At 44.0% G+C, this 72,089-nt stretch overlaps 1 protein-coding gene across 2 annotated transcripts; it reads right to left on the minus strand.

Annotated features, from left to right (window-relative positions):
• Nucleotides 1-208: 208 nt before the first annotated feature.
• On the minus strand, nucleotides 209-42,601 carry JCAD (junctional cadherin 5 associated). Of its 2 annotated transcripts, none has more exons than XM_087420669.1 (4): nucleotides 42,513-42,601; nucleotides 27,981-28,325; nucleotides 8,558-12,080; nucleotides 209-3,202 (listed from the first exon to the last, which is right to left on the minus strand). In XM_087420669.1, exons 2-4 carry the CDS (start codon nucleotides 28,259-28,261, stop codon nucleotides 2,981-2,983), a joined length of 4,026 nt encoding a protein of 1,341 aa, XP_087276795.1. In that variant the 5' UTR covers nucleotides 28,262-28,325; nucleotides 42,513-42,601; the 3' UTR covers nucleotides 209-2,980. The 2 variants fall into 2 exon arrangements, with proteins under 2 accessions (XP_087276795.1, XP_004425312.1); XM_004425255.3 differs by having other exon boundaries at nucleotides 3,016-3,202; nucleotides 8,314-12,080.
• Between the last annotated feature and the right edge of the window lie 29,488 nt (nucleotides 42,602-72,089).

The following is a 72,089-nucleotide window of genomic DNA, read 5'->3' on the forward strand; positions in this document are numbered from 1 at the left end:
TGGATAGTTGTATGTCGTAGCTGCACCTCCTTCTAGTTGCTGTATGCGGGACTCGGCCTCAGGATGAACGGAGAAGTGGTGCCTCGATGCGCACCCGGGATCCGAACCCGGGCCACCAGCATCGCAGCGCGCGCACTTAACCACCAAGCCACAGGGCCGGCCCTTAACCTACAATTCTAGTAAGAAAATCAAGATCTCAGACAGTAAATACATTTTTTTAAGGAACTTTTAAAAAAGAAATCCAAATAGTTATGAACAACATGGAAAAGAATCCTGAAGATGAAATCGGGGCTACTGCGTTTTTACAGAGGAATTTTCTGTGGTTTGTAGAAACATAAGATTGACAATGATAATACAGATATTTAGTTTTCAATCATTCAGAAATTTTCTTCAAAGAAAGGTAATTAGAGCTATATTACCATAATTTTTTCCCTTCTCTTGCAAATCAAGAAATACAAATACATTTCATATGTAATTCCTCATATAACTTTTAGTCCAAATAATCAAAATTAGAACTTTTAATTTTATAAGCCCCCAATAAACACCAACAGTAAGTCATATGTATGAGAAAAACAATGACAAACATAAAATATGAAAAGTTTTTTTCTAGCCACACATAATAATAGAGTTGTGTATGTATGAAAAATAGAATTAACAAAATAATTAGCATTAAGTTCAAAACCACTGGGAAAGCTATTTTTGATTAAAGACTGTATTATTTATCTTAGAATATGCAAGTTTAAAAGTCAAATTTTCAAAGTTACCTTCCTCCCTTCCCCGCCAGAAGATTTATATACAGGCTGGAATCCAGAAATTAAGGTTAAAAGTATAACTATTGATAATTTCAACTAAATTCAGAATGGTTTCCAAAAGATATGACACAATAATTTAGAATAAAACAAGAGTATTGTATTTTGTGATATACATAAGCCACAGAAACTTTTTCTCTTTAGGATCCTTCTCTTTCTCTTGAGAAATAAACTGCAATTTAATTCTTTTAATTAAAAGAAGTCTTTAGATGGAATCAACAAAATTTAAGGGGCAGTCAGAACAGAGTTCGTATATACATATACATGCGTGTGTATATATGCACGTGTCTCTAGGTGGTATGTGTGTAGATATATGTATATGTACATATATGTATACCTCCTTTCATTTGCATTTAAAGAGGGAAGCACACTACACAAAGACCTCCAGGTAGCAGCCCTCATTCAGTTCTACCAGATGACTTGAGTGATTCACCAACTATAACAGAGTAATTGACCTCTTCCCCACTAAAATTTCCTGGGAGAAACAGTTTCAGCCTTTCCTAGCAGAGACATGGCCCCTCTTGTTGTATTGTGAAAACGAGAGCCTACTCTAACCTTTCACAAGAGCCGAGATCTGGAGAGAAGCGACTCTGGGTAACAGGTAAGAACCAAGACGGCAGATAAGTGTATTTGAAAAGATGGTTCAGAATTCCTTAGATTCTGTTTTGTTTATTACAGTCCAAATACATGAAGTTCTTATGAAATAAAATCATATGGTACAGATAAAAACAGGCCGTGAATGCCCAGTCAGAGTCATTTTAGGGCCAAACTGCAGACCACCCAATAGTTCACATTTTAGGAATTTGAAACATCTAAAAATAGATAAGGTGGTTTCTCAAAAAAAAAAAAAAAAAAAGAGAGAGAAAGAAGTAAAGAAGAAAGGAAAGAAATAAAGGGGAGAGAGGTAAAAAAAAAGACAAGAAACCATTCAGGAAATGCTGACTAACAAGAATGCCTTACTAGAAAGAAGGGACAAATGCATATAAAATGAATACACTTTGTGCAGGTTAATGCAACAGTAAACACAGCAATATAGAGGCCTTGTAATACTTTTGTAATGGCATATATATAATATCTCTAGCACTTTTAAAAAATATGCAGAGACTAATTAAGGATCATTCTAGATAAAAATACATATTTCTTTAAAGGGGCATGGCAGGAGGATGGAAGTATGGTCTCAGGGCAGATCCCCACAGACATACAAAGATGAAACTACATTTTTTGGTAATTCAAGGGGATATGGCAGCGACAACTGTTGTAAGGATGTTGGCTGGTTTTAAGATGGTTATTTTCAATTACAACCTTACAGCTACATTTGTAAAAAATATTTGTGAAAAGTTTATTTTATTAACCCTGTAAAATGTCTATATTGACATCTCTTTCTAAGATAAAATAAAAGTAGCAGAGTTGTGACTGGGTAAGGGACATACGCTTTAAAGCAAATGTGAACCCTCCTTGGGTTCCTCTCACACAAAAGGATACAGACTCTTAAATAAAATAATACTTCCTTAAAAATCTGCCACCTAACAATTGTTTACATCATAGAAAAATAGCATTTTTGTAAAAAGAAATATACTTTGTTAAAATGATCTATTTTAAACCAGCAATTATTTATCATATAAACATTTTCTAAACATTCACACAGAAAATAAAAATAGATAATACTGAGTGCAAAGCAGACAATGGCATGTTTGCAAACGATCCAAGTATTTCATTGCCAGATAAATAATACTCTTAGTACATTATAGTACAAGTTTTAATTTTTTAGGAACTTAAAAGATATTGCTTTTATTCTCTGATGGCAAGTTACTTATAAGTAAAGTCACTTCCAGCAACAGAAGGCCAAATTAATTAGCGATGGATCATACACATTCATTCACATTTCCCCTAAACTCCAGGTGCGGGAACACGAGGTGATGGCCTATATCCCAAATCCCTTAACGTGAGCCTGGACCACAGGCCGTGAAGATGCCAAGGGGAACTTACAACATTCACAGTCCTTTCAAAATCATTCACGATATCAGCCACGTATAAATTTTCACTTAGAACCAGATTAACACCAAACTATCTACCAGCGTGGCTAAACCCATCATTAAGGAGAGTCTATATGACTCTTTGCTAAATGTGGGTATTAAGTCTTCATGCTACAAAAAACAGATGGTCTTAATGGACTACTGCTTTATTTCCACAGAGCGATTCTGCAGGGATGACAAGCTTCCTGGTGGCAGTGGTAAAGGAGGTAATGCTGCCCATGAGCCGGCAGTTTCCAGCTTATGCACGGGCAAGCTGGGCTGGTGGCTAAACCAGACATCACTCGAGCAGCAAACGACAGGCGTCCCGTGCTTCACCCACATCTCATCACACCCTCTCCACTCTGCTAGGGTCGTATGAATCTGTAAAAAAGAAAACAAGAAAGTTAGTGATGTATTCAACTGGTCTGTTTTCTGTTTAATCCTCAGAGCATAAATAAATGTGTTTAGGGAGCCAAATCCACAAGTATATAAAAGTTAATTTTTAGACATTTCAACAACCTTGTTTTCACTAAGGAGTGAAGAACTATCATCAAAAGTCTGTTTTAAAGGGACACGTATAATCATTACCTAATCACAGATGGAAAAATATGAGTTGCTTAATATTCTGATGGTCTCTTCCTGCTTTTCATAGCGGAACATAATTCACTTTAGATGCAACGCTTGTAACCCAGCAGTGGTGTGCCCGGCCGATGCTGAGGATTTCTTTTTTCATTTTTGGTAAATTATAACTCTAATGAAAGCTTGCTTTAGGATGCACATCTTTGTAATCAAGTGCTGTCCCTGGAAGGCTTGAGGACCCTGAGATCCTGACTGCCTGGCTGGCAATGCGAGGCCTCCTGTCTCTGACCACCACCAGCAGCAGGCAGGCCCAGGCTGGATGCACACCTGTTAGCACCAACCTTCCAGGTCTTCCTACACACGAGTGTGCATGAGTCTGGGCTGCCACACTGGTCCATTCTAGAGCCTACACTGGAAAAGCCCAAACTGGGCCCAGATGACCTGTGTTTCCAAAACGGGACACCATACAAAGGAACAATAGTCCTAAACTGCCACTAGGGCTGCAATTTAGTGATGCTAAATCTGACTACCTCAGGATTCACAGACCTCTGCGCTCCTGTGGTCAGAATTTCCTGCCACAGCAGCTCAGAGGTTTCCTAACTTTTTAAGAGAAAGCACATAAGAAACCTGGAAGGATGGTACAATTTGATAGTTATAAAAACTATTATAAAACAATCTCTTCTCCAGTCCATCTGAACAACTGAGCATTACAAAAGCCATGTAGATTTTGATTTCTCTAGCAGCAAAATGTGTTACCACGTCCTCCTCACACCTCCTCACCTGCGCCACGATAGGTTTACAATACGAGACTACAACTGTGACAACTGAGACAGTGTTCAGAGCACTGTGAGTCAGACATTATAAACCAGATAGGATGGTCTCCGCATTTAGGAGAGGGAGTCTGCTCCTACTCAAACAGGATTTACTGCACCAAGTGCCCATCTGACTAAAAGCAAGCGGAGTTCACGCGTGTCAGACGCCTTCTCATATTTTACCCCTAACACCACCCAATGTGACAACACAGGATATTAACAGCTAGCGCTACATTTTTGTGCTCAATCAGCCTCATCGCGTGCTGATTTTGAGAGAGAGCCTGTGAGCAAAGAGGTCTTTTTCTCCACTGAGAATGAGGTGGGTGGTCACTAATGGATGACACTGTGGAAAGCGCACACTTTCGGCTGGTCAGAGGCCTAGAAGAGGTGGAGCATCTATTAAGCCTTAAATTACGTAGACACTGGGCACCTACCAGCTCCTCTCAGGGCCAGGTACACGGAGACACCTCCAAAAACATGCCTGCCCCCCACAGCCCCACTGTTGAAGCTAAGGGCCCAGAGACAGGGAGCTGGGGAAAGAATTCTGTAGAGCAATGGGCTCCTTCTTCAGATCATGGAGAATCTGGGTCCAATAAAAATATAATGTGAGCCACATATGCTATTTTAAATTTTCTAGTAGCCATGTTAAAAAAAAAAAACAAATAAAAGGAAACAGGTGAAATTAATTTTAATTATGTATTTTATTTTACCAAATACATCCAAAATATTACCATTTCAGCAGGTAATTAATATAAAAATTGAGAAATTTTAGATTTTTTTGTACTGTCTTTGAACTCTGGTGTTTATTTTACACTTATAGCACATCTCAATTTGGACAAGCCACAATTCAAGTGCTCAGAAGCCACATGTGACAAGGGGCTACAACATGGCCAGCACAGGTCTAGAGGACAGACAGGTTCCCCTGAGTATTTGGAATCCTGGTTCCCATGGGCAACAGTTCAGGTGAAGACAACTTACTGAGGCTGCCCTGGTGGGTATTTCATGCATTAACACCCTTGAAAGTTACTGCCCTTGAAGATGTGCTAATGTCTAGCCTTCTAATGGCACTATTGTGCATCATCAACCTTCCCAGATGTAACCCACTGCGAGCCTGGTGCAGACAGTCTCTCCTCACTCTCCTCTCGTACTTGGATTAGGACAGCATACCACGGAGGTTGATGGGCCCAGCAGGTTTTGAACACTATCAGTGCCGGGAATTACACTTCTGAATTGGGACACAATCCATTCAGTGGAGATAGGATTCGGTCACCTGAATTAGTTTTGAGCTGTTGACTTCCTAGCCAGAGCCCAAAAAGACCACTGAAAAGATGTTAGCTGAAGTGACTATCTTTAATCTGAAATAAAGACACTTTATAATACGATAGGTATTACAACACAACACAGATAATCAAGTTCTGGAGGGGTGTGTGCATGTGTGTGTGTGTGTGTGTGTTGGGGGTGTGTTACAGGTAGACACAGTATAATCTCATTTTGAAATTCCAGAACAAAATCTGAATTTAAGTGGGCTGTGAATTTGGGAGTAATGACATGGTTCTGGCACATGGGGGTGACAGAGGCAGGGGTGGAGTGGGGATGGGGCTGATGATTCTTGTGCTCAAAATGATATATCAGAAGGAAAACAAATCCAAAAGCTTATCATCAACAAAGCAACAAAGATTTAATTTTATTCTAATTTGTGAAGCAACAATGAGTGGAAAAGTTAACATATGTCAAAAGTTTTACTACCTCAATATATGGCCTCTCAAAAGGACTGCCTTTGACTACTGAGGTCCTGTCACCGTCACATGGAAGGCTGACAGAGGTGACCTGAGCTGCAGCGTAAGAGACTGTCCCTAATGGTGTCCTCTATCCAAGCACTTAAGAAGGTCCAAGTTAGCTTCTGTCAATGTAACTCTCTGCCTTCAGATTTTTGGTCATTTTATTGTGTATTAACAAATGCATCAGACGGAGAGGAGAAAAATAAAATTTCTACTTGTTAGTAACTATAGTGAAAAAAATAATAAAGTCACGGGGAGGTATCTTTAATGGCTGGCTAAAATTAAAACTGACATTCTCTAGGTGTTTTCAGATGCCTATCCAACCCCACTCACATGCCAAATGATCAAGCTAAAAATTGAGGGAGTGCTTTATTGGACTAGAAATTTTATGTTATAAAACATTCCCAGAAATATGTGGCCATGGACTGAGACACAGAAATCTTTACAAACTGGTGTTTTATTCTAACAAGATTTGTCTTATTTTAAAATCCTTACAATTCTCAGGAAGAGGCAGGACTGATAAAATCATCCTGATTTTACAGATAAGAAAACTCACTTTTTAACTGGCACTTGAAAGCGAATGGGCATATTTCTAGAGGGAGCAGGGGAGGGAGGAGGAATCGTGCTGAAGCCTAATAAATCCCAACAGCTCAAAAATGGGCCATGGAATACTTTTCCCATCACAATGGCAAAGGCTCTTCATTCTCTTCCTCAGCAAAGACCAAATTTGTCAAACCAGACGATCCAAGTGGGCCCTGACTAATGGATTACTTCAACAACGTATTCTGCATAAGGCACAGAGCAACACTGGCGAACACTCCTAGGAATCACACTGCATTTGTGGGAACATTTAAAGAGTGCCAAGTAGATTTTTTTAACAAAAATTTCTGGATTCTTGTAGCTGAAACAAGTGATCTTTTCCATCTACTTTTAAATCCTTAGATTTCAAAATAGAAAACAGAGAAGTGGGGGCGGGGGGACCACCCTGTTGGGGCAGCACCATAAGGCAGGGCCTGGCTCAGGAGGCCTGGCTGGGGTCTGGGCAGAGCTGTAACACTCGGTCAGGGGCGCAGTTTCTCCTTACTGTGAAGTTCTGGACTAATGATTTAAGTCCCTTCCGGTTTGTGGTTTACTGCGTGGACCACTGATATCTTTGTCAACCACTCTTCTAATCATGTCCAGGATACAGAACGGATAATCCCCAGGCCCTGAACCAGAGACGCTGCGAGTCCCCTGGCCTGCTTGTGTCAGAACAGATATGGTGGAACTGTGTCTGGGGTCGTCACTGTTCCTGTCAGTGGGAACTGGAAAAGGCTCTGAAGACACGCTCAGGTGAGAGATGGAGAGACCCAAAGGCCTGTGGGATGCTGTGGCCAAACCATCTCGCCTGGAATTGAGCGATCAGAACTCGGGGGACTTTAAGAAACAGAGTTGGTGGGTGAACTTTTTAGGGGTGGGGTGTTGAGAAAGTGTTAATGTTGTCTCCAAGACCTTTTAAAGTTATTAAATGGTATGGTACTAAAAACATAAACATGGGGGCAATGGATTCTGGAAGGTGAAAATGTTAAGATAGCATCATGGGCTGGTGGTTCATTGAATCAACATGGTCTGTCTTTTCTTATCAGGTTAATAAAGAGCAATGGGGGTCATTTGGGTGAATGCCTATTATGTTAGGAAGACAGAACAGAGTACAAGTGTCACGGTCTCCTACAGGGTTTATCAAGGGGCCTGCACTACAGGTGGGACACTTCACTAATCTACCTCTATCCTGTCAGGGGCCAAAAGTCATTTATGTAGAAAATGTTATACAGTTGTTTACATAGATCATTTATATAAAGATATAATCATTTAAAATACAAGATCTTGATATTTTTTTTTTTTTTTTTTTTTTTTTTTTGTGAGGAGGACCAGCCCTGAGCTAACATCCAATGCCAATCCTCCTCTTTTTTGCTGAGGAAGACTGGCCCTGGGCTAACATCCATGCCCATCTTCCTCTACTTTATATGGGACGCTGCCACAGCATGGCCTAACAAGCGGTGCGTCGGTGCGCACCCGGGATCCGAACCGGTGAACCCCGGGCCGCCGCAGCGGAACGTGTGCACTTAACCGCCTGCGCCACCGGGCTGGCCCCGAGATCTTGATTTTTCAGAAAAGCTTTGGGATAATTCTTTGTAAAATGAAAAATCTTTTGGTACAATAATTCACAGGGTCAACTTTATTTTTTCCGAATATGCAGATTTTCATTTTTCACTAACCTGGTATTTTTTGTGCTCTAAGGACGCCAAATTAATCCCGAGCACCTGCCCGCCACCTGCCTCCTCACCTGGGCACCGGAAGTCCTCATCCACGTCCTGCTCCCTTTGTGCTGCTGGATGCCTGTTTTCTTCCAGCGAGAGGATGCCCTTGGAGACAGAGAGTGAGGGCCCTGCCTTCCGTGCCAGGTCCCCTGCGTTCAGGGACACCAGGCCTCCTGGCTGTGCCTCCAGGCCCCTCTCGGCCTTCAGTTCCTCGGCCTCCTCCTCACCGCTCCGGGAGCTCAAGAGCCTCATCCGAGACACGGAACTCACCTCCTTCATCCTCATCAAGCGGTCCGGGTCTGCTCTCCTAGGGGGGGAAGCCAGTTTCTCCTGTAAACTTTCAATCACTTTGGAAGTGCTTCTGAGCCTCTTTTCTAAGCCTGCCACGCTTGGGGTCCTTTCTACAAAATGGAACAAGGTGGACCTGAAGGGTGGCTTTGTCCCCACGTCCTTGTGATTGAAGAACTTGAACTCCTGGGGGCCGGGCTGAGGCTCCGGGCCGGGGGCCTTGCTGGGGACGACCCCATCCACAACTGAGTGCTCAGAAGCCCGGGAGGCCCGTCGGGCACTGTCCCTTTCCCCTACAAAAAGGGGACTTTCAGTCCAGCCGCACTTTCTCCTGCCATAAAAGGCGTCAGTGGACACTGGCGGGTCATCTGCTCGTGCTGGACTAGACACGGACTCCTCCCTGGGGGACTCCGGCCTGTGGGTACTCTCATCAGGTGCAAGATGCTGGCCCTGTCTTGTCCTCCTGGTGCTGGGCAGCAGGGACTCCACGGCCACTTCAATGCCTAGGATCCTCGCAGCCCTCGCTTGAAGGGACTCGTTTGGGGGGATTTCTATTGCACTTGCTTCCCGTAAAGACCCATCTAACTCATCAGCCCTCTGTGCCGGGGTCAGCCCCACGGACCTCAAGTCTGGTGCAGAGAGCCCTCGGGGTTTGCTAGCGAGAGACAGCGAGACCACTGGGCCCCTCTCCTCCTCACTATCGGCCTTTGGACGCACAGCTTTGCTCAGTTCCACAGAATTTACAACACTGGAGAGCTTCTGACTTTCCTGGGGCTCCCTCGGTTCAGCTGGATCAGATGGGGGCGCTGGTTTTGTGTCACTGAATCTAGAAGATGCTTTTCTTTTCGCAGGACCCGGGCTAACTGCGAGCTCGTTTAGTCTATTCTTGACCTCCTGGCTTCCCTTCTCTGTGATGGAGTTTCCGTCTGCTGACAGCAACGCTCCACCTCTGCGGTCTTCCACCTGCCAGGGGCCCAGGGACTGGGGATGCACACACAGTGGGCCAGGCTTCTGCTCCTCACTCCAGCTCTCAGACTTACTCCTAACTCCTCCCGACCTAAACGCAGGGTCCTCTGGCACCAGCCTCCTCGGCGGCTCCTTGACTCTCGTTTCCCAGCTGTCTTCACTGAAGCTGGAACTCTTGGGAATGGAATCGGCACAGCCTTCTTGCCACCGCTCTGCCTCACCGTCCTCGCTGCTGCTCTGACTGCTCTCTTCCTCTTCCTGAAGCTCCTTGTTAAAGCTTTCCAACTGACTGATCAAATCCCAGGGACGGCGGCTAACTGGTTTCAAGAGAAACTGACCAAACGGCTGCTTACTGTTGCAGGGGCCCGTGGTTTCCCCCTTCACCACCTCGCCCCTGGGCGTGGGGCTGGCTCTGCGTCCACGGCCATGCACGCAGGGCTGACTCTGGCCCGCTCCGGGCAGGGGTGCCTGGTTTGTGGACGAGGACGTCCTTGAGAAAGCGCTGTTGCTGGATGCGCTGAGGGACACGTGACCTTTTAGGTGACAAGCATCTGGCCTCTGGTTTTGGTCACTGGAGGTTAATGCCATGAGTACCTGCGCTTCAGAGGCAGGACCAGGGTCTAAACATTCTGGAGTCAGCACTGCGTTAGGTGAGTCTCCCAGCTTCTCACCAGGGAGGGGCTGTGGGCTTCTGGATTCTTCGGTGAAACTGGTTTGTGTCTGCTGATCTCTGTACTGGTGCCCTGGCCACAAGCCAGAACGCTTGAGTTCTCTGTGCTTTGTGGGGTGAAAGAATCTGAGGTCATTTGTTTGTTTGTCGTCTTCTTGTTCCCCCAGATCTTGTTTTTGGAGCTCTGTTCTCCCAGCCATGCTTCCTGTGAGAGCCTGCAGCTCCAGGTCGGTGGAAGACGTGCTCAGCAGACTTTGTTCCTGTAGAGCTGCGCTCTTATCGAGCCCATTCTTTTTATCAGCACTCTGTTTTAAGTCATTGTTGTTCGTATCTATATCTGGCAGATGGGATTCTGATTTAACTGGGATGGAAACCAAACAAAATATCGTTTCGTTCATTTTTTTCTTTGAACTTTTCTTGGTCTGAATCCCAGTTTCAAACGTTTTGAGCTTGGTCCGGGTGTCACAGGTACTCTTGCTCTGCGGCTGTGGGGAGGGAACTCGGCCTTCTGTGTGTCCGTGCTGGCTGCCTCTCACGTCAGGCTGCTGTCCTCTCGAGACACAGTGGTCTCTTGGGTCAGGAAAGCCGCCATTTTCTCCATCCCTGGGGAGCTGGCCCCACAGCCACCGGGTGCTGGGATCAGCAAAAGGGGGGCCTCTCCCATTCCCTGGTGGGGGTTTCATGCTGTGTGGATTCAAAACAGCACCACCACGTTGCACGTTTCCACGAGCTGGCTCTGGGGGAGTGACAGGACCGGCGGTGTATGACCTCTCATCAAGCTTTGTTTCTTCACAGAAGCCCTGGGGCTGAGCTAGTTTAATATGTCGGATCCGTGGGTCATCAAAGGGAATGTACAGAACAGAGCCGTCATAAGCAGTGGTGGGCCGGGGCTGTGGAGGGAGTCCTCGGGGAGAGCGTGGGCTCGCGCCATACTCACTTCCGGTCCCAAGGGAGCCAGAAAGAAGCTGACAACTGGCACTGGCCTTCTCGGTTGGATGCTGCTGTTGACGGCGACCACCACACACAGGCCTGGGTGCTGCATCCTCCACGTAGGGGTTTGAGATGTGCTGGGGCGGCGACCTGTAGGAGGGTGGAGGCACGTACACTGGAGGCTCCAAACCAGAGTCGGGTGTGCAGAGCTCCTGCCTCGGGTCGTTAGTTTTGGTCAAGTAGGAAACACACAGCTCTGTCTGCTGGTTGTCCGCATGGTCGCTGTTTTCCACTCCTCCCCTAGAGTATTGGTGAGAGTCATAAGATGGAGGCTTGAGGGGTCTCCCAAACTTAGGCCGGGGTAGAGGGACCGAGGAGCCACCCTTCTCAGGGTTCCTGGTAGATTCCAGATTTGGTGCAGAATTTGGAGGATAAAATGGCATTTTAGGAATACTGGGTAAATGTCCATCATTTATCGGAATGGGAATTTCCATGCAACTCAGGCTCTCGGGGCAAAGAACTCTAGGCAACGACTGGGATTTCCCTTTGCTTTGGGAATTCAATACATGTTCTCCTTGCACGAACGGGTACAGATCTTGAAACGATTTCTCCCCATCACCATCAGACATCTGCCTTCCTAATCTCCTTGGCTGGCTCCAGCTTTCGAGGCTTACATTCTGCCACTTGGCAGGAGACGCCATTCTCAGCTCTTCTTCCCAAACTGCCTTCTTCATCACATTCTCTGTCCTTCCTCCAACTTCCCATGGACCCTCCCTCACGTGGGGCAGACTGTGTGCTTGGGCCATTCCTCTGGCCTCCAGGTCTTCTCGGTCCCTTGGCCCTAGCAAGCCACTGACCTCCTGTCCTCTTCTTCTCCAATAGGCGTGATCGTGACCGGTCTGGGGCTGAGAGGACCACGCTGGCACGGGTGGATAAAACCTACAAAACAGAGAGGCACGGATGTCACACCACGGGAGGAAGCTCACAGAAGAAGCATGTGCTTCTCTGCTTCTGTGACTGCTGTTCCAAGTCAAACTTAGGTCAGTACTTTTGAAAAATAGATTTCTAACCACAGCACTTGTCCACTTTAAAGCAAACATGTCCCAGTAATTTTGGCTGGAAGACAGCCATGTGTTCTGCCCAGGAGTGGCAGCAACAGGCTGCCCACAAGAACACTGGGACATTGGCAGTACTTGAGAGATGTCAAGGCCCTTATAACTTTGAAATGTCCAAGGGAACTAGGATAAACCCAAGAGCAGTGTTTCTCAAGCGTGCTCTTGGGCCACCGGGCCTCCATTCCAAGTTCAGTCCAGACCACTGTACAATCTCTGGGAGTGAGTCTAGGAACCTGCTTTTCACAACCCTGCTCTAGAGCAGTGCTTCTTAAGCTTGAGCATGTGCAGAAATCACAAGAGAGTGGCTAAGGCAGACTGCTGGGTCCCACCCCCGTTTCTGATTCTGCAGCTCTAGGTGGGGCTCCATGATATGCATTTCTAACACATCCCCAGGTGATGCCGATGCTGCTGGTTCCAGCAGCCCACTCCGAGAATCGTCTGCTGGGGATTGTCAACCATGCCCACAGTAGAATCTGGAGGGACTTCACAACTCCTGATGCCCAGGCAGTATCCTACCTCCATCACGTGAGAACCATGGAGGTGGGAGGGAGACTAGGCGTCAGCCTTTGTCCAGGTCCCCCGGGTATTCCCAGTGTGCGGCTGGGACAGAATCTCGGCTCTAGCAGAGTTCCCACACTTCACCGATGGTAAGAGTCACATGACCAAGCCTATTTCTGGGAAAGTTCAGACTCAACAGGCTCGGGTTCAGGTCCAGGCATCAACATTTTTAACAAGCACCAGGGGAGACTTATCTTCAGGAGATGTGGGAAATGCCGCTGGGGCCGACTCAGACTGACCAGAGGAAGAGGGGGCCCTGTTCATGCAGGCCCAGTTCCTGCCCTCCGCCAGGCAGGAAATGGTGGTATCAAATGCCAGCCCAGCTCCAGGCTGTTGTTCACCACCTGGCTGCACAATAGAAGTCCCCTGGAGCCTTTAAAAAATACCAATGCCCAGGGCTCACTCCAAAATATTTGCATCTAAGCAGTCTAGCGAGGAGCCCAATACCAAAAGATTTCAAAATCTCTCAAATGACCCTAGCATGCACCCAGAGTTTGGAATCCCTGCTTTAACGCAGCTGGAGAAAGACTCTGAACACCGTTACACTGTGCAGAAATATTAAGCTAGTGCCTGCAAATGACCAGAGATCAGGACTGTAGCACAGAAAAACTATTAACTGGAAGGAAGCTTGGGGCACTCAGCTGTTTTGATTAACTGTGGGCTAAGCAGAAAATGTTTGAACTCTAAAATTGTTGTTTGTTTTTTAAATTATAAAAATAATATATATTCATTGTTGAAAATTTGGAAAAACTTAGAAACGTACAAAAACCAATCTACCCAGAGATGATTATTTTGATATACAGGCACACCTCAGAGACATTGCGAGTTCTGTTCCAGACCACCACACTACCGCAATAAAGCGAATATCGCAATAAAGCCAGTCGCACGAATTGTTTGGTTTCCCAGTGCATAGAAAAGTTATGTTTACACTATACCGTAGTCTATTAAGTGTGCAACAGCATTATATCTAAAGAAGCAATGTACATACCTTAATTAAAAAATGCTTTATTGCTAAAAAATGCTATCGTCTGAGCCTTCAGTGAGTCGTAATCTTTTTGCTGGTGGAGGGTCTTGTAAAAAACACACTATCTGTGAAGCGCAATAAAATGAGGCGTGCCCGTACATCTTCTAGTCTGTGTGTGTGAGGATGTGGATTTCCAAACAGCCCAGTGTTCTACCAGGGATCTGGTTTTATGTGAACGTTTCCAAGCACCTATAGTACAGACAACAGTAGACACTCACACAGTGGTTACTATGTGCTCAGTGAGTATGAAGTGCTTTCTCTACATTAATTCATCTAAGCCTCATCAGCACCCTTCTGAGGTAGGAACCACTGTCGTTCCCATTTTACAGAGGAGGAAACTGAGGCACAGAGGTTATGTAACTTGCTTAACACTAACATTTACTGGGCACTTATGCCGTGTCAGGCACTGTGCAAAGCAAGCCAAATGAATTATTTCATGTAAACTTTACAACCACCATTATTTCTCCCTTTTATGGATAAGGAAACTGAGGCACAGAAAGGTTAAACCGTTAAACTCGGTTTAACGGTTTAAAGGTTAAACTCTCCCAAGTCACACAGCTTGTAAGTAGTGGGGAAAGAATTCAAACCCAAGAAGTGTGACCATAAAGCCCATTCAGTTAGCCACTCCATTTTACTTCTTTAATGCAATGAAAAATTCCTCAAGTGCATAATTTTAATGGATGAATAGTATTCTATCATATGTACATGATTTATTTAACCATTGTACCACTGGTGGACATCTATGTAGATTATATTCTAAAATACTTTGAGAAACACTATTGTTCACAAACACTAAGCATCACTCAGGTTATTTAGAATAAATCCTTAGAAAAGGAATTAGTACATCAAGGGTTTTATGTTATCCATATTATCAAACTGACCTGGAATCAACCACTCCAATTTATCCTCCCATCTGTAGTGGGGAGGAGAGCTGGTCTTGCTGAACCTTTCTCATTGCCGGTTATTACAAGTAATTTTTTTTTCCTAACTAGATAAGTGAAAATAATGTCTCATTGGTTTTCATCTGCATTTCTTTGATTACTAGTAAGGTGTATTATTTTTTTATGTACTTAGGTGCCATTAAACCACTTTTTGTGGAACAGAACAACTGCCAGGGACTGGGCTTAAGGACAACCATTCCCAGCACACAGGTAGAGGCTGCTGTTCTGCCTCTACCTGTGTGTAAATAAAATTTATTATTATTATCGTTATTTTAATTATTATTTTGGAATCACTTCTTCGCCTTAAAAAGTGAGGGTAGCTCTTCAAATTCTGCCTCCACCTCCAACCTCTGATCACTTGTTAAGCACCACTTAAAGCAAAGCTGAGTTATGGGTTGAAAAAGTAGAAAATATTTAAAATCAATTTAAGGTAAAGCATTTGCCACTGAGCAGCCTAAATGTTTCTGCATTCACTAGTCATACACGTGCCAGCTGTCTTCACACTGGGCATGTGAGAAGGGCAATGTTGTTGCTGCTTTTATTGTCATCAAAATCATGGTTTGACTATTTAGCTTTGAATGCTTGTTAATAGAGCACTTCTTGGGTCAGGTTGTATACGGATCCATCTCTGCTGGCCTCATGGCACATCTCCCCCCATTTCTGCCCCCCGAGCTGAGCCAGTAAATTGCTGTCCAGAGCTCTGGAAGCCACAGTCCCTTCCCTTAGGAACTCCTCTGTGATCGCCCAGCTGAGAAACACTGTAGAAGATAAATCACTTGGTCCTCAGCACCTTCTGGCCATAGGGTAGACTTAGACTCTATGCAAAGCCCAAGGGCAAGACTTAAAAATTGCAACTTAAGGGGCTGGTACGGTGGTGCAGTGGTTAAGTTCGCGCACTCTGCTTTGGCAGCCTGGGGTTCACAGGTTTGGATCCCGGGTGCAGACCTACACACTGCCTATCAAGCCATTCTGTGGCAGACATCGCATATATAAAGCGGTGGAAGATGGGCACAGACGTTAGCCCAGAGCCAATCTTCCTCAGCAAAAAGAGGAGGATTGGTAACAGATATTAGATCAGGGCTAATCATCCTCACCAAAAAAAAAAAAAAAAAAAGAAGCAACTTAATAAGTTACAATTGTCACAGACCCAATCAAGAGAGAGTAAAATAAATCATTAGGAAGTGTGTGGTCAATGCCCTATATCAGAAAGCATCGGCCTTCTTGCCTGTGTTCTTCAGCTGCCGGTGAGTGGGTTCTCTAGACCATAGGCCTTTAATCAGCACCATTCGGGCTTCTTACAGTCTTAGAAACACGTTCCCGGGGTGCCCGGCTTTAGGGAAGAAACCACACTGTGGTTTTGGTTCATTTTCTCAATGGATGTTCTGGTTTCTTAGTAAACATGTGGTGTCCTTAAATGCCAAGAGGTGGCTGAGATCCCAAGGTGCTGTTTGTCTAGGTGTGTGCCATGAGCATCATCAGAAGACAAATAAAGAATGACACAAACAGAACAAGAATACAAACAGTCTGTAACTACCTACAGCAGTAATGTGGTCAGTTTCCTTCCCCACCAAAAATGTTACATTATCACCTTAACTCTGTCAAAACTGCCATAGATAACTAGTCAAAATGGTTAAGCATTCCAGATCAAACTTTTTTCTTTTCCACAATATACCAAAATCCCAATTTAAGGAAAACACGAGTCATCTGGGAAATTTTAAATAATCTATTTAAAAATATAGTCCACATGACATAGAACACTATAAAGCATTTATTTAACAAAAGTCCATCTCATATCTAGTATGAACCTGGCTCTGACAGGCACAACTGGACCCCGCGTGGTGACAGTTCTGGCAAACTGCTCCTTCAAACAGACTGTCAAATGTGGATAGTCTACTGGTTTCCATATAGGATGTCCATTATCAGCTACAAGGTGTGTGACCTCATATGGTTTCAAAGCCAAGAATATACCTCCTAATACCTTTGAGGAAATAAGATGAGGTTAAATTTTTCTTTTTAAAAAATGAGAGATAATTTACATTTTTAAAAAGTTAACAATGGGACATTTCACAAAAACATGCTGAACACATTAATAAAGGGTGGGAAAAAGATAAGGAGAGCAAAGTGGAATGTGATAGCTCAAATAAATTGTGCTGACCAGTTCAATGAGAGCAGCATCTTTATACAGAATTCCTAAGAGAACAGGACAGAGACAAGACAGAAGTTAATACTTGCTAAGAGCTCTATGCCTTATCCCAGAAAAGAGACACGATGCCAACAAATCAAGTGATAAAAACTTTTTGGAAAATATTTGAAATACGAACATGTGAAAAACAACACGTTTAAAGGAAAATTGACAAACCTATTTGCTGAATACATAAAAGCTAATGATGAAAAAAATTAGGAGACATTTCTGTGAGTTCACATGACTCATTTTCAACCACAATAGAAAATACTGCCTTTCTTTTAAAAAGTAAAAGCCTACTTAGAATAGCAATATTTGAAATGACTTGTAACCACGGTTTCCCACACTCCAAGATCATCTTCTCAGTGGACTCCAAGGTCCTTAGGAGCTGCACCAACTTGTTACCGTCTGGGCACCTACAGCCTCTCTCTGTGCCTGCTCCCTGGTGGGCACAGGACAGACATGTGGTTTAATAAAGATAACTGAGTCACTCACTGCCTGAGTGACTGAACTGGGGGTTCCGTGGGAACACAGACATTGTAGTGATCCCCGCCTCCTCCGTGAACGAAATCCTGAACCTGGTCCCAAGGGTGGCCAACAAGTGTAGTCAGTTGCGCTTCCCTGGGGAAGAAGGGGTGGAGGGTAGGAGGCCCCACTAAAGTGGTCCCCAGGTCTAGTGATTGCTTCCGGTTAGCAGCTCTGCCAGCCTAGCAGATGCTGGTGCTGCTGATCGCTTTCCAACTCTGGTGTCACATTCTGGACCAGTGGACAGCTGTAGGACTCTGCTGTGGCTGTTCCTTCAGAAGCCACTCCCTCATCCAGATGGGTGAGCTGTTCTTACCCAGATGCACAATCTGAGTATAAAGGCAGTACGTGTCATTTAGAGAAGCTCACACTGCTCGAAGGAGCATCTCTGTTCTAGACTGGCAGAGGAACTCAGGGCATCTCTTCAGAGCGACTCGTTTCCACCAGCCCCAGCGTGAGCTGTCTGATATGTTTCTGTGATGGGGTCAGCCATCTACCACTGCGGAATTCGCTCTTAATGCTCTTTGGGCCTGGAAGGAAGCCTGCAATTTTGTTTTTCAGCATATTCAATTTTCAGTATATTCAATATACTACACTGTGTAAATAACCCTCTGACACAGAGTAACAAATAGGCTAATTTTGGAAAGAGGAAATATGAAGTCAAGAGAAGATTAAGACTAAGGTATAGAGGTTAGCATAAATTCAACATCAGTCAGAAAAGAAAAAGCTGCTCTGGAAATATAATAGATGAATACCATTATTCAGCAAAGTTCAATCTGAACAAAGAATTCTAAGTGGCAGAATTATAACTAGAAAATACAAAAATGCCTGGTCAGACTGCGAAAGTACTATTATGCCTGCTTTTTACAAATGTCACAATAAATGAATATAAATGATAAATAATATAGATTCAGTTGAAATAAAGTACCAGGTAGACTATTTCAGGAGATTACTTTTTTTGTTACTTTTTAAAACTACACAAATTTAATAATGGGTCTGAAGAGGAAGCATAATAAATTATTAGACTTATAAATGATGCTAAATTTAGACATATGAGCAGGAGGACAGGAAAACAATTCAAAGCACTCAGGGTATCAGTGCACGGTGGCAGCTAAGTGGATTCCCCTTGGAAAAGCACCTGCTACCGTATCCGGATGGAAGCCCAAGTCGTGGGTCCTTCACACAAAGGCTCTGAACGCCCGAGCTTGGGTTCGGGTCCTACAAGCATCAGCTCAGAATGGAAAAGTCACTTTGGAAGCCATCCCCACTGCAGTGCCAACGTGCTCTGCCACAGGACCATAATATTTTAAAACCTGCAACACCAATTGCTCCGCCGTGGTTGCCAGCAGTTTCTGAATCATCTTTGGACTAAGACGTCATAGACTTTTGATTCTGCAAGGTTTAGCAAAGACCTTTTTTAGAAAGACCTAGTAAAGTTCCAAGGGACACTTAGGGAACATGCAAGGTAGGTCAGAGCCCCTACCCAGGAGGCCCTGCCTCAGGGAGTGGTGTAGGGGGTCATCGCTTGCTTATTACAAATTAGTAAATGCACAGCTGGTGCTGATGTAAAAGACTAAGCCTTCTCAGAAACTGGTGAAAACTCTAGCAGTGTATCTTCTGAATGTACGTAACAAAATCAGTGACTAGGAAAACCACTCATGGAAAGGGTCCTTCTGAGGTTAAGTCTCCATGCGGACCACTGATAAACACAGGCTTAGAAAAGAAAAAGATGAGAGAAGTAGAAGGGAGTGAAGGAATAAAACTGAAGGAAGAAAGGCATGAGGTCTGCATGGAAGGAGAAGAACGTGGAGAACAGGTAGGTGGGAATTGGTGGGGGGTCACCCAGGGCAGGCTGTGTGCACTGAGTTATCCTCAATGGAGAGAACTAGAACCTCGCACAGTGAACCATCATCCTTAACTACAGCCCTCCTACAACTGCACTTACGAGAGAGAAAGCCTGTCTCACAAACTCCCATCTCTGACTCCGGTCAGTTACATACATTAGACCACTCGCTATACTGAGTAAAAAGGCAGGGACACACCGATGACTGAATTTAAAGGCAAGACGACACTTCGGAGTCCTCTTTATTCCAGCAGCGGCCACCCCAGAAGCCTGCACACTACCATTCTTATCCATACAGGGATCCCAATGATAGATTACACTGTCCCTCCACATAAAAAATCATCTTGTATACCGTCGTCATGGTATATGTGACGTATACTATATAATCGTCATGATGCTGGGGCATCTGAGAGCCTCTGGAGAAGCCCACCCTCAGGGAGGGTCTCATCAGAGGGGGCAGGAAGCACTGGAGACCACCTGGAGTCGCAGTTTCCGGGAGGTAGAGCCCCAGTTAAAGCAGGGGCAATGCCGTCCCTCCCTCCCAGACGCGGACCTTTCCCTCTGACTGACCGGTAGCTGCACCTGCACTTACTACAGGTTATTACTCACCTTCTGACGAACTCCCCAGCTTTAGGAAGACAGAGTTTAGACGAAGAACAGTGGAATGACAAGATGGTGCCTGGGGAAGCCTGGTGAACCTGCAGCCAATCCCCAAAGATGGCTCCTGGCAACTTCATAGGACTAAAGGGACCATGGGTGGCTTCAGGCTTCTCACCACACCAACAGGGAGCAGTGTGGCAAGGCCACCAGGAGAGTGTGGGCATCTGCCCTGGGTGCTGGCCGGGCAGCATGGGTTCAAGTGCCAACACATGACTTTATAACTGTATGTCTTCAGCAACACACTTTGCCTCTCTTTGCCTCTGATTCTTCACTTATATTGAGGGGATGGTAATAATTCCTTTATTTTTTAGTTTGTTGGGAGGGATTAATGAGATAATACATTTAAACTGTTTAGCAAAGTGTCTAACATAATAAACTCTTGTTTTTAGCTATTATTACTATTATTAACCCAATTAAAATAAATTCTCAGTGGAGTAGATAATTTTAAAACTCTTTCTCCTTGCATCATCCAAGGAAGATGGTGCGGGACACAAAGGAAAGAGGAGAACTGAGTGTTTGTTTTACGTGATGATTATTTTAGTGATGATTATTTTAGATCTGTATTGTCTTTCTCTAAGTTGTAATCAATAGGCCTTCACCATAACAGGAAATAATGACAGAGCTGACGGTCATAACAAGGCTCTGTCCCTCCGGTGATGGCTAGTCTCTAAGGAAGAAGCTACGCCCATTTCCATGATGATGATGTAGAACAAACCAATATTTAGTTTATTACAACAAAGTAGGCAGAGCAAGCTCTGATGCATTGTCTCTCAAACAAATTGAATAGGTAAGGCAGATTATTTCAGTATTTTCTTATTAATAAGGATACATCAGATTTTAACCAAGTTAAAATATCCTCACCGGTGTAGTCCATACATTGCCACTATCAACATGAAAAAAACAACTACCGTAGTTTCTCACTTCCCTTTCACGTTTCTATCATCACCCCTCACTTTCATATATTCATTCATTCATTCAATGGACACTGAGGGAATGTCCTCAGTGCCTTTGACCCTCTGTTCTTTGGAAGCTAAGCTTAGAGCAGTAAAGAGTAGGGGAGGCCATCACCAGGGACGAGTAAGCCAGAGTGCCTGAGGGGCTATAAAGAACCTCTAGTCCACTCTGTAGACAGATGAGCATGCTACGCGCTGGGGAAGCTAACTAAAGCCCTAAGGTCCCACAGCTGGTACGTGTCAGTATGTCAACTAGACTCCAGTCTAGGCTCTTTGTGCTTCGTCTAGAACTCAGAGGTATAATCGTCTCTGAAGTGCAGTGACTGGACCTGACGACCTGCTCAGGTCTTTTTCAGACCCGTGTTTCATGGTCTTACCATCCAGTGTTTCTCACCTGGGTATTTCCCAGCTTGCTACTTAATCCAATTCTCTAGCTAAAGATGAAACTCAACACTAACATTCTCCTCTTGGTGATGACATGGCTGCCAAGCCCTATGAAGTGCCAGGCTGTGCTGCTGCTGAAGTCTTCCCATTAATTCTAGAAGCACTTCCTCATCACCGTTCTTCCAGAGGTCTCAAGTTTAAAGGGTCCAACCTGCTTCTTGTTGGGAGAAACTGGTGATGGTAGAGCAACGTGAGAGCATGTGCAGGAGAGAGGACCAGTATCCAGGCACTTCTGGAAGGTTACATGGCCTATGAGCAAGAACAAAGCACCTCAGAAGAAGGGTTTACAGAAAGACAATGGGGAAAACAGGAGGTCCGAATCTCCACGGGTGTTCATGAGCACTCCAGCTCTAACACTCCATGCTTCTCTGTGAAGAGGTCAGACTAACAAGGCCGAACGCTTAGGATATGAACGAGCAGTTAAAAGACAAATCATGTTTGTGGAAGTATAATTTTGTAAAGAGAAAGAGATACATAGAAACAGATGTTAAACTGGAAGTACTCCTTTTTTGGAAAGCCGTTATAAGAAGGATACGATTTGAGAGAAGTTTAAAAAGGCTCTGAAAATTAACTGTTTACCATATCCAGTAGCACTATCTAGAATGGATGTTTACTGATCAAATATAAACCTCCCAAGATGAGGGCCCCAGACAGCCACATCAGAGACTTTCTTAGCTTGGTAAGTCTCTAATCTGTTATGACCTCCACTGATGACAAGAGATAATTACAAGGTATTCTCATGGTTAACTAACAAAAATTTTTACCAGAATTCCTGGGGCTAAGCAGAGAAGAACCTATTATGGTACGACTTTCAGATTCAAACCTCTGCTCTGTTAAGTTATTTTACAGCTTCCTCTGATTATACTATTTCAAAGGAAACACATTAAGGGAACCATGAATGCCTGCTAACAGTCTCTTACATATTTTTATGGTAGCTAAGTATTATTTAGTTATGGCTACTTGCATTTTGAGCATGCAGTTCCCTCCATGTATAGAGAACAGCTAGCTTTTCCCCTACGTCCACTTCCCTTTTCCCCTTAATTACCGCGTGTGTGTGTGTGTGTGTGTGTGTGTGTGTGTGTGTGCTGGCAAGCAAGCCTTGGAACAAGACAGTATGTGCAAAAAAAACCTTAGTGCAAACTGATGAACTAAAAGAATACTTCTCATTACAATCTTTAAACACAGATGGAAATATAAGCTTTCAGAGGCTTCCTTTTCGTATTGCCAGAGGAGGACAGAGACACACTCAGTATCTGTTGTTAGCTACAAGGCAAAAGTTAGGACACAGTAAAACTCGAGCATTGTTTCATCTCATATAGAGAATGCTGACTGTCTGCAGTTTTACAGACATTCACGTTTTCCAGCTATGACTCTATGAATACTGCAGCAACATGTGACATGGCCTGTGAGGATTTTTTCTGTACCATGTGAGTGACTTTCAAGCAAAACCTGCAGCCGGTTTCATCATCACAATCTATTAACTGAGACCATTTAGGAGGGGTTTAGCATCTAGACAAACTCTCTGAGGAGTAAAGGACTTAAGGGGGAAATGCCAAGTCTTTAGACTTACTAAATGAATGGTCCGTGAAGAGAGAAGAGAACATGTTTTGGGGTGCACGGTCATCCCCACCCCCGGCCTGGGAAGTGCCCTCATCTATAGCCCCTTTACTCACAGCAGGTAAAGCTAAGACATCCACGTCTGGTCTTTCCCACCCCCACCGCATCCAATCTCCCTCTGCCATCCACCCCCCTCCCCACTGCCCCCACTGATCGGAATAGGGTTGACTCACTAACCAAGGCCAAAGCATCCACTGGCTGCCCAAAACTATGGATTCTCTCAAAAACGCCACTTGAAAAACAGGACGGTAGTCATCAGGGGGCTCTGGAGCTAAACCGCCACGCAGAGGCAATAGTAGAACAAAGATCACCAGGAGCCAAAGTCACCAGGAAGCAGCAACCGTCAGTGAAGGGAAGAGCCGGTCAGCAGAGGAGGGAGCGGAAGTGCAGGGAGATGCAGAGACAGGCCACGTGGGACAGAGACCTAAAGAGTCCTCCAGGGGAACAACCCACAACCCAGAGAGACAGCAGCTGGCAGACCCATCCTGGTTCCCAGCTCTCTCCCTCCCACACAGGATGAGGCCTGCTGGCCTTCATTTCCCACCTATGGACAGTCCATGAGACGGCCCATTATATCCTCACAACAACCACCCCCTTTTCATTCAGGTAGGCCCCCGTTTTTTTCTTGCACCCACAGAATCTAGAAAGCAGGGAAACTTTACCACCAGAGACTACTCGGCCTACTGGGAGTTTTGCTGAGTCTCTGATGGTCATTTCCTCCTCCCTCCCTGCTCACCCCCAGAGACAGCACGTATGGAAGCCATCAACATTTCTACCTTGACTGCCCAGCACAGAAAGCCAACACTCTTCCTCCTCACAACAGAACTTTCCCCATGAGCCTCACACAGCCCTCTCACTGCAAAAGCGGCTCCACTTCCCATCCCAGTATAGCCCAGCGACCTGAAATACCCAGCACTTACACAATGCCTTGGTATGTAAGTACTAGGTTTGATCCAATTTATTTTAAAAATCTTTCTGGGTGTTTAATAAATGCAAAATTCTTTAACAGGAATTAGCAACATCAGAGATGGATTAGAAATGGTGTCAGCCTTCAGGAAGCTGACAATCTTGGGGACCAGGAGAACGTGTTGGAAGAACACATGGGAGAGAGTAATTTCAACTGGAGGAATCTGAAGAAGTCAAACTATTAAGGCAGGGTTTCCAGAGACAGATGGGAGGCGAGTTTCTGGGTGCTTCCAGGCAGGGCTTAGCCAGTGGGAAGCACATGGTGGCCCCATGTGGCTGGCACCCTAGGAACAGGAGAAACCTCAAGAAAGGCAGGTGGGGCTCAGAGGAGAAGGCCTGCAGGGCCCACTAAAGAGCTGGGGGTTGACAACACAGGCCAGGGGGCCAAGGAAGTCCCCTGAGCAGGGAGTCACACAACCAGGCTTCAGAGTCCATCTTCTGTGCTTTAAATCTCCTAAAGTTACCAGCCCTGAGACGGACACTGCAACAAGTTGAATGTAGCTTTGGAAAACAATTAGCCTCTTATCATGAATTTGGATAAACTGCGTACAAACGAGAATTGTCTCCACCACTTGAGCAAGTTCAGTCGGTCCTTCACCTCTCCTCACAACAGAACTGTCCTTCTCTGGCCATCCTGGGTGCTCAATATCATTGACCTAACAATAGTGAAAAGCAAAGCACAGCCTCTTCGGCAAGTTAGGAAATGTCTCTTGCATGTTTGGAAATCTGCTCAAGGCTCCATATCTGTGCTGCCTTTTTTTTTTTTTTAAAGTTTTACCAGATATAACCAGCTCTTATATAAGAGACTCTGTTCTAAGCCGATGTTAATTATCAGAGGGAAAGAAATAAGTCCTGATCATTGTCACCACACCCCAGATAATGGACAATACTCCCTTCCATTTATGCAGCCCTTGAGAATGTACAAAAGCAGCAGCCTTATGTGCACACACCTAATTTAGGTTTGACAGGATGCACTCCTCATGCAGTTCCAGACAGGAAAGGGATGCAGCTGTGCCCAAGAGCTGTTACACATCCATGCCTGCCACAGGGAGGGGGGAGGACAAGGGAGTAGGAAGGGACAGTCCTGCACAGGGCAAACGTGAACGGTGCGCACAGAATAGAGCACCCCTTTCAAACTGGGACAGGCCTCACACGGGAGAGTTGGGCCAGGCCTGGTGCAGCTGCAGGAGGCAGCTACCAGCCAGCCTAGCAGCCTAGGACCTGTGGCCTGGGTCAGGCTTCCCCCCACTGCAGTGTCCAGCGGCCCTTGCCAAGTCACCGACATTCTCTAGGCTTCACGTTCTTCGGCTATACAATAACGACACTGCCAATATGCCTGCGTCTCCGCCATCTTGCCAAAACAAAACAAACTAACCTCCTTTAGGCCCCTGCGGCCTTCCAAACTACTTTGACTGCCATCTTCGCCAGGGAGCCTGGCCTGTGGCGTGGGGACACACTCTAGGGTGGAACTCAACCCACCCGAGACACTGCAGGAAGAGGGGCCCTTGTGACTCCTCCCAGTCATCCTGATGGCTTGGAGGCAGACAGTGCCATCCTGGGCCCCATCTGCCCTCAGACCCAGAGGCTAACCCAGCAGGGTCACTGTGTGGGACAGGCCAGGCTGCAGGGCCACAGCTGCACTGGTCGAGGGACTGGGATCTGGCAGACAATCATTTATTCATCCAGACTCAGAATTCACATAAGCCACAGTACTGTTGGTTTTTCTTTTTCTTTTTTTTTAATTTTTAAGCTGTTAACTATTAGTACTTATTTATTTCCTCCCAAAGCACTTTTTTTCTGATGGGGAAAATAATAATTCTCCTGCCTACCTTTCTCGTTGCCTCCTGTTTTCATTTCTCTATTGGCTACTAAAGAAAGAAATGTCTTTTCCTTTCAACCCAGGAAGCCTTGCAGCTGCTCTCCGAGGCTTTGGGCACTCGGCATGGATTTCTGCAAACACGTATGCATTTTCTCTTCTACCCTACCAGGCAGTCTTCCATTGGAAAGCTACTATACACCTCCCAAGTGAATCAGCCAATCAGAAACAGGGGGAAGTGGCCAGTTCTGTCCTGAACTCTGTCATCTGTACGAAGACATCCCAGCACCACACAAAGCCACTCATCTGAGCACTTCATTCACTACAGAAAGACTGCTTGAAGACCCGATTATGCCTACCCACCTAGAGGCCAGGCTGGTGGGCCTTTGTGGTCCTCAGGAACGTGTTATCACATAGGGGCTAGAAAGTCCTGAGCCAGTTGTGGACAAAGCTGGCAGTCACACTGCCCACATGGAATTCTAAACAGGATTCTATTGCTCCCACTCTGGGACTCAACTCTGATCTCTGATCTAGCCCTTCAAGTCTGAGGGGACCCCACACAGCCTACATAGCACATTCACAGGGATTCTAGGCCACTATCTTTACCTCGTTAGAAATTGAGCCTTCTGCTTCTAAACAGTTGTTACATGAATTGATTCCATGAGCATATATTAAACACACTGTGTGCCCAGCACTGTAAGAAGCTCTGTAGGAAATATAAAAGAAAGAGCAGACAAGGTACAGCCTTGGTACCCGAAATCCAGGTGGGCATGTACAGATATGGGAGGTACAGATATGCTCAGCACAAAACTAGAAGCAACAGAGGCAGGATACAGTCAAGCACAAGTCTGTGTGGTAGTAACTAAGGCTGTCCCAGCCTTGAGCCAGCTGGTCCATAAGCACCCTCTTCCAAAGTCCATGGTGGGCATGTTTTTCAGGGAACATAGCCGAAAAGAGACTATGTCCAAGACAGTAGAGGACGCAAGTGTGATTTTTGAAGGGCAAGGTTAAAGAAAAGCAGCTTCGAGTCCTCTTCCATCCTAGGGTCCCTCCTGAACCTGGCCCCATCGATGCTAACCCCTGCTCCTTGCCAGAGAAGTGGTCCTGACTTGGCAGCAGAAACCTACTTTTACTACACTGGGTGTGAAGAGGGGCTATCACCTCTGTTTTTACTCAATAACTAAAGTGTTGAATGCTCTGAATTATAAGAACAAAATCTCTCCAATTTTTGCCTGAAAGCTGTCAACCAACAAGGAAGTTCCTTTCTGTGAAAAGGTGACTTCTAACTGTGGAAGGCTAGGTCATTCACATTAGACTTAATTCACTCTGCTTTTTGTTTGCTTGTCTCTTTATTTCCCTTAAAGATAAGCTTCTGCTTCCATTTGTTTCCAGGGTCCATTTCTTCCTGGTTACACAGTTACATAACATGCTCTATATGGGCAAAGCCCTCCTTCCCCAATCTGAGCCTGGTCCCAACGCGCCATTCAAGACAACACGGTTTTATGAGGTGATGATAAAGGTTTCCTCTAGATTGAAACTGCGTGGATGAGAGGTGCAGGGCTCGTCTCCCATCCTGGCTCTGTGGAAAGCTGCTGAAATCCCCTCTTTTTTAGCCCCTCTGTTTCCGCAGCCAACCCACCCTCTTTTTCTGTTGTAGGAAAACACTCACAGATGCAGCTGTATTCAGATGGGATACCCACATCAGCACCAGTGTGCGTGCAAGGGAAAGACAACGGGTTGGAAGCCAATGGAATTATATGAATACACAAGAAGAAAGGTTTTCTTCTTCACAAATGGTGGAGAATACATACTCTTTTCAATTCTGTAACGTAGAAAATATTGAAACATATTATTAAGAAAGCCAAATATACTATGAACGTGTGCCTGACATAAACTAGCTTCTACAGTTTTAAAATGATTCCTAGCTGAGGCAGTATGAAGAGTTTATAAGAGAACAAAGAAGCAAGTATTAAAATGCTGTGTTCAGCATAATAGAATTCACGTACTCACCACTATTTATCAAAGGCCTACTACGCCTGGAACATCCCGAACACCTCAATGGGAAGAAGAGTTCTTGTTTCTGACCCTCTCCCTCCCTGACCCCAGCCAAACATAAGGAGTTGCAGGATTTAATTACATACCCACTGCCAAACCCCTAAGTCAAGAGAAAATGGTGGGTTCACATGGAAGCTTACCTCGCCTCAGAAGTTCTGGAAGCAGAAGCACGCTGGGACTCTCCGTGGACTCTCGGGATGCGGCGGCTGTTTTCAGAGTCACTCACGTGTCCTTTCCCCAGGGATGTCCTACTGTGTGGGAAGGCGGCAGGGCCATCCTCACACCCATTCAGCAGGCCGTGGCCAGCTCTCGCGCCTGTCCTCGCCTGCTGGCGCCCCTCACAGTTATCTTCGTGTGGTGCTGGGAGACTTCTTGATGGTTTGTATCCATGAGAAATCAGGAGGTCTTCTACACTGTACATAATGCACACACACTGGCCTCCTCAAAGCTCAGCCGCCGGGACGGTCGTGGTGACAGGACCCACGCTGAGGGGACAATAGAGAGTGCTGATGAGGAGCCACCGGTCCTCCTGGAACTTCATCTGACACCTCCTCCCTCCACCCTGACCAAACCAGACCCAGGGTATGAACACAGCACGGCACCTGCACAGACAGTGAAGAAATGTGGAGTGCTCCACCTGAAGTTATTCTCCCTCTGCTTCAAGGAGAAAGGGTGGAGCGTGGGCTCTGCAGGATGTGGTGGTAATTCTGGGGACCCCACCCTCTGATGGCTGCCTTGTAGAACAGTCCAGAATAGTGTTTAAGCAATGAAATGAGTAACAGTGTCCACCATCCCCTCACCCTAGTCATCTGAAAACAGGCATAAGGAGTGAGGACAAAATAAATACAGACTCAGAAGCTGCAATTACGACCTCGTGTTTCTAAAAGGAGAAATGACCAGTGTTCAGCTTCATCTTATTATACTCCCTGCTTTCATCTTGCAGACATACCTTTTGCTCTAAAAGGGCAGAGTGAGACCTTTAACCAACTCATAGCCATAGTACACTGCAGCGGAAGCAATCTAGACGGGCAACCTCCCCAGGCAGGTTAACCAGCCACTGAAAACAGATCTCCAGCCTTTCAGCTCATGAGCAAGCACACGACACCCCGGTCCAGCACACACCCCAACCCACTACCCAGTTCCAAACTCTGCCCTTCCACGCGGGACTTCAAAGAATCAAGTTTCTCCCCCAGGAACCCGGGGGAATGTTTTGCATCTCTGAGCCAACGGTGTCCACGTCCAGACCCTGCCACAGTGCATTAATTCAACAGCAGCACCTTCCCCGAGTAAACTGCCCAGAGGTGACAGAACCAACCAAGAATCAAAAGGGACAGGAACCCACTTGAGAGCGCATGTGTGAAACTGGGTGGGGCTGCCATGTTTGTTTTTACACAAAGAATCTTTCTTGCTGTGTCTTCACATTGCTAACAGGATGGAAGACAGTTTGGGCTGACGGATCTGCTGCTGCCTCCCCGGAGGTTGTGACGCTGGCCTGGGAGAGAAGCACACGACAACCGGGCCTGGAGGAGCTGGGCCAGCTCCAGTCCACTTCGCTGGCGGACAGTGGACGGAAACAGTGCCGCGGCCACCCCACGAACAATGGCCAGGAAATGCCTGCTGGCCGTGTGCAGGTGAAAGGGAGACGCATGTCCTTCCTGTCAGTGGGAATTCTTACGGGGGCCATCACACGATTCTGCTGACTGTGCATGGCCTCGCTCTTCATCACATGCTAGACTACAGCAGCAGAAAAGTCGCGGCTGTCAGCACAGCGAGTATCCAAGTCTATAATTTTCCATTAGGTCCCTAAGTTTTCTGGAAGGTTGACTAGCTCTGGCAGTTACTGTACGAGTAGAAAATTCTCCATAGCAACTCTGCCATTCCTGACACTCCTGCTATCTGTCTTTTAAGGAGTTGTACAACTTGGGTCATTCACTTAGACGGAAATGGAAGGACCAGAGAGGCAAGCACTTGCTCTTTGCTTCAACTGAGTAAGTCACTGGGCTAGAGACCACAGAGGAAAGAGATGCCATTACAAACTCAGGGCTATGGGAACACAGAGGCAAGGCTATGAGGCCAGAGTCTTTGTTTTATTCAATGCTACACCCCCAGCATCTAGCACACAGTATGCTCTCAATAATAACTGTTGAATGAATGCAGAAATGAGAAAGAGAGACATTTGAGCTAGGTTTTGAAGAGTGATTAGGAGTTCACTAGATAAACTGCACATGCACGTGTATGAGAGGGGGAACTGGCATTTAAAATAGATTTTGGATACAATTATCCCAGGAGTAAAGAAATTGACATAGCAACAGGATCCTGGTAGCCTAGACAAGGGTCCCCAGACTCACCAGCTCAATGTCACACACCCAGGCAGCACCACAGTTGAAATTAGAGTTTAGGTCTATAACAGCCAAGTTTCTCTCTCTTACTATATCAGGCTCTTTAAAAGCAAAGCAAAGTACACTGGGCTCCAACTGGCCATCCACTATGCAGAGGGACCAGCCAGTGCCCACCACAGGGCTGTCTGTGCTGCAGCCCACTGTTAGAGTGGTAAGAAGAAGGACCCTCACAAAACAGGTCTGTGGGTCACTTTCCTAGTGAGGTTAGGTAGGTTGGACCACTATGGCTACATCTGCATGGAAATATATTTAGCAAACCCTTAAGTGGCAATGACAACCCAGGCCAAGCAATAAACATCTTTCATAAAAGACTCACACTCTTAAGAGCCATAACATGACCTTATAAGTCTGAGGTCAAAGTGTATTATCATTGGAAACTCCTAACTAGTTTCGTCTCACAGAGGCCAATAGCTTGCGGGGAGCAGTGGTATGAAATACACCAGCTTCAGCATGCAGGACTTGAAGCCGAGCGGGAGAGGTGAGGAGGCGAGGGGACGACCTGCAGGCCCATAATGCAGTGAGTGTTCCCAGCTACCCTCTAACCCACGGAGGACTCCTCTCCCTTAGCCTTGCACTCTTCACCTTCTCCAACCCAACTCAGAGCCTGGGCTGCCACCTCATCTCCACACCCATGCTAGGCATCACCTCTCGCTTACACAGATTTCTGAATAGTCACACGGTTTTTCCAACCCCTATCATACTCAGCCTACTTTCTTTAGCATCCCTATCTACTTCAGATGGAATGAGCTGCCTCAGAGGTAGCAAGCGCCCCATCACTAACACATCAGTCACAGAGGCCACCAGGAGGGGACACTGAGGCGCTGGGGAGGACACAGCAGCCAAGGAGTTGCTGGACTAAAAGCTGGCCCTTTTAAAGTTTCTTTCCAATCCTGAGATACCAGTGTTCCTTTTTTTTTTTTTTTTGTGAGGAAGATGAGCCCTGAGCTAACATCCATGCCAATCCTCCTCTTTTTGCTGAGGAAGACCAGCTCTGAGCTAACATCCGTGCCCATCTTCCTCCACCTTATGTGGGATGCCGCCACAGCATGGCCTGACAAGTGGTGCGTTGGTGCGCGCCCGGGGTCCAAACCCAGGCCCCCATCAGCGCAGTGCGCGCACTTAACCACTACGCCACAGGGCTGGCCCCAAACCAGTGTTCTAATCAACAGAATTTTATTCGTCACCCACACACCAACTCAAAGCGTGGCTGTAAACAACCACACACCAAAATCTGACATCAATGTAAGTTATTATGACATTAGATTTCACAACTTGGAGAGATATGTGTATAGTTTAAAATAGCACAGGATCAGGTGCGATCCTTTTAATCCCAGTACTAGTGCTAATATCCAGTCCCAGCCGGGACCCCTGGAGCAGGTCATCAACCACAGCAAATCTCAGTTTTCTGACCAGCAAAATGGCAATGTCACTATCTTCCCATTTCACCAGACTCTTTGAGGGCCAGATGAGAATACGTAACAGTATAAATCACCACGCAAATATGAGGGTGGATTTACTATGCTATGATGGCTCTAGCTTGCCTCTGAAGGGTTACTTGCCTCATGGAAAGATTTCACATTAGCTATTAATTTTTACCAAGTAGTTTAGACCAGTTCCTAATTCCTTTTGTATCATTTGGGATGTAACTCTTGATTTCCAAAGTCATACCCACTTTACATCACCCACATACTTGTCTTTTGTGAATGGATACTTCAATCTCCATCCAAGTCACTTAGAACAATAAGTGTCATTTCATATAGTCCAAAACATTAAAACACAATTCTGAATGTCCATATTGTACCAGGCACTGAAACTATAATAATGAATAAGACACGTTCTTTGCCCTTGAGAATCTTACTGTAGAGACAGCTGGAAAACAGGCACATAAAACATAGCATATGCATGGATTAGTGACGGGAGCTTGCCACCTCTCCACAGTGTCACAGCACTGTGACAGGGATAATGACAGGATGAGACAGAGGGACCCTAACCCAGTCTCAAGGGGTCAGGAAGGCTTCTGGAAGATTGCTTCTAAGCCACACAAATCCTCTACCTCAAAGTGGATCTGCACTGTAAGGTCACCCTGTGAGTATGATTTTCCAGCCAGTTCATTTAAGAATTTTGTTCTTTCACTACTTTTGTTTGTTTGTTGCCTTGTATCAAATACTCACAGTGGAACACCTAGGAAGAGTGGTCAAGAGTGTGCAGGGGCCTAGATACCATCTCAGGTAAGGAAGGGACTTCTAGCATTGGCTGAGCCAGGACACAATGACAGAAGATGAATGAGCCCACTTTAAAGATCTTTTTCATTTTATGAATATCTAAATAACATTAATGCGGAGGAAACATCTAACATAACAACAAACACGTTAACAGAATGGTCCACCAAGGCACAGCTGCCTCTGAGACCGGGGAGTTCCAAGCTGAGAGGTTCTCGAGCAGAGGCTGAGGTGAGTGTTTTGTAAACTGTTTTGTTTTTACAGCAACCCACTGATGGTGTGTGCATACACATCAATCAAAACTTCAGAGGAAAAATATTTAAACCTCATATCCTGACATGTAATATTTTCTATTCCAGTTCACGTTTAATGCTCGTCACTAAATTTCATGATGCACTGATAGGTTGAGGCCTACAGTTGGAAAAGCACTGATGTAGAAATCATTCCTGCTCTGGCCAGGATGCTGGGCTAGACGACCTCTGAAATTCTGTCAAGTCAAAGACCCTATCAACCTACGAGAAATTCCTTGCTTTAATAAGTTCATTGCTCTGTTCTCAACAACAAATACAGCTGTTCTATCCTATTAAAAATTTTCTTTCCAAGAAATAAAGTCATACCTACTAAGTGAAGCTACTTTCCTATTCTTAAGAGCATAAAATGAAAAGAAATAAATCTCCTTAAGGGAAAGTCCTGTCTTCTGTTTCCTTCCTCACTCTACCTATGACCACTGGGGGCTTGGTCCCTGAGGCCTCGGACACTGCATCCCTGGTTGACAGACAAACCCAGCACCGCAGACGCAGACAGGGAAGCCGAAGGTCCCTCCAAGTGAAGTGGGTCTGCAGTGCCACCACTTTTATTCTCTCTCTATGGTTTGAAAACGCCCAGAAGCAGCTTTCTGTTTCTTTTGATTTCACTATTGTTCTTTTCATGTTTTCCTCCAATTCTCTGACCCATATATTCCTAGAGTAAGCCCATCATTTCAAAGATAAAATTTATAAAGCAGTTTAAAAACTCTACCACCACAATAAAAACTGACAGCCTAGTAAAAGGGACACACATCCTAATGGATCTCTGTCTCTGGGTAGCATGTGTTCAGCTGTTCCTTCTCATCTCAGGTGGAAGGTGCTTGCAGACTTTCTCCTACACAAGCACAGAGAGAGGCAGCGCACAGTCAGAAGAACACAGTCAGAAGACGTCAGAAAGACCCAGGCTTCCACTGGGTAGGGGGCCTCTACCCAGTGACCAAACTTCCAGCCTCAATATTCTCACCTGTAAAATAGATGGATCTGCCACTATTCCAAAGAAAAGGACGTGGCTCCTAGGAGCTATCATGGTGTTAGGACAGTGATTTCTATTGAACTTTGTGGCACTGCTCAATTTAACCAGAGAGAAATCAGGGCTAGACCCAGCCACCTGCTCAGAGAACCTCTCACCTGGTTGTACAACTCGGGTTGAGTGAAACAAGCCACTTGATTAAAGCAAACTTTGTAGTATACCGAAAGAAGAAAAACTGGATTTATAACAATTTTCTTTGTATAGAAGAAAGATTTTGTGCTGAGTGTAAAACAACACAGAAAAAAATAGTTACGATAAATGCAAACTGTTTTTTTCCTATTTTCTGTTATTAAAATGCATACTTACAAGCATCAAAACTCATAAAGTAATTGAAGAAACAGTGAAGGAAACAAAAAACAAGTAATACTGAGCTGAGTGAGAAGTCAGAGTTCATTCCACAATTCTCTTGTTCACCTCTACAGGACTGGTTTAAATTAAAGTCATGAGATGAGGCTCAAAAAGAGATGCTTACTGCATGCAATCTCTAATTTATTTAAATTAGGTGGTTTAAAGGTGATGGGGGTGGAGGAATAACAATGCTGAGCAGCCAAGTTTTCCCAGGCTAGGTTTTTCAATTGATTCCTGACATCACTAAGTTTATATTCTATTATGTTTTCCCCCTTAAGGATGCTTGTGACAGGTGGTAAAATGCTCAAATACTCTCCAGTATATGCTTAACAAATTCACCAAGAATACCTTCCAATTCGTGGTTAATTTATTCTCCCTCTGCCCCAATGAACTCTCTCTATACAAGCAGAAGGAAGAGCCTGCTCTATAAACTCAGAATAGCAGCACACATGAAAGATGATAATATCAACCATCCACTGAGCATCTCAAAGGGGCCAGACACTCTACTAGTTGCTTGGCACACTTTATTTCATTTTACACTCCCAGCAAACTTTCTGATGTAAACATGAATGTCTCCATTTTACAGACCAGAAAAATGAGGCTTATAGTCTGAGGTTACACAGCTTGTAAGTGCAGTTCCAAGATTCAAACCAAGGTCTACATAGCTTTGAAGCCTGTGCTACTATCCTAGGCTCACCCATCTATATTTCCTTCCTTAATAACAACAAAAGTTTCCTAATTTACCAAACAACGCATAAATATAAACAAGAAAAGATAGAAGGCATGGTGGCATTAAAATGAAAAACTGTAGGGCCGGCCCCGTAGCGTAGTGGTTAAGTGCGCGCTCTCCCCTGCTGGCGACCCAGGTTCGGATCCCGGGCGGGTGTGCACCGATGTACCACTTGTCAAGCCATGCTGTGGCGGTATCCCATATAAAGTGGAGGAAGGTGGGCACGGATGTTAGCCCAGGGCCAGTCTTCCTCAGCAAAAAGGGGAGGATTGGCATGGATGTTAGCTCAGGGCTGATCTTCCTCACCAAAAAAGAAAAAAAAAAAAACTGTATATTTAAAAGAAAAATATTCTCCTTTATTCTCTGAGATTCGGATGGCTCTTCTAACTGATTCTTTCCATATACACACTCAGCACATACGCACCCTGTACACATTTTGCACATCCATGTGTGCGCACACACAAGGGCTGATGCCTCACTCGACTGTAACGTCTTGACGGTAATGCTAGAATTAATTTTTAAATACTCAGTAAGATGATTCATTCACAAATATGCCACGCAATTGCTTCGTGACCTTCAGCAGACCTTTTCACTCATTTTGGGTTGCAGGCTCTTCATCAGTAACCTGGAGCTGTCAGAAAACCTGCGGCGTGTAACTGAAAAGCAAACAAACTACATCTACGATAAATGCGAGAAGAGCGAGTAACTTTCAAAAAAACCTGAATTCTAAAAGAAAAAAAAAATATCTATATAGAAATAGTCACTCTTAGCTGAATTCGGACCTTATTTAAGCAGACAATGGGAAACCACAAAAGGGTTTGGGCAAAGAAGGGGAAGGTTGCTCTACAGAGAATCTGGCAAGAAAGCGGAGGACTAATGTGGTCAGAGCAAGGATGGACGTGGGGACAAGTAGTTACAGGTCCCTTCTATTGTCACGTGTGCAGGGTGGTAGCAGAGGTTATATAAAAAAAGGAATAATAAGTAATTTTCAAGGGAAGAAATACAATGGATTTTAGTCTTGGTGACTAAGATAATGGTCATCTCATTAAGAGAAGTACAAAAATCAGAAATCACTATTGGTTGGAGAAGGTGACAGGTAATTTGATTTTGATTTAACCAACCTATTCCCACAAAATTTTCTTTTCCCCAAATCATTTTCAAATGGATTTTCATCAGAACTTTTGTCTCTTCCAAAGAACCTGGATGAAAGTAATCTTATTGTGTGGTGGATTTCCAAGTTCTTTAAATATTAGTCTATCATTTATATTCAGACGGAGGGATGATCAAGTGAGGAAAGAGCTGTTAACAATCCATTGGAATTTGAGCCTGGAGTTGAGCTGTCCACCCACCCCCTGTCGAGACGAATTTCTATTTCTCCAAGTTGCTCAATACATATCTGTTGTGTTGACTGAGCCTGAGACACTGCACAAAAGGAGAGAACTTCTTTGGGCTTCAGTCTGCTCTGGAAAAAGTAAAATATGAAGGTTGAACTAGAGGTTCTTCAGGGTCCTTCTAGCTCTAGAAATCGGCCCCCTCTCTAGCCTGGTCTCCCTCATGACGAACAGCAGGCAATTCCAAGTCAGCTCGCCACAGTAAAAAGCATACAGCTTGTGGCCATGACCCAGAACAAAGCTAAATAGGTCATATGAAGATAGAACCTCTGACCTTGGCCTCATTAGCACCCATACAAAAGCTGACCAAGAGAGCAGAGCTAAAGGGCCACAGACTGAGAAGAGGAGGAGGCTGGCACGGGGTGGGGGGTGGGGGGGTAGGGAGGACAGGCAGTACACCATCCAGCAATTCTCCATCCCAGAAGTCCAAAGTGCAGGTGTGGCACATACAGTCCAACTCAAGTTGGCCAAGACCCTTGCTCTGCATGACTGTCCCAGGCACTGGGCTCTGTGCTGGAGAACATGAAGACACCTAAGAGCCATCGACACCCTCTCTCGTGGATGTCATAGTCTAGCCGGTGTTATTTCAATATGCGCATTCTCATCACCAGAGGTTGAGACTCGCAAATGAATGTTACTGAACAAGTACAATTTCCTCCTCCCTTTCCATTTATAAAAATAAAAATATTTTTATTCTCATATTTACAGTTATAAGGCTCCCCAAGACAGTGAAATGGAACAAAATATTAATAAGCTCACTAAATCAACCAGAACTTTTCTTTTTTAAAATTTGCCTAGAACATGAACTGAAAATTAATGAAAGAGATAAATACCCAATTAAAAATATGAAACAAATGTTCACCCTCACTTATAATCAAAGATATGCAAATTACACCAAAATGCAATTATTCACTTACTAAATTACTGAAGCTTTTAGAAAGCAATATTTGTTGTTGGTGAGGGCACAGTGAGCTTTAAGGGCTCTCTGATGTTGGGGGTATGAATGTGTATGGGCTTTGTGTGTAACTGGGTATTTCCTTTCTTAAAAGCAATTAACATGTTATAAAATCTTTAAAAATCTGAAACACCATGGACTAATAATCTCACTTCTTGGGATCCACCCTAATAAAATAATCAGAGAGGTACACAGTTTTCTATAATGATACTTATCCAAGTTTTAATTACAATAAAAAATCAGACTAAATGTCCATTTAAGGGATGATTAAAATTTCTGGTGCATCCACATGGTAGACTATAATATGTATATATATGTTTAAAATTATGTTTTCAGATATTTAATGGCACGGGAAATGCTCATGGTATTGTGTTAAATAATAAAGACAGGATACAAAACCCTAGATTCAGTGTAATACCAATTTCATTTAAATACATATGCATACAGGGGGAAAAACACTGAAAGGAAACATACGAAAATATCAACAGTGGTATTGGATTCTGGGTTTTAAAAAAAAGTCCTTATTTATACTTTATTTTATGACGTCTCATCATGAAATAGATTAGATGGAACCCTATGAAGCTGTCATCTTGCAGTTAAAAAATGGTCAAATATTGGCACTTTTATATACTGTAACAGTATTATTTCATCATCAGGAAAAAAATTTTAAAAGAGTTGCTTAGGTAGGATTAGGAAAATGTATCTTTGAAAATATATTACATATGTGGAAGACTCAATGAGAATAAAAGAAACACTGAAGAAAAGAATAAATGAATAGTAAATTATATAAGTTTATATATATATATATATATATATATATATATACACACACACACACACACACACACACACACATACATACACACATCAGAATATGGTACATGTGTCTGACCTGCTACAGATTCTTCACCTGTTTCCAGTAAGGCTAACATTATATGTTCTGCTGATAAAATCTAATACCAGATTACAAATAGCATTCTAAAGGTCTTGATTAGACATTGTCACTCCTCTAGAAAACCTAAAACTTCTGAGCTGTCTTCACTGACATTCCATACTTAAGATGTAATTAGTCCCTCAAATTGTTGGCAGTTCATTGTAAATATTTCTTCAACTGAAAACTTTTTGTCTAATGTTATGATTAATATATAACAAAGCACTTTCTTTAAACAAGAGGTAAATAGCCAAGACATACAACAAACCAGAATGGAGCATGTTGCTAACTGATACATGGATTCTTAATGTTTTCCACAGCTTTTTTTTCCTAATGGGAGAACTATGTATTTTATTATGAGCAAGAGGACTGCCATGTCCCTTTTCAGTCTTAATAATTACATAAAGAACTCAACAGTCGCAGTTTAAGTCCTGGGACGGTAAGTTCTCACACACTGTTGTTACTATACCACACAGCACGATGACCAGCTCCACCAGGGCCCTCAAGTTGTTAAAATCTCCTAAGATACAAAAAGCATACCTAATCTGTGAAGTAATAATTTCAGTAGGGCAACCATCACTGAGTTAAGTTTCTTTAAGGTAACCAAAAAAACATGAGATGGAAAACTTGGGTGGAAGATCAAAAGGATCCTGGAAGGCTAATCTTGCTGGGTTGGGTTAGTGTTAAGACACTGATTCAAAAAGAGAGAGAAAGAGAAGGAAATAAAGTATCAAATATTATGTACTTTATTTTTTCATAAATATTATCTCTTGTAACTTCTCTTTTTTGTCTTTTTCCTCACAACTTGTGTGTGCACACACACACACACTCCTGTCTTCTCTTTCACCTCTAAATTCTGTCACAAAACTATTGCCTTGGCGACTTCATCCCATTTTTATGAGACCTAAGTACCTCATTAATCTTTCTGAAAGATTAGCAGTCATTAAGAAAAGAATTGAAATTGGGTAAGGTTTTTTAAATTTCTGGAATTTTTGGCTATTTGTAAAAATACCTAGAAAACTTATAATAGGTTAGAATTTAATTCCACTATCATCACATATGTCAAACTCCACATGTCAAGATTCCCTAAAATAGTCTATTAAACCTATACTAGTTTTGTTTTTAAAGATCTTTCAAAAGAGCCAAAGTGTTATAAAAATGTTAAAGTTTAAATTATTTCAAATACTTCTTACATTTTTATTTATTTTCTAATTACAAAAGTCATATGAAGTTATTCTAGAAGTAAACACTGAAAAACTCAGTGTTTAAGTAAAAAGTAAAAGTTCTCAATAGCGCCACTGTGCCGAGATAGCCCACAGCAACAGTTCGGTTTCTATTTTTCCAACTGTTCTTCCTATACATACAGCTGCTTTCTCTTTTTTTCCTCTTTGAAATATATCTTGGTGTCTCTTCATAACAGTATCTAAATTTTTTCATTTTCGTACAGAAGAAACAAGCTTACTAGGTAAGCTATAGAGAGAACCAATAAGCAATGAATCTTGGCCAGTTCGGCCGGGCTGTGCCCAACTATATTAACTATAGAAAGTTTCTGGAAAATATATTTTGTTAAAGAAAGTAAAGGTCATAATCCAAATTTTAAACAAGATACCACAAATTCAAATTCAGATAATTGAGATTTTAGTATTGGGAGGTTCCTGTATTTTTTAAATGCCACAGCGTTTAAAGGCTCTATCAAAGTGTTGGAGACTGAGCCAGCCTCCCTAGGCTGCTGGCCTTAGCCAGTGAGCGTCCCTCAGCATTCCCCAAGTCAGCAGGCCCTTGAAACAAAGCACAATAGCAAGGTTCTAATGAGTGAGATAACCCTTTCCACCAAAAAGGTGAAAAACAACATCTGCTAAAAAACCAAATAAACTGCAGTAATGGGTTCAGCAACAGGCTTAGAGGATTTCAGAGATACAGTCTTCGCTTATCAAAATAAAAACCACAACAGAACAATTGTTTCAATCCAACACTCTGCTCTCTAAACTCTCTCTAGATTAATTAGCATGGAGTCTGGCCAAGCTCATTAAAAGAGAAACTCTGGACTCCTACAGCACTGTTGGTGTTTACCGTCTTCCCAACCTAGAGGGCTCTCCAGCAAGGACAATGAGAACTTGGCAGATCCACAGACTCCTGGGCTTTCTTCACTGATAGTATTTCTAGGATTTATTTTTAAACTACATTTTAAAAGTTAGAATCTAAGGATCTTTTCAGATTTGCTTTTTTTTTTAACTGAAAAATTGGTCTTTATTTATTCTCCTTGTGAACCCCCAAGCTCCAGTTACACTTTGTAGCTACTGGACAATACGCTACATGCCTCTGGAATCGGTGAGCACTCAGATGTGCTATTAGACGACTCTGATTGGCTTGTCAAGCCCTCCAGACCTTGGGCTTGGACCCCTGGGCATTTTAAGTTATGTTCCAAGGAGGTGGAAAGACAAAATTCTTGTTTTTTTTTCTGGCACAGGCTTCATCCATCCACCCAATCCCCTTAAATCTCCTGGGCCTGCCAAGGGCCTGACCTTCCAGACTTTGCTGCAGGGGGTGAAGTCTGCGGGAGGAAGGCCCAGCAGATTAAGGCCTCTGTTCAACAAATATTTGCTCACCCACTCCAGTAGGAGTGAAACAGTTTGCTACACGCTGCCTCCGGGGAGTAACACTTAGGGACCTTCAAAAAGCTTGTTCAATTGGTGCCTAAGAATTAGACACCTAATAGCAAGATAAATATAAAGTTTAAACCTACAGAACATTATGGAAAATCAAATGAATTTACCAAACTCCCAATTTCATACGAAAACCAACACAAGTCCCATGAAATAGAATCAAAAAAGAACTTGACATACGCTTGCCTTGCTACAGGGTTTTAATCCACCTATCTTAAATCCAAAAACTAGCTGACGTAAGGCACCATTTTCCTAAAGTTTTACCTGCACAGTCTGTGACCACTCAGTTTAGACTATTGAGTTTGCCATTTTTGTCAAGAAAATTTCTGGCTGCCTGAATCCCATGTCCCATTCCCTTCCCCTCCCAAGAATCCCCTGTCATCTTCCAACCCTCACTTGGAATCCCTGGGATGTCTATTCTTTGCAAATCTGAAAAGACAAAAGCCAGAGAAGGAAGACAGGAAGCCGTGGTCCACCCCTCTCCCAAGAGGCACTAGGCAACTAGACTTGGGGAGGCAGATGCGGTCATGGGCGGCTGGGGAAGGGGCTGCAGGGGGTGGGAGAGTGGGTGGCAGCGTGTGTGCGTGTGGGGGGAAGGGATGCAAAGTCCTCTCCTCCTAGAAAGCGTGGACGAGCAAGGACTACGGCACGACCACGTTGTGCTGGCATAAAGTTCCCGTTTCTATTTTTTTCTTCAATAGTGAAATCACAGCTTCTTTTTCAAACCGCCAGAAGAATCCGAGGCGCTCAGCTGCTATTGCCAGTGACAAGGAGCAAGAGCAGCGCCTTCGGCTGTAGGTGCTGAGCCCCACCGTGGTCAGGGCATCTAGGAAAACCCCGGCCTTCTGGGGTGAATTGATGGCGGCTGTAGGTTGGGGGAAGCGCGGAGACCCCGGGCAGGCAGGCTCCACACCCCATAAACGAGCTGATTAACCCGATTTACAGCACTCTCAGGCGGGGCTCTTTCCTTTCTCCCACCTCTTTTTTTCTTTTTTGCTTAACCACAAGCAGCCGGGCCGGGCCGCCGCGGGCACTTGCTGGGACCAGCGGCGATTAGCGCCCTAATCCGCGTCCTGACCCCGCGGGGCGGTGGGCGCTCGGCCGGCCGGGGACCGGGCCGGGGGTGGGGTGGGGGCGGGGGCGGGCGGGGGGCGCGCTCCCAACGTCCCGCGGGCAGGTCCGGGCTGCCGGGCACCGTGGGAACCGGGGACCTCGGGGACTCCGAGCGGCGGCTGTCAGCTCCGGGGGTGGCGGTGTCCGCGAAGTTGGGGCGCGCAGGCGAAGAGCGGGAGGACGGACCCGGGCGGGGGCGACGCGGAGAGGGGAGACAGCGACCCCTGCCCTCCGGGCCTCCCCGCGCCGAGGGGCGACGCGAGCGCCCACCCAGCCCGGCCCTCGGCGCCCGATCCGGGAGCCCCGCGCTGGGCATCTGAGGGGGGACGCCCCCTCCCCGCACAGCGGGCGCTCCCCCCACCCCGAGGCTGCGGGCGTGGCGGCCGGGTGCCGGCGGGCACCGCGCGGGAGGCTCCGGGCGGGGTGCGGACACCCGCTGACGCCGGGGACGGCTCGGAGCGGAGAGACGTCCGGGCTGGAGAAGTTGGGGGCGAGCGCGGAAGGCGGGCGCCGAGGCCCGCCGAGCGCCGTGGGGGCGGGCCAAACGGACGGTGGGAGCGAGGGGCGGCGAGAGACGCCGGGACTTACCGAGCGGCTCCCTCATGCTGCCCCGCGCCGCCGCCGCCGCTCCGGCCGGCCGGGGACCAGCGCGACCCGCCGCGCTCGCAGCCGCCGCGGCCGAGCATGCCCGGACCCGCCGCCGCCCGCCCCGCCCACCGCCCGGCCCGCCCCGCCCGGGCTCGCCCCGCCCACCGCCCCGCCTGCCAGGCCGCTTCCAGGCTCTGGCTCTCCCGGCCCGAGGGCGGCGCCCAGGCCGAGCGCCTGGTGCACAGGTCTCCTCTGGACCCTGCCTGGGTGGGTCGCGCCGAAGGCACAGGTGAGCTGGCCACCCTTTTTTCTCTTTTCCTGTCACTTGGGTTTGAGCAGCTTCGACCCTGTGCGAATGTCCACACGCTAAAACACACACACACACACATATACACAAAACAAAAAAATATTCATGTACGGTCACATACGGATGCACACACACTCATATAGTCACACAGATGCACACAAATACACATATACAACGACACACAGATGCACACAAATACCTATACACACACACACTTTCACAAAAATACAATCACGTTGAAGGCATGAAGAGCAGAAGATGTCAACAGCGTAGCGCTCAGGATTTCCTTCTTTAGAAAAAGACATCTCAGAGTCTTAGCTGTAGGCTGGAGGAGATCTTAGGGGTCAGCAGGTCTATCCTGTCTTGTGACAGATGAGGAAACTGAAGTCAGGAGTAGGATTTGCCTAAAGCCAGGAGTAGGAGGGGGTCAGTGGGAGAGTTCAGACCAGACTGAACATTTACCCACTCCCATCCCAATCCTCCTTTCCCTGCAGCAGTGTGTAGACTCCTGCCAGGTCTGCTCTGGGGGCGAAGGTCCTTGTCCTTTGCAGGGCAGAGAAGAGACATAAAATGTTCCACGTTGCTGATGAGTTGGGGAGAGGGAGAGGGTGTTGGCTAAGGCAAGGCCACGGAGGCAAAAATGGCTGGCAGAGCAGACTGGAGTCCCTGCAGAAGGAAGTTTTAGAAAACCACACCGTGGATTTAAGGCTGTCCTGACTGCCATAAGACTCATAATACCTAAAGCTGTTTGCACTCGCACCCTGGGCCACCCCAGTCTGAGCCCTTCATAGGCATTATTTTCTTTTAATCCTTACCACAGTCCCTTGAGGTGGATGCCTCTGGAACTGGGAGCTTGGGGAGGCACAAATATAGCAAGTTGCAGAATCTGGCCCAAGACCCTTGCTCTGAAGCCTAACCATGAGGAGTGTCCAGTCTAAGAGAGTGAAAAAGAAAAACATGCTAGCGCTAAAAAACCCCACGATACGATCAAGTGCTATGTTGTGTATTATCTATAGCACGTCCAACGAAGACACATGGGGAATGTGAGCAGACAGCATGACTGGTGCTCTAGAGGCAGGATGGCTTGGGTCCCGATCTTGGACACTTCTGCCATTTTCTAGATGCATTACTTTACTTCTGTTGGCCTCAATTTCCTCTCTAACAAAATGGGAGTGATGATGGTGCTCACCTCATAAGAAAGCCATGAGCATTAAATGAGATAATGCCTTTTTCGCGCTCAGCATGGTACTGGCACACAGTGAGAATGCAGAAAACATTAGCTCCTACCGCAAAGACTTGTAGTTATGGGCTCTATGGGTTGGAGCCACCAGGGAAGGCTCTGTGGGGAACACCCTGAAAGACAGGTAGGTTGTGGCTAGGCAGAGACAAAGGGTATCATCTCTAAGCTGGGGGAATAAGATGAGAAAAAAGAAAAGAAAATGAAACCCAGAGGCTTTTCTGGGAAATCGCAGTTATATACAGTGGTGACGTTACTTCTTGTCATAAAAGCATCTTTCAGAGATAGATTGCGTCAGTGACATACAATACCCATTTGTCCTCAATTTGTCAACTCAATGAAATAACTTTTTGTTGTTGGGGAGCACCTATATGTGGCCAGCACTATGCACACACATATGGAGCCAAATGTTCCCGCAGGATCATTTGTCAGCCAGCAAATTGAGATTAGCACACGTTTTCCCGTAGAACAATGTTACATTGTTGGGTTTCTGGGTCAACCCCACAGTAGTTTTATAATGTAGCTAAAATGCTGTATAGTTGCAGTAGAAAACATTGAAGCAATGCTAGGAACAAAACTGAACCGACCCAAATAAAACTGAATAAGAAATTGTGTTTTAGCAGAAAGGTTGGTAGAGGCAGATTTAATTAGAGGGAGGTAACGAGATTGAGATACTGGAGATTCTGAAGAAGACGACTTCACAATTTCCAAGATTTTTGTGGTTTCTTGACACTGGCTCTTTATCATAACGACCTCATTTCAAAATGTTTGGCGTCCCTCCTTCTTCAGCACTGGGCGATCACCAGCCTGCTCTAATGCTTTCCAGCCATGACTAAGGCCATTGCGAATGCACAAGCAGAAGGAAAAAATGAGGATAGAAGGTGATGGTGGAGCCTGGGAGCAAGGGGAAAGGTGGGGGATTTTTCTGAAGATTTGGAAATAGAATTATGAAAAAATATGAGTATGAGTGGGGGACTGTCTGAATTATAATGTAAGAAGACAGAAGGGGAGCATGGTGCTTCCCCAAATGAAAATAAAAGTTGTGGAGGAGAATCCATTGGGCCAATTTCCCACACTGCTCACCAGTACATAGACATGGGATGGTGGACATGACATGTGAGACACCAGCTATAGATATGTATATATATATATATATACATGTAGTCTCATGTATTTTACATATAAACATACATATACATATATACATATAATCACTATGTTTTTAGAAAAAGGAAATTTCTTCATTAGTCAGGTCTTTGTAACTCAGAAAACACCTGTGTCAGTTTTGTTTTGACCGTAAGAAGAATCACATTCCTTCTCCTCATCGCCACCCCCTCCCACATTCATGCAACTTCTGTTCCTTTCTCCTACCTACTTGATTTTGGGAGATTTAAACACAGGAAAAAATATCTCTCTACTCTGTCATTTTTTTAAAATATGATTTAAAGCAACTTTTAGTGTGATGCTGCTAGAAATCTAGTGCAGCCCCAGGACCATGTGCTGGGATCCTGCCCCGGATGCCCAAGGTCCCCGCCTTTCTCCGAGTCCTGGTGAAGGGATTTCACAGACTCAGGAAGGAACTTGAATTATTGAGTCATCGGGGCAGATGTGCGATGACCAGAGAAAGAATGGTTAACGGCCTTCTTCAGGGAAAAAAAAAAAAGACAAAACCCTTGTTTCTTTAACTTGCTGGCTTTTCAAGGACCTAGAATAATCCTCCGCCCTCCTTCCTTTCAGCTCTTCTGTGATGACCTATTATACGGTTTCCTTTAGCTGGCTTAGATATTCTTTGATGTTGTTCTTAGTCTGTAAAAATACTACCAGTTCTCATTTTTTTAAAAGATGCATGTTCTTGTAAAACCTTGAAGTCCGTCTTGTTGGCTTGTTCTAGGAAGTCAGGCAGTAATGATTGTACAAAAACAAGAAAGAGTTTTATGTCAACCAGTGCTAATAAAACTTGTTTTTAGATATCAACTTGCTTTATATTAATCCAGAAGCTATACTGCATAATGATTTTTAACTGTGAAATCTGTTTCTCAAAGTGTGCTCCGTGGACCACCTACTTCAGGACCAACTGGGTGGTTGACTAAAAGCCAGATTCCTGGGCCTCATCAACAGGGACACAATCAGAACTTCTAATTCATATGGTTGAGATCCTGGAATCTGTACTTTAAGTAAATGCCCAGATGATTCTTACACGCAGTAAAGTTTGAGAAGCAGGGATAGAGCACAAGAAACAGAAATAGTGTCAAGACCTAACAGGATGATTGGCACATAATCAACATTCAAAGAACAGTAGCTGTGGACATCATTATACGATGTTGAAGAATAGCATAACAACGTCCCTCTGGAATAGAGTGCATTAGGTGTTGGTTCACTGTTGACTTAGCAGACTTGACACCAACCCAAACAAACAATTTACAACCCTAGGGATTAAGAAGAGGATTTCAATCATATACCTTCACTCTAAGGAAAAGGAATCTGCATGGATATTGCATGAGACAAAGCATTTTTAATTATTTGCTATCTCTTTTTCATCTTTTTCCTCCATAGGGCTACACATTAATAGGAAACAGCCTCTCTGTCTCTCTCTCAAGCCCTGTCACCACTCTCCCTAGCAAAGGGTTGTCATTTACTAGTGGTTGACAGAACATTCCAAGCGTCCCCCTGCCTGCAGTCTACAATTCTTTGCCAAATTCATAAGGAAAACCCTGTTTTCCTGTCCTCTGGGGAATGACAGTGGCTGGCTGAGATCCCACTGGTACAAGGGAGATGCAGATGTGGCTTCAACAAGACAGGGATGTGGCCAGTGGTCTGGACATGGGCGCCCCTGGGCTGCCTCTCTCACCATCGCACACCAGCTAACCGAGAATCAACCAAAATGGACTTTAGTGTTTTCTTTAACCCTGTATGACTTTTTATTTAAAAAAGGGGAAATATATGAGCAACTATGAAACAAGTTGTTTACCAACATTAATTGCAAAAAAAAATGACAAAGCTTCCATTTGGGGAGAGAATGACGGATTGGGCTTTTGTTAAGTCAGTGATTGCTAGCAACACAAAAGTGACACCAAGTTGAGAGAAAGAGGTGAGGACTATCTTTCATTTAATGTTTCTTATGTGCCAGGCACTTGGCTAGGCCTTGACTTATGCTCTTCTGTGTATATAAGGGTCGCATTTATGACCAGGGTTGTATGATTTTGAAGTAGGGCTTCTAATTGAGTGTTGAAGAGAATGTAAAGCTCCCATATAAGAGAGCTTTCCATATCTTTGCTTGTTTGCCTCAGTAAAACTCCCATAGCATTTGTGGAAGCTGCTAGTATAGCATTTATCATGGTATACATTGGATTTGCTTTATCCACATACATATTTAGTTCAGCTACTAGACTCTGAGTTCCTGGTGAAAGGGACTGTTCATTCCTGTCCTAACTGTGTTTTCTTAGGTTCTGTATTTGTCTATCTGGCATCCGTTAATTACAGCACCAAACTAATGGCCACGGTTGTTTACAACTCCCCTGCGATCCCGAGCCCATCCTCTGAACCACCTCCTTGTCTAACTCTCGCACACCAAGCCAATAGTTTCCCTGCCCTAAATCAACCCGGACAACTAGGGACAGCCCCTGTGCCCAAAAGCCCCCCAGAGTTATTCAAACCAGCCAGTCCTAAGCTGTTTCCCCTGCCCTGCCTTGCCTTCCGGAGAAACCCCAATGAAGGCTGTTTTCTGCTTTCTTCTTGCTCCTTTCTGCCTCCTGATGGACACTGGTGCTTCCTTCCATGGCCCTGCATGGTGGGCCATGCCTCCTGTTTCTAGGGGAATTGTAAGTAACATTAAACTTTTCTTTCAATGGCATTGACCTCTCCATGTTGTTACCTGGTCACCTTTATAAATTAAGACCCAGGTACAAATCAATTCCTCTGTTTATCACAACCTGCCACCATACCTTTGGACAGGTAGATGAAACAATTGTCAGTTGAACTGAATTGTTGAACATCTCTGAAGTAAAAAATGGTCATTTAAACTCCCATTGTGCAAGTCCTGAGTTATAAATCCTCACCATGTGAACAGGGTCAAAACAGTTAGCTGAGGGCTGAGGGTTACCAAAGGAAAGCTGGCCAGCACTTTTAGAAAACGTCTCGGTTTTCTTGAATTCTTTGTCTATTTGTTTTAAATCCGTTATGAGTTTTACTTTTTCTTTTTCTGTGTTCTGTCTTAAACCCAGCTACTTTCCTCAAACTCTTTTTATTAGCCTAAGTACCTGATAGATATATCAAGCAGATTGCATGCTGTTTGTTTGTTTGGTTTAATCCAACAAAAATTAAATTCTCTAAGAGCAAATTATATAAAACATGCAAATAAGAGAGACCAAAGAGGATAATTAGTGGTTTGTAGGAAGGCAACTAATAGACATGAAACATAAGTCTGAGAAAAGAAAATAAATCATTAGTGCAAGTCAGCTTTTCATCAGCAATAGTTAATCAGTAACAATGAAAGTCCAAACCCAGTGTCTCATTTGGCTGGAAGAATTGTTGGTAAGCTCCAGATAACTGCTCCAATGTTTCCCTTGTCACCCTCCCTCCCCTGATAACTCAGTCCATCTTTCCCAGTTGTTGCTGATAAGGCCCAGCAGGCCTCCCATTTCTGTGTGAGCCATCCCCAGAGCCTCCATCCCTGGGCTCAGGACCCTGTAGCACACTCCCCTTGTGAGAGGATGAATTGAGTGCAGTTTTCAAGTCAGCAGGGAACTGCCTGTACTTTCTAGTTTTCTTGAACTAGTGAATGTATTAATTCTTTGTCTAAATATTTTTACAGTCTTCCCTGTAGTTCTTGATGCCTGGAATGTGTATTAGAACTTTTGCTGAAACCACCAAATACCTGAAGGTTACCATAACTAACTAGTCACAGATGTAGTATTAAATCCACCCTTATTTTTTTCCCCTTTCTTTACAGCATACACTGGAGCCATAATATTATACATTCTTGGAACAGATGCTATTCATAAACAAAACTAATATCTTTTCCAGAGAACACTGCCTTGTTCCTAGTCAGGGGCCACCTGTTTATTTTATCAGGGGCCACCTGTTTATCAGGAGGCAAATCTATGTATGAGGTTATGATGGATTTTATATGTTGAAGGATTAATGTCAAATGTGGAAGAACATTGCCTAGTAACTAATTCTTTGCTGCAATCTCACAGTAAATTGCTCCAATATTATTATTATTGTTGTTTAACTTTCCCAGCTTTCCGAATGAACTGCAGTATGAACAGGGTACCAATGCATGGGGAACAGAGATGGTGACAGATAGAGGAATGTGAGGACAAAATATTCTAGTGTTGAAGCTGTTGCAGAATGGTATATCTGATTTTCAGCCACTTGATGTAAAATTTTAAGGTCTTAATAACTATGTTTAAGCAAATATATTTAAAAGTTAAAAGACAGGTAGATTTTCTTAGATGTAGATATGAAACACTAATATAAAGACAACAAGAAGGAAGCCCACAGACACCAATACGTCATTGCTTTGGGAAAATGAAATACTCTCCTCTTCCTCATGAAGGTGAGTGACCAGGGCTAGTGTCATAGAACTTACTTGGCATTTAAAGACCATGAAACATCTTTAGTTCACAGTTAACTCCCACTGCTACTCAGTAAAGTGTATTTATTTAACATTCTCATTTTTCAGGCTCTGTGCTATATTTTGTGTTCCCTACTATAGTAGACACTATTTCTACTAATATCTGAAAATAAGCACATGCCTTCCTGCAGCGTTCCCATGTGCACAAAGGCCTTGTTCATCACACCAGATTGTAAGTTTCTTAATGGCAAGATACCTGGTGACAACTGCCATCCACAACATAAGCCATGAAGACTACAAATGCCATCATCTGAATCTATTAAAGCAAGAATCAGTAAATTAATGGGCCACTTGAAAAAACTTAGTGGTAGCTGTTATTGGCTAGGAAACTAGAGGTGGGGCTCAGAAATCTGCATTTTGAACAAGTTCCTGATTCTAATGAGCATCAAAGTTTGAGAGCCACAGCTTATGACTGTCCTAATACGAATCAACTTGCTGACGGGTTTTCTTAGCAATACCTCTCCGCTTGCTCTGTAGATCTCATTAACCACAAAGTAATTGGCTGCCCCATTTGGGGAGCTGAATGCATTCACAGCAAAGTGCTTCCCAATCCCCCTGCTTGTCAGGAGGTAGCATGCCTGAAGGAGGAAGCGTGTCGGCTCTGGAGGCAGACAGACTTGGGTTGGATCTCCATGCCGCCATTTATTAATTGCACATCTTTAGGCAAATCAATTCAGTTCTTTGAGCCTCAGTTTCCTTACATGATAACACACCACAGTTTGCTTATGGGGATTAAATGAGATATTTTGTGGAAGCAGTGAGTACAGAGTCAGCATTCCATAAACATTGGCTGTACCCTTCCTGAGGTCCACGCGAGAACGAGTGAGGAAAATGCAGAGAACCTGGCACATGGCAGCGCTCTGCCAATGAGAGCTGTTAGCATCTTCCATTTCTGGGGACCAAATACAACTTATGAGCACAGATTCCTCATTTGTTGAGAACCAAGCGAGGACACTATGTCTATATTCATTTGCTTTTTGTGGGAAAAATGTTACAGAGACACGAGAAGACTAACAAATTTTAAGAAGGACCGTTCCATTAGCCTTTTAATTGGAAAGCAAGATGGTGGTTTCCTTCCTTCCTTCCAGACGAGAGAATGGCATTGCAAAGAGCATGTGTGTTTTCAGGTTAAAACAAAGTATTAGAGCTCCTTAAAGCTACCGAAATATCATAAGGAGTTTAGTTAAGATAGTGTGAAAGGAAGATATTTAGAGATACCTTCATTTTTCCAGGGAGCCCAGATATCACAAGATTCCAAGAGAATACTTTAATGAGAGGACTCCTGTTTAATGTGAAATGTGAAGTCTCAGAGCTTAATCTGAGCATATGGCTATATGTGTGTGAGTGAGTGTGTGTGTGCGTGTGTGTGTGTGAAGAAGGCAGTAAAAGAACTAGCTTTCAGGAGTTAGAAGAGTAGTTTTGGCCCAGTGACGAGACAATGAATAAATGTCAGAAATCTTGACAAAAATACTATGGACAAAATAGCCATCTGATACTAAAGCAAGTGTATACTTTGAAGCCTGCGTGAGCAGGATCAATCTGCACGACTCTTCCTTTGGATATTAACACATATTGTCCCTGTGGCTAGGGTAGTACTCTACTGCCTTTCGTTCTTTTCTTCCAACTTGTTGGGAGGGCACCAAGCAGGCAACTGGCCAAGGTGAAAGTAATGTGACCATATTATAAACTCATGGAGGGTTTCAGCTATTTCAAGTTTGGGTACTCTCTGTGTATCTTGAGCCAAATTCTCTGGCCTGGACATTCAGAAGAGCCAGCCTGGCTATCTGGGCCTGACTTCCATCTGCTCCCAGGCGGATAATATCTCATCTCACCTATGGGTGGGTCATGGCAGGGGTAGTGCTGACGTCACAGCTCTGCACACGCAAACACACAACAACAATGATTTCCAGGGAAGGACAACAAGATCTGCAGCTGGCTCACTGCCAGCTGCCCGAGATCCCCACATGGAAGGAGAACCCAGAAAAGGTAGAGAAGTCACGAGCACAGTCCTCAGAGCAGGGTTGTGGTGGAGGAAGATCACAGAGCACGTGTTCCTACGGCACACCCACCGTTCCCTCACTGTATCCATTACATCCCAACACATGATGTTCTCATCTTCTTAGAAGGCAGATCCCCTCCTTTCCATTTCCCACATCAAACCAGTTTTTAAAGGCTTTAATTATTTTATTTAAATGCTGACGACACAAACAGGAAATCTATATAGGCTTCTAGGAACCATCTTATTCTTCCCTGGGGAAAAGGTCTTGGAGTCCAGAATGGAAGGGGTCCGAACTGTCCCGATCTCTGAAGGGAATAAATGTGCTTTGGTAATGGCAGACACAATGCAATCATAGTTGACTCCCCGTGTCCCCTGCTACCATGAAAAACCTCACGTAACAGACTCCGTTCCGCGTTGCTTTCAATATGGTTTTCGTAGGATTGTTTAGGAACAACATGCTCTTCTCATTAAATCTGTTAGTCTGATGACATTTCACACAGCTTTATCCCAGCTCCATGGAATGGCCTAATTGATTTAACATTTCTGTCAGTGCCGATGACACCAGATAACTTATGTAATAAGTGAGCTGATGGCCAGCTAAGGAGATAGAGTGTCCAAGGTGTGCTCCGACCTTGTTGGATTTTGAAGTGAAGCTGTACCCTTAACCCACCCTAGGAACTTACATTCATTCTGGGTAAAAATCCTTGCATAAAATGAAGCCAGTGTCATATCAGAAATACCAAATACCAAACACTAGCAGATGCCCACCTGTCAGAATCATGCCATCAGATTACGGAACAGCACAGTGGAAAAATCGGAAGTGAGTAGGAAAGGGGAAACACACTGGAAATTAGGGCAGTTCGTTTTTGTTTTACTAATATCTGCTAAGGGGGGAAGAAGTCCTTTGGAAGAATTAGGGTAAAAAGCAAGGAGCTGTCATGCCTCTGTGTCTGCTGTTTCCCACAGCTGCCTCTACTGTATCCTCATTATATTATAACACTTATTCCCAAGCATTGTCATTTGTTCTGAATCTGCTCAACTGAGATGACAAATAGAGTTAGCCTGATGCTTCCTGGGGCATACATGTTTTCACTTCCAATTTATAAATATGGTTCAAACAGAGACTTTTTGAGCATTTGGTCCCTACCCAGAAATCGGACAGAGTTATTTCTTTTGAAAGTTAGAACACCCATGTTTTTCATTTTATCAAAATGGTTACAGTGTACAGGTGTTTGCTGATTGCAGAAACCACAGCTGAAGCTGAGTTTCAAAGTCGTGGTCCTCCAAGACTCAGTCAGCCAGATGTAGAAACAGGGCTTCCCGTTTCAGCAAGGGATGGCATCCCGGTGCTGCTACGTTATCCCTTTTCTAATTCTGCAGTGAAATTGTGAGGTTAGAATAATATAAGGACGCATGTGTAGTCGTAGGTAGCATGGCTAATCATTAGAATCTAAATTAAACTCTGGTGTGATGGGACCGACAGACTGTTATCCACAACTTCACAGGGATAAAAGTCAGCGTGAGAGCAAAGCCATCATGCTTGTCAAGGGTAGAAGAAAACAAAAGACATACTATAAGCTGGTGAGAACCAGCTGCGAAGGCTGAATTGCTCAGGCCCATGTTTTATTCATTTTAGAAGGGTTTCTCCGGGAGAAGAGAAGGCACATTCCCCGGCAGAATTCACTTGCCCAGAATGGCAGACAGAGAAATGGATATGTGTTTGATTGAACTTGGAAAAATATAAGAAGACATTTGGAATTGCAGAGAATATTAACAATGCTGCTGCAAGCCAGCCTGAATGGTCCAGTGAAACCTGCCCCCCAGAGGCAGAGCTTCTGGTCTTCTCTGTAGCAAGGTAACACACAGGTGTGGACTTCTTTTACAAACCCTGGGCAGGAGATGGTATGTGGAACTGAGCTGCCTACGACCCTGGTGAGGAACAAAAGAAATTTACTTTTCCATACATTTTTTTTTTAACATTTTAACCATTTTTAAGTGTACAATTCAGTGGCATTAAGTATATTCATAATGCTGTACAACCACCACCACTACCCATTTCCAGAACTTTTTCATCATCCCTAACAGAAACTCTGTACCCATTAAACAATAACTCCTCATACCGTGCTCTCCCTTCAGCCTCTGTAACCTCTATTCTATTTTCTGTCTATAAATTTACCTATTCTAGGTACCTCACAGAAGTGGAATCATATAGTATTTCTCATTTTGTGTCTGGTTTGTTTCACCCAGCATAATGTTTTCAAGGTTCATCCGTGTTGCAGCATGTATCAGAAAGTCCTTCCTTTTTAAGGCTGAATAATATTCCATTGTCTGTGTATACCACATCTTGTTTATCCATTTGTCTATCGATGGATGCTTGTGCTGTTTCCACTTTTTGGCAATTATGAATAGTGCTGCTATGAAAATTGGTACAGAAATATCTGTTTGAGTCCCTGCTTTCAATTATTTTGAGTATATACCTATGTGTGAAATTGCAGATCATATGGTACCTCTATGTTTAACTTTTTGAGGAGCTGCCAGCCTATTTTCCACAGTGGCTGCACCATTTTACATTCTCACCAGCAATAAATGAGGGTTCTAATTTCTCCACATCCTTGCCGACATTTGTCATTTTTGATTTTCTTTTTTAAAGTAGCCATCCCAATGGGTGTGAAGTGGTATCTCATGGTGGTTTTGACTTGCATTTCATACTCTTAATGATTTAGTCACAAAGGACAGGTCTGTCTTTTCCTTTGAAATTTCAGTAGTTGCTCTAGTCAACCAAACAGGGTGTGTGTGAAGCCTATTTCCTGACAAATCTCAGAGCCGCTCTGCAGGGATTCCACTTTGTAACTGTCACAACCACACAGCACACAGAGGCTGATTGCAATTGTAGAAAGGCAAATATCGGAATCAAGAAGGGCACTTTGCACTCCCAGTGGGTTGGATGAAGGGTTTTTTTTTCTTCTTTTAATGCGGCAGCATCAGAGACCTGCCGTTCAGTGCAAACCGGGCAATTCACCCATCACGCCTGTGAAGATGTTTGAAATAGATGTTCTAATGGCAGAAAGTCTAGACAAAGGTGCCCATTGCAGGGCCTGCTGCTTTTGAGGGAAAAGCTGATCGCTCTGACCCAACATCAAGACCAGTAAATTGTACCTGTGATAATTGGAAAGAGCTGGATCTGGAAGGATCAATCAGAGAAGTCGCTTCTCTCCTGATTGGCTGATGGCAGCAGGCCCCTTTATACTACTACACGAAAAGGCCACAGGACAATAGTGCATTCCTCTTTAGAACTAGACATATCAGAGCTGCAGCAGACATTTCTCCTTGATGACTCTCAAGAAGATGGTGCCCCTGATGGAGGGACTGATGTTGGCAACATTCAGGAGAGAAGGGGTGTCGCCAGTGTTCTTAAATACATCTTAGTAATGGACGGTCAGATGTCATAGTCATCTTTTTTCACATGCCCTTGAAGCGGGAAAGTATTTGATGTTGTAAAGATGGAGGTAAGGCCTCCACAAATCTGGCCTAGACTCTAGTTGTCAGACTCTGGTGAGGCTATTCCAGTCAACACCAATGAAACTCACCTCTGCTGGTTATGCTGGACTAAGGATCTGATTGACTTTGTTAGTAGGTCAAGAAGAGTAGTAATTATAGGAGCTTCTGGCTAACTGGCAACAGAGTAGAGAAAGGTACAATTGAACCTTTGAGTGATGGAGATATCACTGTTCTACGTGGGCTCTTGAGTTTCTAAGGAGCAAAATTTCCCAGAGAAAGAATCTGATTAGCCTACTTGATCACTATTATCTCTAGGCAAAGCTTTTTTGCCAAACTTCTTCCTGGATTTCTGGGCACAGATTGGCTGACCTTGCGTCAGCTCATTGATCAGGCTCCCATCAGCTGTGGCTGGGGGTCTGGTCACATGATACACAACATGGCCACTCCTGTTCAAACACGAGAGGGCAGGGGCAAGACTGTTTCCAGAGTCAGGATGTGTATCGAGTCTACGGTTGATGGGTCTAATACATTCAGACCTAACTGCATTTACGAAAACCAGACACCAGGACTTCACATTTATCTCCCCCGCTTAAAACTTAGAACAGTTTCTGCGGGTTATGAGAATAAGTTATAAAAAGAATTTAGCTCAGATCTTACTTTCACAATTATTCCTAATCATTATTCATCATTTATTTAATTTTTCAAACAACCCCTCCCTCCCAAAGAGAGGACAAGAATGAAAAAGAATATCCATATAAATCTCGCAGCAGGAAAAAAAAAAGTCTCTAAGAGAGTTTCCTTAAGGTGTTACCTGAGTTGAGTAGTTTAGATGTTCCTAGCGTAAATCCAGATGGAATTAATTCTCTTACTGTCCAGTGGTTTGATCTAATAGTCATTGAGTGAAAAAAAAAGTTCTTTCCTCTTTTTGGAATTCTCATCTTAGAAGGACCACCAAGTTTCAAAGCATCACTCATATCTTTCTTCTTAAAGATTCAGTGTTGCTTTCCCTTCTCTCTCTTCCTTCCTTCCCCGCTTTGAATAACCGCATTGATGGCACTCTGCTCTCGGTTCCTGGGGCTCACAGCTCTGGTCAACTTCAGTCCCTCCCTACTCTCCTCTCTTTCCCCAACAGTAAGTCATCACTGGGGCCTGGCTTTGTGTCCCTTCAACCCATCCCTTCCAATTTATTCCCACAGTTTTGGCAACAGTGTCTCATTTGGGGCTCTGCCATTGGCCGTCCTCAGCTCCCTCAGATTTCCTACACAGAGCCTGGAGAACTATCTGACATGAATCTTATTTGGCTCGCCCCACTCCTCACTTTGCAAAGCTGTGGGAAAGCCTCTGTCAAATTCCAATCCCACATCATGTGCTTCCTACATTAAAGTTGCTGGTCACATGCTCCACGGATTATCAACCCACCCACCCCCACTCGGTAGGACGCCCCAACTCTGACCACTCTGCAGTCCACTGTTGTGCCCCCTCTCAGCCTTTCTACAGGCCATTGCCTCCTCTGGAATGCTCCCCACCATCATCACCCTCTGGGGCCTCGTTCAATTCCAATTCCAGCAGAAATCCCCCAGCATTATCCTGTAGGTCTGCATACACTACGTCCTTTCCTTTAACTGCCTCCTCATGGCTCAACCTGGGTCTTCTTGTCCATGACGCTTGCTGCCCAATTGGTTCCCTAAGCTTCTACCCCCGTGAGACCGGGAGTCTACCAAGACCTGTTCTCAGCTCACAGAAAGAGGAAAACAAATTCTCTTGTCAGCAGGGCAGCCCCACTTTAGAGTTGTTCCAGGTATTGTTTGTATTCCAAATTCACTGAAGAACAGTGGAACATATCCTTACCCTGGCCAACGCTCCTTACTGCTGACCACCCATGATTCCCCAGATGAAGCAAATGCTTTCCAAGGTCAAGTTCAAGAGGCATCTGTTACCTGGGAGGGATAAGACATTACTGGCACCTAGTAAACTCATACCTTGGACAAGTTTGCCAGATTAGCTAGAGAATATGGATTAAAGGACTAGAACAAAGGGCCACTATATTTTGATATTTTATATATCAATTAGGAATTTTTTTGGTTAAAATGACAAAAACCCAGTTTGAACTAGCTTGGTCATATAGGGAGATTTAATTGGATCATGGAGTTGAAGAAAGGATTGAACCAACAAGTTGGGTAAGTTAAGGCACGGGGTTGAACTAGAACCTGGAATTCAAATGCCAGCAGGTACCACAGTGGTACCGGTATGCCTCTGACTAGAAAAGAAGCCAGTGTGGCTGAGACACGCTGCTGAGGAGATCACACACATCTGCGGCATAGAAGCTCCTGGAATTCGTAGACACTTGTTGGGAAGCTGTGCGTGGTACTATCACCTCCAGCGTTGCATGCAATTCTGTTGCAATAAGATGTTCCTTCAGTTTTTAGAGATATCAAATGTGTATATAACTAGAGGGTCAGCAGGTATATCAAATTTCTTTATTTGCTGCACTTTAAGCTTAGCAGCATTTGTTTAAATATTATATCTTTGAAGTGTAATTGTGTTTTTACCTTTTTCTTAGAAATGAATAATTATGAATATATATTTATACATCTCACACATAATGATGATAATAGGAACCTTAAAAAGTGCCTTGGAACAGATGGTAGTTTTAGAACAAAACAGATCCATTAGCTGTCACATCCAGCTTCCTGTAAGATGAAAAATAGAGTTAGCTCTCAGGTAGGGCTAAGAAAAGCTCTCACTTATTCTAATACCTTAACATATGGGTTCTTTTGTAAAAATTTTGCCATGGGAAGACTATGACAACTCACTATTGATGAATGTCACAAACTGCAGAAAAAAAAATCGCTTCTCTGATCAAATGCTATGAAACCTAATTCAAAATATATTTTAAAAAATGATGCTGTTGATTTCAGACCAAATGATGCAAATTTCCAGGGTTTTCCAGATATGCATATTCTGTCTTCATTTGTAGACACATTTTATCTCATATTAAGAAAGAGGAAGAAGTAATCTCCTAGTCTACAAAATAGAGTTTTCTAGAACTGGAGAAACCCTTAGAAGTCATTACAGATGAAGCAAATGACTTGTCCAAGGTCAGACAAGGTTTAGAGCCAGAGCAGGTACTGGAAATTGAGTCTTCTCTCCAGTGTCTTTTCACCACCTCCGTCAAATGCTAGCCAGTCATTTTCTAAAGGACTATTTCTATGAATAGTCACTCATATCAGATTCTCTGTGTATGTGTATTCATGGAGATTCACTAAACAATTTGATAAAAGATTTTTAAACCACATTTTACATGACCACAGACAGTTTTCAAGAAAAATATATTTATGGGCATCTTGCTCTACTCAATAGAAACAGCAGAATTCTTTGTATACCCCAGAATACAGGGTCTACGGACAGCCAAGAGAACTTTAATAGTTAAAGCTTAAGTGCCTATTTACTGAGCCATCAAACCTGTGTTTAAATAACTCAGTCCATGTTTTACATGGGAATGAAATGGAACTTCTGTCTACCAGCCCTGATGCAAGTCGGTCATGAATGAGAACAGAAACACAGGCATTTAAACCACAAGAAAGAAAACACACAGGTGGGCAAAGTTTTAAAGAATCTGAAAACCTCTATTATTCATGAAGCGGGAGAGTAAATTAAATTAACTTAATATAAAATATAGCGATTATTTGCACTCGGAAGTCATCACAGTAAGCCAATCCATGGTCATTCTGTTCTCTGCTCTCATACAGTCTTCAGATTGGTTTGCCCTCATGTCCTCCTCTGACAGAACTAAAGTGACAATCCTGACACTAGAACTAGCAGGATATCAGAGTCCTGATACTAGAATACGAGCAGGTGTTCTGCTTTTCACTGGTGGCTCTTCTTCCAGTTATAGAATCTTTTTTGTTTTAATCTTTTGGTTTCTTTATGAATTCAAGTTGAGTTTTACATTTTCACTATTTCACAGGAATAATTTGATTGTCTTTTTGGTCTGACCTATATAGTTGGTGTTAAACAGAGAGTCCCTCAAATGGTGAAATCAGGAAAAAAGCAAGGCTTAAATAAAACGACCCACTGTAAAATGAGCACATATTGCGGCCCTATTCTGTGTGGACTGCCTGCTTTATTTGCCACTACTTTTATGTGACCTTCTATTGGTCTTTACATTTCAGTAGTATTTCTACATGTGTCCGTTAGTCTTTACCATAAGATTGCTTCTAGCTCAAAAATTCTGTAAGGAATAAAAGTCACGGTTCTTGCTTTCAGTAAATTTACCATCAAGTTAGAGAGATGAGCTGGATTGTAATATAGGACACGGGTTTTGCAGAAGCTCTGAGAAGACAGAGGCCAGTGAGAGCTGTGCTGTCACAAAAGGCTGCTTGTAGGGGATCCTGACGGCTCACAGGATGGGAAGAAGGAAGGGCTTCCAAGTGAAGGACAATATGAGTTATGAGCCACAGAAGTGAAAACTAGTTTCAAGAACCAAAGACCTATGTTGACAACTGTGCGTGTGAGTGGGAAATGATGGGTTGACCCTGAAGATGCCCTCCAGGTCACTTGGCAACTAGGCCAAGAGCCCTAATCTCTAGCACCACCGATGACTGAGTTTACCTGTTCTACCTAAGAGTGCCCATGGATTTAAGTATGTGAACATATACTGAAATGAACTTTACTTTCATATACTTCTCATGAACAAAGAAATTAGATTGACCCAAGAAATCAGAAATGGGTTTCTAAAAGGTTTACGGGTATATTTCTGTTTTTTTAAAGTATAGCCTAAATTTCTTAGTTTTGGTAGACTTTTATTTCTTACTAAAAAAACTCCTGCTGTTGCCCATCAGAGGAGCAGCAGGATAGGTACAGAGGAATGAACCCCAGAGTTGGGGTCCAGAGCCTGGGGTGGGAATCCTGCCTCTTCTGAATTAAGAACACCTGTATGATACAGGAAGCCCTTATTCCCCATTGGTGATAGAGTCATATTCCAGGCTGTGCACTCCTTCACACACTCCACCCCAGGCAGGAGGAAAAGTGGTATCTGATTGTCAAGTTTGGGAGGAGCTGAATACACTTGGCCCAGCACCCTCCTCCTTTCTCCCTCGGAGTGTACCAGTCAGCACACATTCTCGGTCAGTTCTCAAGGGGGTGGCCTGTGGTTGTTCAGCAGTGACACTGTCGATGGCTAGGAAAGTATATCTAATTTAGGGGCATGGCATTCCCAGGCCCACTGCCAACAGACTGAAACCACATTCTCCACTATCACTCTATCAGTAAGACAATTGCCTGACTCGACTGGTTCTGAATGGAAGGGAAATGGGTTGGGGATATTATTTATTCATCCCTATTCAAGAAGACCTAGCATGGTACCTGGAATCTCTCTGTCTTTAGTACATTTTTGCTTAAAATTAATGAAGATGTAGAGAGTGGATCTGGTGGAAAAAAGCAAAGTAGGCTGAGTGTGAAAATTATAAATAGGCATTTTGAAGCAGTTGATTCAGCTTCCAACTCCCAGAGACAGATCATTAGCATTAGAATAGAAAATGGCAGTATCTCTGCCCATGGGAAGTTCAGGATAAAATGGTCACCCTTAGGAATTCCAGAACACTCCACTGTTCTCAGAGTCTCTTGGTCTCAGCCAAAGCTGGAGGAGTCCTCACTACAGACTTCCTGGTTCATTTGTTTACTCAGAGCAAGTGGAGAGATTGACCAGCTCAGTGTCCAGGTTTTAAACCAAACAGTTTGGGAGATGGCAAGATAAAGGCCCTGATTCAATTTCAGTTTCTTTCTCTTTTAAAAATAATAAGGTTCAGAAACACAATGATCCAAAGGTAGTAGCTGGATGAAGTCCATTTGGTTTCCAGGCCTTGATATGGGAAGAAAAGGAGACACAGCACAGACAATTGATCTCTATTCCAAGGAGGAAGGCAATCTACAAAAATTAGTGCTCATGGGGGAAGGGAGTCAAAAGGTACAAACTTCCAGTTATAAAATAAGTAAGTCAGGGGGATGTAATGTATACCATGGCAACTATAGTTAACAATACTGTCTTGCATATTTGAAAGTTGCTAAGAAAGTAGACCTTAAAAGTTCTCATGGCAAGAAAAAACAATTCTGTAACTATGTATGGTGATAGATGTTAACCAGACTTATTTGGTGATCATTTTGCCATATATACAAATATTGAATCATTATGTTGTACACTTGAAACTAATATGATGTTGTATGTTCAATTATACCTCAATTAAAAAAAATAATAATGCTCATTAACCAAAATGGAGAAGTTTTTTTTTTTTTTTTTTACTTCTTTAGGGCAAATTTTAGAAGCCTTTGATGACTGAAGAGTTTTTGGTCCCTAAATCCCCTTTTAGGTTCTATGATGGAAATGATACTTTGGGGTGTGATAGGCTGACTGCTGGGCTGGGAGTCAAGAGACTGGAATCCTCCTACAATCCATTATGGAATGGATTGACAAGTCCTTGACAAGTCACTTTCCCTCTCTGCATCAAGGTTTCCCTGTCTGTGAAATGAAGGATGAGGTGGCTTTCTTCCACTGGTGGTGACAGTGGCCTCCAGGCTCCAACTGCTTCTATCCGGCAGTGGTGCCAGTGAATGGCTACCTGAGAGAAAGCAGGGCTCAGAGACCAGCATCCATCTCGCAGCATCTTGAATAGCACCTCTTCTCTCCCTGCCTCATCTGGCTGCCCTATCTGGCAACCACTTGCAAACTACTGCTGTGCTTCCATCTGTCGAATCTCAGTGGAACACTAGGGATGAGGGGTGTGAAATGCGGATGCTTCTTCCATATTTTTTTAGTTGTTGCTAATGGCTGTCTAGGGACAGAAATGTTGGAAAACCATTTTGGAAGTCCCTTCTGAAATACATAAAAATATCTAGAGTTCACTGGATAATTGTTTCATAGAATACAGGATGGCCACCCCCATTCTTGTAGCCAGTGACGCTGTCTGACTTATCCAAAGGGGTGAGAAGTCATTGCAGATGAATTAATCACTTGGAATAGAGCAGCAGATGTTAGCTGTCTAGTGAACAGTAACGCATTTTTGTATTTTGAGGTCTTTAAAGAACACACACATACACATCAACTCTGCTGTATAAAAGTTACTCACAGTACATGAAAACACGATTGTTTCAAAGTAATTTCAAAATGACTGGTTTGTTTTGTTCCCAATTATGTTTATGAAAATGGCCAAAAGAATATCTGTGTCCTAGTAGTTAACACCAATGATCTATAACCCGGTTAACTTTCACCAACCGCTAGAGGTTATGTTGACATTTTCCTTCTCAACCTAATGGGTGCTTATTTTGCTAAGTGTCATCATCTTTAATTTAGAAGCATCACCCAGAAAGCAGCTAGGCCAGCAATGTGATAAAAAGTGTTCTGTATATTCCTTTGTTTCCAAAGCTAAGGACACTAAAAATACTCTGAGTACATCAAGGTCCAAAATTCATCACAGACACTATCTGCTCACTTGCTGATGGCTTGAGGAACTTTTTAGGAGAAATATTTGCACAAGTGATAGGCAGCCACTGGCAGGTGGGTGGATATAAGAGGTAGTTAAGAGAAAAAAAATGGGAACATTCTAGATCTAATCATTAGCTACTGCTAAATCTTTTTCGCTGTTCAGTCAAAGGTACTATCAGACCATTGCAGGCAGGACCCTAGAAAGTGGAAATCTAGACCCTGTAGGGAATGGGGTGCATCCAGGCCTCTGGGACATGGCTGTCCTCACAAGGTAGAAGGATGGCCGTGGTCAACTCGTTGTCTGTTTGTCAGCTTCTGCTCTAATTCACATGCTATTGATAAATAAGATGGGGACGAGGGAGAGAATCGGAGCCAAACCTCACGGCAAGATTAGAAATGGCAGCCGATGCAGACACAGCCTCAGATCACGCAGAGCCGGCCTGGGCTCACACAGCTAGCCTGGCCACGCTCATTAATCTCCTTTTGGGCCCACTGACTTATTCAGACTGCAGGTGCGTAGGCTTGTCTTCGTCTTCATGGCTAAATAAAACCGTGAAAACTCTGGAGGAGTAACAATATGGTGACTTAATGGCGACTGACTGGTACGTTTGAGAAGCCCTGCGATGTGATTTCTGACAGTTGTTTTGCATAATTAAAAGAACACTAAACAGAACTAAGAAAAAACTTTCAAAAATAGATGTGCTTCTGGATGAGATTTTACTTGTATAATGGAATTTCTGTTTAAATTTATCTTTAAAGGAAGTTCTGTCAAAAGCAGGGCTGAGATAATAGTTCAAGTAGGCGGTACTAACACATGGTGACTGACGTCAGATTTTCTTGGAGCAGTGTAGGAGTTAAGAAGGTGGAAAGATGTGAAAAGATGACTTTATCAACTACATGAATTTCCTCATGATAGCGATAATTATATTTTAAACTCTATTCAAGTTATTTAACATCGATCTACTTTAGGTTTAAAATCGAAGAGTACATTTTCTACAACACATACCAATCCTCTGGAAAGAGAAAGAAGAGAGGAGAATTTTTGAAACGGGCTGGGCAGGGGGTTGTGCAATGGGTCATTGTACGTGGGGGCCCAAGTAGGGCCATAGCAGCAGGGAGGCCAAAGACACATATTTGCATGGCCCCAGCTCCCAGCATATGGTGGAAGGCAAAGCAGAGCAGCTGGGAGCTTCCATACTTGTCAAAACCATCACAACCACCCCTCACTCCCCCATCCAACCCCCAGGCCCTCAAACAGGAGCCAGCAGGCCAAAGGGTTGTCCTTAGCTTACCGAACCTGAGGAAAGAAACTCCTGAGGGTTCTCCGACACCTGCACTCGTGGACAACATGCTGGGCAAAAGCCTCACCTTAGAACACAAAGCCTGTGCTGTGTGCCACATGGCCCTCACAGTGAGTGGCTTAGAAGCTTTGAGAAAGAAGCATTTTCCTTCCGCAGGCAGGATTAATAGCAGCACCCGAGCCAGCATGTTGGATGGATGCTGGGCATTTGCAGCTTGAACGTTCCTGGTTTTGACTATTTGTGAACAACTCCCAGTGCCTGTGACATGTAATAATTTGTTCTTCCACTGAGGCACAGACTAGAATTGTGTAGAGCAATGTTTGGGGGTGAGAGTGAGCCATTTAGCTAGTAAATGAGCTTAGCTTACTGCCTTGCATCTGTGTTTCAACTTAGGTTTTGCCATTTTTCTGCTCAGTGACTCTTGTGACGTGCTATTGAAAAATAAAGTGTTCTATTGCAGACAAAGGTCTGTAAAGAAAGCCAACTACGTATGCTAATTTTGAAAGTGAAAAGAATGCAAAATGTTCTAAGTTAGCCATAGATTTTAGCCAGAAAATAGAAATTTTTGATGAATTAAAAAATAATGGAAAGGATATACCATAGAAGGAATTCAGAGTTTGCAGATATGCCAAGGTCCTGGATGTTGAGTTGACCGTGCTTTCCGATTTTGAGATGTGAGAGAGCTATGTTCTCGATGTAGATACTGAGACAAGGTAATGAGAGGAATCTACAACTAAGGTCTCACTCACATTGGGCATGGTTTAAATGTTGATAAAACCCACAAATAGTCTCCTAGTTTTCCCATGTAGATACCAATGTCCTACTCATTCCAGGACAAGTTTTTGGCATCCACGCATTAGTATTGTTTACAAGCCCATTGTTATCCCCATCTGGGCACCCACGTCAGTTTGGATAATTTGGAATTGGCATGGCAGTGAACTCGTTGGTGCATTCAAGCTGCCTATGGAGAGGTGCAAGACAGATGAAGGCCTGCAGCTGGCCCCATTGAGGACAGCAGAACAAAGAGAGACAGAACCTGGGAGGTTTGCTGAGTCAATGATGAGTATCTGCTTACAGGATTGCAGGTGCCTTGTGCTCTGAGTTCCTGCAAATACCTCCTGAACTCTAGTCCCTGTCTATAGCCCTCTTATATTATCAGGGCACCATGCTGATATTCAGGCCTTAATGCTAGCGGGCAGCACCAAAGCCAAGGGAACTCCAGGGATAGCGTATATCTTAGAGATTCAGCAAGTGTCTGGAGGTCAAGGTTCTTTAATAAGCATCTCAAAAACAAACTCTAAACTCTTTGTTTGTGTAGAATATTGGTTTATTGATAGTGCTTGCAATAAATAGGCCTCACCCGAGAGCTTGGTCATCTTGTTATAGAGTTGGGAATGTCATTGGATTCTGTCTTTCTTGAATAGCACTTTGCCAGGCCCATAAGACTTACTGAGTATGAAGTGTTCTGCCATAGGAAAGGAAGGAAGGTGATACTTCTTTTTGGGTTGCTACAGGAACTTGCCTTCCTGCATTGTCCTTACTCGAAAAGTCATGAACTGTGGGCTGGAGAGCTACTGTGAAATATGGGAGATACAAAGGAATGAGTCAGACGACCAGGCAACGTGGGGTCGCTGTCACTGCCCAAGGGGCTATATAGAATACACCTTCTGGTTGAGGGCAGAGGAGATTCACCACTGCCTGCATTCTCCCTTATGGAGTCTTAAGGGGCGATGGATGGTGGTCTTAGGGAAAGAGACTCGTTCTTTTGCCTAAATTAAAACAGCATTCTTGCCTTTGTAAAGGCCAGCCACCCTCTCCCGCTTCCTTTTCCTCTCACCCACACACCTCACAGATTTAGCCTACTTTACTTCTCCGTCATTTTCATCATCCAATGTCCTGCCTGAATTGCTCTCTCTCTAGTCTCACTGAGGTGTGGGGTAGTTCCTCATCTTTTCCTCCTTCCATGATCTCTCTGAAACAAGCCTACAAAGTCCCCCTTTTGGGAGTGCAGAGAACAACTAGTCACATTGTCTGGCTAGGATGCTGGACCCAGGGATTCAGATTTCAGTCCGGGTTGGTTCAGGCTGGTGCACCATAAACTATAGTTGGTTCTGAGGCTCTTCGATCATTTCTTCCTTTTTCCTAGTATTCCCAATGGCCCTGGGACAAATGTTATGTCCATTCTCTGTGTGTGGGATTTTCGTTTGTTTGTTTTGTTTTGTCTCATGGGGCCTTGGTCTTCCCATCTGTGCAATGAGATAGGGAGACCAGAAGATTTCTAAGTTAAAATCCTGCAAAATACATCCTGGTCAACAGGGTGCCATTTCAGCTGTCTCAGGGGGCTTCCCACCCCTTATGCAGCTCTCGGGAGGCCTCTCCTGAGGGGGAAGAGCCCTCTGTAAAGCGAGTCATTCATTAGTCCACCCTCAGGTAAGGGCACCTCAGCAGGTGCTTTTCCCGATCTGGTGGCTGCCCACTCACAGGGGAGGAGGGAGCTTTTGCAGGAAGCATGACTATGTGCACAGCCCCATGTCCCACCCACGCCCTGGCCTAAGGGACCCTCTCCCACACCGCAGGTGGCTGGTGCCCTGTATCCCTCTAATGTTGGAGGAAAGGCCTGCCCACTTTCTGAATATGGATCTCAGGAAGATAAAAACCGGAGAAAAACAATAGTGCTTGGGCTCCATCCGGAGCTGTGCCTGCTCCCCGTCTTGTCCCATTTCTAAGCTGGCATCCCCATCTGACCTGCCATAACTTGGAATTTTGGGTTGGAAGTGTGCATTTAGTTTTCTACTCATTTGCACTCCATATGTCCTGGTGTCATAGCATTTCTTCTGCTGTGTTTTAATTATTTCCTTACCCGTCGGTCTCCCAGGCCAGACTATAAGCTCGTCTCGGGCAAGGACTGCATCTCACTCATCTTTGGATCCTGAATGCCTGGCACATGACAGGACCTCAGAAAATATTTATGAGCCACTCAGGTTAGCAGCTGAGGTTCTCTGGGGGAGAAATCTTACAGAATCCTAAAACCACAGCCTTGCCATGGACAGCACTTTATCCTGGAAGCAGTGGTAATAAAAAACGACCAAATTAGCAAAAGACAGGCTGTTCCCATTCACCCTAGAGACTTTTTGCAGATTTTTGTTTGTTTGTTTCTGTTTGCTTATTTGTTTGTTTTTAAATAGAGTGGAACTTCTCTCTAAAACTCATGTCAAGTCAGCTGACCGCAACAGGCAGAAAAAAAATGCTGTGTTCTAATTTTTTTGCCTTGTCAGTAAAAACCAAGGTTCAATGCACACAAGCCATGCAGTCACCAGAGGATCTAGAGAGTGGAGAAGCTTCCAGAAAGACACGATTAGAATGGATGTTAAAAGCCTCCTCTCCCTGTCACTCCTTCCCCAGCCTGCCCATTGTGAGAGGTGCTGGGAGACAGAGGAGCTCAAATCTGAGAGCAGAGCTGTGAGGGGCCGCCTCTGGGAGATACAAAGTCACACCAGCCTAGGGCTGGACGCTTGCTCTGCTACCAACCCCATCTCCTCGCTTCTCAGTTTCCTCATCTGTAAGATGTGGAAAAAGCTCCCTCCCTTACAGAGTTGATACAGGGATTAGTGATAATGCATAAATGACCTTATGGTTGTGATTATTATGGAACTCTCTAGGCACAGATCACATTCTCAAGCTGGCACATAATGAAAATCAAGGAATCACTAATGCATTATTCATCATACCTTGACATGACTTTTATATAACATTCAGCCAGAATATTTTTGATCTGTTTCTTCTTAATTTGCTATTTTGAGCTCAGAACATAGGATAACTAGCTCATCAGTTCGAGCTGTTTTTTTTAAAAAATGAGCATCTGTTTGTGCCAAGGTCTTAGGTTCCTGAGTGTACCTGGTTTCCCAGGGTTGAGGTAGGAACTGAAGAAGGCTCAAGTGGTGTCATGGAATTCCTGAAATAGATGATTAAGGCTGCATGACACAGATGCGACGTGTGTCTATTTGGAGACAATGTGGGAAGGTGAATCAAGCAAGAGCTCAGATTTTCCAGCGAGCAACTGTAGCATTTTAATTAGCTTTGAGTCTATTTCTCTACTGGAAATAGCAGATCTCCGAGCATTTATTCAATGGCATTACAGTAATTATAACAATTCTGAAAGGAATCACTTACAGGATTATTTTTGTAAGCTTAGAGGAACAAGAAAGGCCACATCCAGTTCTGCGTTTGGTACATGCCTGGAGTCACTGTCAGACAGATATTTAAAAATATGAATGACAATAGAGTAGATCATTTGGTTCATGCTCTCCAACAATACTCTAAGACAATACTGTCCAATGGAACTTTCTGCCGTAATAGAAATGTTCAGACTTGTGCTGTCTCTGATGGAGGCCACTGGCCACATGCGGCCATCAAGCACTTGAAATATGGCTAGAGAGACTAAGGGCTGAATTTTTAACTCTATTTAATGTTAACTAATTAAATTTAAATAGTCACAGGTGGCTGGCTAGTGGCTACCATATTGGACGGTGCAGCTCTCAGATACCAATTAGAGCTCACTCCAGCCTCCCCGCCATTGGGGCACCAGTGGGGCAGAGGAGGAAGCCCAGAAGGCCCCCAGGAGCCACAGAGCCCATGTACTCAAGTTCAACCAAGCCTCTTGATTTAGTTCTCTGGTTTTTCATTCCACAACAGATTGGAAGCGTCCAATTAAAGAGAGAGGCAGATACAATGGCAGCAACTGGAAATGAAAATGAAAAAGATTGAAAACAAGACTCAAAAGAGAAAAACAGTCTAGGATTACTGGACAAGCAGCCTTTATACCTCAAAAGTATAGTATTCGATGCCTTGGACCACCGAGAAAATGTTAAGAGTTCAGGGATGTAAACTTCAGGAAAGACAGAAAGAAAATGAGCAAGTCTTATTCAGAGCTTTGTCCATCGAAGGTGATAAAAACATAAACAGTTTTGGAACACAAATAGGTGAGTTTTGGTTATCTGCAGAGTCCAGCTACTGGGTCACATCTCATTCCTCCTGTAAGCAAGAAATCATGGTTCCTTATGTCGTCCTACTGCTCTTAGGATGAAACCCCAAGTCATTACCATAACCTTCTTCACTGTCTGACGTAGCTTTGCCCACTGCTCCTGCCTCAGTTCACCCCACTTCTCCTGACTCCTTGTTCTTCGTTATGCTGGTCTTCCTTCTGTTTCCTGAAGGTGCCATGATCCTCCCTCCACAGGACTTTGCACGTGCTGTTGCCTCTATCTAGAAGAACCCTTCCGTCCAACTTCATCCCTCTCCCCATCCAGATCCCAGCTCAAATGCTGCTCCTTGGAAAGCCTGCTTACACCTCCACCCCTCCCCACCCCATCCAGGCCTGGCTCCCTCGTTAGGCACTCTCCCATCTGAACTCCGTCTTTACTTGAATAGATATACTCATCAGTAAGGTTATCTGATTTATTCATCTGTAGACTCTAAGAAAGCAGGGATTGTGTTTGGCCTGATTCATGCACCTTTGTATCCCAGTGCCTGGTTGACATTCAACAAACGCTAAAAGAAAGAATGAATGAATTCTGGTTTGCTTGCTTCTAAGATTTTCAGTATCACAAGTGTCCTCCAATTCCTAACACTTTCACATCTTTTTATAAAGTCTCCTTCGGCTCTGGGATGACTCATCTTCTCTTTAGTGCCATTCCGAAGTTCTTACTGTCCAATAACTTCTTGTCATGAAATGTTCAACCTTAAAATTCCACCCACATCTCCCTTATTTGCTCCACTTACCACATTCGCCCCCAAAACTTCCTGTTTCCTTTAAACCGTCGGATCTCATGTTGGCAAGCTGAATTGCGTCTGTGGTTCTTTCCTTAGGGATGCAATTTTCTGATTTTTTTCTCTGTTTCCTTCACTTGATTTTACTGATAGCCTCTGAACTCCTTGCTTACTTCCTTTCTGCCAGGACAGCTGCATTGTCTCTGAGATGTTTAGTTTATCCTCCACCCTGTCTTTTTCTATTATCTTTTCATAGACTTCCTCTAAATTTACAATCTTTCTATTCCGTATTCTTTTCCTTTTAAAGAAAAGTATTAAAAAGTAGGGGACATGAAACCTACACTTATTCCAACTCTTCTTATCCCCTACCTTTGAAACATAAAACAACATTACAAAAGAGAGGTCTCAGTTAATCATTTCCAAAACCTTCAGGGGATTCCCAACTTCCCATTTTCTGTCTTATTCCATTTTTTTTCCTAAACAAATCGGGGTAAAAACTCCCATTAGTCCTATTCTCTCTGCCTAAACTCAGTCAAGCAGTTATGCCTCAGGCTTCATTCTCTTTTTCAGAATGAGCTTTCTTCACTGTCTAAATGACTTTTCCTTTCTAATAGATCTTGTTTGTTGTTAGCGCCAGTCTAGTCGATTCTGACTCCTAGTGACCCTGTGGACAGCAGAGCGGAACCCTGCCTGGTCTTTCTGCACCGTCCTCTCACCTTCCAGTGCTCTATTAGACAAGGCTCCACTGCTCTTCACAGGGTTTTCATGGCCAATGTTTTCGAGAGTGGGTGGCCCAGTCCTTCTCCCTAGTCTCTTAGTCTGGAAGCTCGGCTGAAACCTGTCCACCATGGGTGACCCTGCTGGTATTGGAAATAACGGTGGCATAGCTCACAGCATCACAGCAACACACAGTCACCACAGTGTGACACCCGACAGACGAGTGGTGTGGTTCCCTGACTGGGAAATGAACCCCAGCTGAGGGGGTGAGAGCGCCAAATCTTAACCACTAGACCACCAGGGCTGACTAGTACACCTTATTTAGTACCAAATTCTTGATATAAATTATAATTCTCTTCAGCAAGTACTTATTGAGCACATACAATGTGCCAGGCGCTGTGCTAGGGAAACACCAATGAAGAAGATAAAAGAAAATCCCTCTGCTCATGGAGCTTACATTTTATGGGGAGAGGTATAATAAACATATGAATGAACATATACAAAATAATTTTAGATAGTGAAAAGCTCTACAAATAATGTTATATGATAAATGCCATATGCAATGAAAAAATCTGAATGTATAGCTCCTAGCCCACAGGAATGTTGTGACAATTAAGTGAGCTGATGTATGCATAATGTATAGAGGGTTCATTATTTTTGGTGAAAATTGTGACTTTTTTAAACACAGAATCCTATAGTAAATGTATTAAGAAATCTTATATTTATTATTTTTTTAATGAAAGGGAAGATTATCCACTCAGGAAATATTTATGGAGTGTCTACCACAGGCAAGGCACTAACGTGTGCAAAGCGTTGCAATGAAGAACAGACAACCTGCAACATTCGGACTTTAAAAGCAGGACTGAAATCATGAGCTGACTCCAACGTGGCTTTTGCCTGGGAAAGGCCGATTGGAAAGGCCGATTGGGCCGGAGGGTAAGTTGGTGCACTGCCCTTAGAGCTCTCTTGGCAACTCACCTCCTGCCTAGTCAGTTTCCCATGGCGCTATATGGCAGAGCCCTGGTTATTATTTTGCCATATATATGTAAAGGTGTATTGTAAGGATACAGGAGCCAGTAACTCAGATTCACAGACTTAGAGTTGGAAAGAACTTCATCTGTCATATGCCTATTTCACAGATACCGAAATAAATACATATTACACACGCATACATGTATATATACACACATACACACATATATACATATACATATATATACATAAATATCCAGTTCTTCTGATCCCAAACCAGCCCTTCCTCTATTGTTACTGTAATGACCTACTGACAATAACCATTTAGAGAGTCAACTTTTCAATTCAATTCAACCAACTTTTCTACTGTTTGGTTATGTGCAAAATAGCTTGCAAAATACTATTGGAGGCATAAAAATGAACAAGATCTAGTTTCCATTTTCAAGGAGTTTGCTATTTAACACGGGAGCTATAATTCCAAGTGAGGGGGGTAAGGGCTATGGAGGAGGCAGAAAGTATCATGGAAATGCGTGAGAAGACGTTAACCTCAGCTTGACTAGTTCTGTTGGAACTAGCCTGCAGACAGAGAAGCGGAGGAAAGGGCATTAGGAATGAGGGCATCAGAAGCTAATTCACAGAGGCCTTGGGGCATCGGGCTCATTCAGGAA

Source organism: Ceratotherium simum, chromosome 32 (genome assembly GCF_057802395.1).
Source record: "Ceratotherium simum simum isolate JZ-2026a chromosome 32, ASM5780239v1, whole genome shotgun sequence".
NCBI lineage: Eukaryota > Metazoa > Chordata > Mammalia > Perissodactyla > Rhinocerotidae > Ceratotherium > Ceratotherium simum.

Excerpts from the sequence above, each read along its gene's own strand:
- JCAD (XM_004425255.3), bottom strand. The coding sequence starts at position 28,261 with ATGTACAGTGTAGAAGACCTCCTGATTTCTCATGGATACAAACCATCA. Across the intron at positions 12,081-27,980 it reads TCCAGAACTTCTGAGGCGAG|GTTTTATCCACCCGTGCCAG; the intron begins GTAAGCTTCCAT and ends TCTGTTTTGTAG. Across the intron at positions 3,203-8,313 it reads TGAGGACTTCCGGTGCCCAG|ATTCATACGACCCTAGCAGA; the intron begins GTGAGGAGGCAG and ends TCTTTTTTACAG.